At 20.8% G+C, this 72,062-nt stretch overlaps 3 protein-coding genes across 3 annotated transcripts; all 3 read right to left on the reverse strand.

Moving 5' to 3' along the window:
• Positions 1 to 3,143: 3,143 nt before the first annotated feature.
• LOC129610464 (ecdysone-inducible protein E75-like) lies at positions 3,144 to 39,855 on the reverse strand. The gene is made up of 3 exons (XM_055523066.1): positions 39,289 to 39,855; positions 32,511 to 32,749; positions 3,144 to 6,541 (listed from the first exon to the last, which is right to left on the reverse strand). Exons 1-3 carry the CDS (start codon positions 39,350 to 39,352, stop codon positions 3,878 to 3,880), a joined length of 2,967 nt encoding a protein of 988 aa, XP_055379041.1. The 5' UTR covers positions 39,353 to 39,855; the 3' UTR covers positions 3,144 to 3,877.
• Positions 39,856 to 60,576: 20,721 nt separating this feature from the next.
• LOC129610402 (ecdysone-induced protein 75B-like) lies at positions 60,577 to 63,874 on the reverse strand. The gene is made up of 3 exons (XM_055522968.1): positions 62,798 to 63,874; positions 62,468 to 62,612; positions 60,577 to 60,629 (listed from the first exon to the last, which is right to left on the reverse strand). Exons 1-3 carry the CDS (start codon positions 63,872 to 63,874, stop codon positions 60,577 to 60,579), a joined length of 1,275 nt encoding a protein of 424 aa, XP_055378943.1.
• A 358-nt stretch (positions 63,875 to 64,232) lies between these two features.
• Positions 64,233 to 65,317, reverse strand: LOC129610404 (transcription factor mef2A-like). Its single transcript, XM_055522969.1, has 2 exons — positions 64,427 to 65,317; positions 64,233 to 64,316 (listed from the first exon to the last, which is right to left on the reverse strand). Exons 1-2 carry the CDS (start codon positions 65,204 to 65,206, stop codon positions 64,233 to 64,235), a joined length of 864 nt encoding a protein of 287 aa, XP_055378944.1. The 5' UTR covers positions 65,207 to 65,317.
• Positions 65,318 to 72,062: the final 6,745 nt, after the last annotated feature.

Raw genomic sequence — 72,062 nt, forward strand, 5'->3', positions numbered from 1 at the left:
CAAAATATTATTGACCCATTTATTCTTATAAAAATTTCATCAATACAATTTAATAATGCCGAAAGCTCTTACTATATATTAATGCGATCAACAGTAAACATTAAAATTCAAAAAAAAAAAATTGCAAATAAATGTCAAAAGTTTTAAATTAAATAAAATTAAATAATTAAATTTAATATATATATATATATATATAATAATGAATAAAATGTATGTAAATAAATTATTGTTAAATATAATTATTATTATTTTTAAAAAAAAAATCGAAATTCGAATTTTGAATTTATTTAAATTTATTTAATTCAAAAAAATGAAATTATTATAATTTATAATAAACGAATCCATTTTCCTATTATATAATAGGAAATATAATAAAATATAAATAGAAAAAAAAAATTAATTATAAAATTATTTTTTAATTAAATTCTTGATTTCTGAGTTTAATTTTAAAATTATTTAGTTTTATTCCTGAAAATTCTCATTTAAATTCAAATTTTTAAAAAATTCTGAAAATATTGTAGAATTATTATAGAATCATTCATATCATTTATAATATTTGCATTCAAATTGGCGGGAATTTGTATTACATGCCTTAAATATTGTTCTTACATTTTGCATGTGTGCATTATTATGTAATCATAAGGAAAAATCTCAAGTTCAAATCTTTTTAATTGTAAGAACTTATACAAAAAGATAATTGAATGCATATTTAATATACATTTTAAAAATATTAAAGATTTTATTGATTAAAATATGTAATTTTTTTGTCATAAATTCTCAATTGTTATACAGATAACAAAACCGCAAAGTCTAAATAAGTTCATTGAGTATAATATCCAATATTTTTTCCCTTAACATCCTTTATTCTCACAATTAATACAATTGAATCTCTTTAAAACCAATGAATATTAAATTTGCAATAGTTTTTTTTCCTCATTCACTCGAGAAAATTACTTGCAAACCCAAAAACAACTCTCAATACTCCTTTCTTAAGGAGTATTGAGATCTCAATACTCAAAATATACTTATTGTAGGAATATATTTAAAACTGTTATATTAAAAAAATTTTACCGTATTACAACGGTAAAAAGAGATTGGAGAAAATATTTGAACTTAAAGATTTGTAATTGAACATCCCATGTATTTTTTCAGTTGAGCTTGTTCTATGAGAAAAAAAAATATACAAAAAAAAAAAAAAAAGAATTGGAAAAAAAAAAGAAATTCTTGTTTTCATTTTTAAAGATATTTTTATTAAATGTTTTTATTTAAAAATAATTTAATGAGCTTGCAAGTAATTTTTATATAATTTTATAATAAATTTTTTTTTTTTTTTGTTTTATTTTGTTTAATTATTAATTAAACATTAAAAAAATTAAAAATTAAAATTAAAAAAAAAAAAAAAAACATAATATTTAAAAATTTAGATAACATTTAATAATAATAATTATAATTTACAAATTATATTTAAATTTTATTAATTAATTAGTTGTTTTTTTTTTTCTTCTTCTTGCTTAATTTCATGATTATAATAATATTTTAATTCATTATGTATGTATGTATATTATATAATCGTTAAATATTTTGAAAAAAAAAAAAAATTTTTTTTTCTTCTAAAATTTTCTTTCTTTAAACATAAAATTTTTTTTTTTGTGTTATACTTGTTCTTTTTGTTTTTATAAATAAAACAGGAAATAAGAGATCGCTAATATATAATAATATTAAAAAAAAAAAAAAAAAAACAAAAAACAATTTTAGGTTTTTTTTGAAAAAATTTTGAACAAATTTTGAGAATAAAATTTTCAAAAATAAAAAAATTAATTTTTTCAATTTTTTCTGTTTTTTTTTTTTGTGATTAATTGTAAAATAAAAGTAGAAATTATTAAAAATAAATTAATAAAATTGTTGTTTTTTATTTCATTTAATTTATTTCTCTCTCTTTCAACTTTCAGCATTCAACATACTTTTTATTCTTTGAAAATTTTTTTTTTTTTTTAGAAATTTTTTATATCATCTTTTTGCTTTGTTTTTTTTTTTTTCAATTTTTTTCTGTTTAATTAAAAATATTTAAATTTTTTTTTTGTTTTTTGTTCTCTTTTTCTCTTCTTGGTTTTTAAATTATATCAACATGCATACAGAATTTCTCTTTTAAAGATTGATTTTTCTCTTAAAATTCTAAATTATTTGTTTGTTTGATTTTTTTTACACATCTCTCTTAATTTTTTTTTTTGTAATTTTTTTTTGTGTTTTTATATATAATTTTTCTTATTCTCACTTTGCATTCAGTTTTTTTCTCTTGAAAATATTTACAAGTTTTTCTTAATGATTATTTTTCTCTTATATTTAAAAAATATTCTTAATTTTTTGTTTTTACAATTTAAATTTTAGGTTTTTTGTTGTTTTATTTTTTTTTTCCAATTAATATTAAGTTTTTTTTTTTTTGTAATTTAATTATGGAAAATTATAATTAAATTTTAAATTTTTTTTTTTATTTATCTTATTTTTAAAACTAGTTTTTGAGTTTCTAATTTCAATATTATTTTTAATATTATTTTTTTTTTTAAATTAATAATGCTTAAAAACTACAGAAATATTTTCACATTTTGTTGTTTTTGTTGTATTTTTATTTTATTTTTTTTTCATTTTTTTTTTCAATAACTTTGTTATTTAAATATTAAAACAATTTTACATTTAAAAACTTTTTTTTTTACATTATTTTTCATTCAATTTTTTTGTTGAGTGTATATTTATTATTTTATTTAATATTTTTAATTTTAGAGAAAACTATTATTTTTTTTTTAAATATTATAAATGTATAATAGTTTAAAGGTTAATTTAAATTTTATTTGTTTTGTACAAATTTTAACATGTTTTAAAAATTTTTCATCTTTTTAGAAAGATTTGAAAAATAAAATTGAAAAAAAAAACGAATGAAGAAACAAGACAAAAAATGACAATAATTTTAATTGCAAAATTTTTTACCATTTTTTACCATTTTAAGTGAAACTTTTGAAAGTTATTACAAAATACAATACAACAACATATTTACATAAAATATGTTTATTAAAAAACATCATATTTCTTATTATGTAATTCAAAATTATTTGAATATCCTAATATAATAATAATTATAATAATAATGGTAATTGTAATATGAATTTGAAATTAAAATCGCAAAAAGAAATAATTTCATGTTGGAGTTTCTGTGAGAAAATTAAAATAAATTTCTCACAATTAAATTTAATTTTGATTATTTGAAAATTATTAATTGAAATTTAAATTTCAATTTGTTTAATTTTAAAAAATTAAAAGTATTATTAAAAAAAAAAAAATTATTGTAGAACAACAAAGCTAATTCTAAATGATTTATAAAGAAAAAAAAAAAACTTAAGCCATGTTTATTAATTTATTAATTTTTTTAAATATTTTATAATATTAATTGTTTGTGTGTTTTTTTTTCCACAAAAAAAGAAAAAAAAAAATATTTAAATTTATAATAAAATACAAACTATAGCATCATTTACCTTTTGTTGTTTAGTTAATTCTTCATATGTACATAATAAAAGAGAGAATTTATGATCTACATAACACACTCTTCTTTCTCTTTGATTTTTTCAAATTTTTTTTTTTTTTTGTAATTTTTTTACTTGTTTTATTGAAAAATTCTTATATTTAAAAGTAAATTTTTTTTTCCTATACTGCTACATTGTTTTTTGTTTTTACAATTCTTCTTAATAGTTACATACATAATTATTTTTAATTATTATAAAATTCCAATTTACTCACTTTCATTTCTATTTGTTTTTTTTTTTTTTTTACTTTTAAAAACTAACCAAATATGTAATGAAAAAAATGTTTATTTTTTGCAAAACTTAAATTGTTACGCTTCTAATAAAACTTTGTGTATTGTTGTTGTTGTAGCTGGGGATGGTGCCGGTGATACTGTTACTTGTGGGCAATTTGGTGTTGCCGCTGTAACTGTTACATCAGGTGATACTGATGGATATTTGTGCGCTACTAATGCAGCTGGTATTTTTTGCACATGTTGTTGCTGTTGTTGTATTGATGATACTGTTGTTACTGATAATGGTGGTGGTGGTGTTGGTGATTTTTTTGATAAATTCAATGGTTGCTGGGAATCAGCAATATCAACTTGTAATTCAATTAAACGTGGTGAATGTGTTGCTGATGGTGATGGTCGCGGCGGGCTAACTGATGTTGAATGCGGTGATTGAAAGTAACTACTATTTGTTGTACTACCATTACTACAACTGCTACTATTACTATGCGGTGAAACAGATTGTTGACGTAGGGTTGTTGTTGTAATAACACTTTGACCCTGCCACCGCATTGTATGTTGCTGTTGTCCTGAAGATTGTTGTTGATGCTGATGAGATGGTGGTGGTGGAGATGATAGTGTTACAGTTGTTGTTGATGGTGATGTTGGTGCATTACCAATTAATAATGGTGATGCTGATGGTTGATAATGATGATGATGATGATTATGTGATGATTGAGATGGTGGATTACTATTATTATTTGTTTGAGCAACAATTAAACCATTTGGATTTGGGCTGCTGCTACTACCGCGCATAATATAATTTTGTATAATATCTGAACGTTTAATTTGTTCAGGTGTCATACGAGGTTCAGCCATTAAACTTTTTGCTAGTACTGAATGTGTACTTGATAAGGACGAATGTTGTTGCTGATTTGTTGGTATTTGCGGTGATAGGGCTGGAGCTGCCGATGTTGATTGTGTTGTTGTTGATAAATTACTGTTATTGTGATGGTTATAGTTATTATTACTATTACTGTTACTGCTATTCAAATTATTGCTATTTGATGTAGAATTATTGGTGGTAGTATTTAAATTTCGTGTCAGATGCATATGCAATTGACTTTGTTGCTGATTCACTGGTGATGGTGACGGTATATTTTGGGGTACGGTTGTTGGCGAAGCAGATGATGTTGTTGTTGATTGTTGGTTGGTGCTTGGACTTGGTGATGTTGAATGACCAGCTGGTGTAATTTGAACTATTGGTGGTGTAGTTGTTGAAGTTGCTGCGCCACTTGAATTGCAAGAATTGCCAGTTGTACTTGTTGTGTGTGGATCATTTTCTGAGCTATCGTAGTCCCGATGGCGTAGAGCACGGAACTTTTTATGTGGTTTGTATGCTTCGTCCATTAGAGAATTTGTATCATATAATGGTGGTGCTTGTAATACACGTTTTAAAACTGGCATATCTTCAACGATCTGTCGTTTCGTTGCACCATTGCTGGCATTACTATTATTATTACTTTGCGGTGTTGAATTTGTTGTTGCTGCTGCTGCTGTTGTTGAATGGCCATTTGTAACATGGGCTACAGCTTCAGCGTCCAAAGCATCATCAACAGATGATCTTGGGCTTGAGCATGATGATCCACCACCACTGCTTACAGTTTTGGTGGATTCAGCCTTTTCATTACCACTTTCTATGCCAGAATCGGTTGGTGAATCTAACTTTCTGTAACGACCACCGTTACTTAAATGATGATGCAATAAATGTGTTGAAGAGGTTGTAGAATGTGATCTTGCAACTGGGGTTATTGTTAAACCATTTTGGGTTAAATGAGCATGTGAGCCAACAACAACATCGATATCTTCAGCCGATGAACCAGAATTTGCACGATGTCTCAATGGGCATGTACCAGATAAGGTAGCTGCCAATAGTGGAGCAGAACTTGCTAAAGATGATTGATGTCCATGATGATGATGATTATGTCCATGATAGTGATGATGGTGATGATGATGTTGAGGCGAATATTCTCCAATATCACCTGATTCAGTACTTGATACTGAACCCATTGGTGATTTAGCCATATCATCAATCATACGATCTCTATCATCCCAATTACTTCCGGATGATCCTGGACTTTTTGATGGTTGATCATCTTCCATTTGCCACATTTGTTGTCTTAATAATTCTTTATGTTCTGTTCTGAATACAACTAATTTTTCTGTATGCAATGTACTTAAAGTTCTTAAATCTGGTAATGTTTTTAATAATTCAGACATAAAATCTGGTTGATCTGGACGATTTTGATTGATTATTGTTTGTAAGCAACCCTTTAGTCTGCTATACATTTTATCAATTAATTCAATGTTACGTAAACCAGGGCGATCTGGTGTTATTAATACAATTGCACAAAATAAACCAATTTCAGCATCACTTAAATTCATAGAATTCATACGTTCTGCAAAATTAAATGTTGAATCAACTAAGAAACGAGCATTTGCACCATTTTGTATAGCATCACGACGCATTACTTGTCCATTCAAACAAATTATACTATTTATTGATGAATCAAACATACATATCAAACGTACAAATAATGCATCAAAAAGACCAGCTTTTAATAAAGTGAATTTATCATCTTGATTTAATAATTGAAATCCTGGTATCATACCAGCAAAATCAATAACACCACGTATAACATGTGCAAAACGTTCTGAAAATTCTTGTTCAGATTGTAATTCTGGTGCTGGATTTAATGGACATGCCTGTAATTAGATAAAAAATATTTAATTAGTATTCAAAGTTTATATTTTCAATTATTATTATTAATTTTAGTTGTTCATTTAAAAAAATTGTAATCATTTTGGAATTTTTTACCTTCAGCAATATTATTAAAATGGGACACAAGAACAAGTGAACATTTCAAACAGAAAACAAAACCTAAACAACCTTCAATAATGTAGACATAACAAAGTATAACCTTATAAATTTATTTCAATGAAAACTAAATGTTATTTGGAACATCCTTTATAATTACCTAACCTCATCTGTATATTAAAATATAGATTATATATAAAAATATAAAACATAAAATGTATTATGTATAAATTTTGCTTATATAATCTGTTAAACTTGAACTTTTTACTCCAAGGATCCATATATACTGTGTTATTTAAGCAAATATGCAAATATATTTTTGTAATATTATATTCTGTATTATTGTGTATGTATATACGTATCATAATATTCTATATAATAAAATATTGCCATATGAACAAACATTGACAATAAAATACTCGAAGATAACTCATATACAATATTTATATGTATATTGCTTCATGTCCTTGAAATATTTTTTTAATGTTTTGCGAAAAGAAAAGCAATATCACGAAAAAAAAATTATTGTGATAAAAAAAAAAGAATAAAAAAACAAGCAAAAAAATATTAAAATGAGGATAAAAAAAAAGAAAAAACCATAAAACCATTTAATATTTTTTAAGTAGATTTAGGACAGAAAATCCTTGAAATTTTGGTTAATTTTATACATGTACATGGTATGTACATAATGTTATATACGCAGGCAATATACTTGGGAATTAATGATTAAATGTTTGTTTATAGGTTGGTTTTTAATACACATAATTTTTTATTAATCTTATTCCTAAATATTTTATGTACAAATATATATGTATATCAAATGTATAACAAATATTTTATCAACATTTTCAAACTCTTTTAAATTTTAATAAAATTACATAATAATTTTGTAAACGCAGAATTAAATTATTGTAATTGAAATCTAAATATAAAAATCAACTATTAGTAATTTAAGAGAGGGAAAGAGAAAAATACTTTATCACTATTTTCACTTTAAGTATAGTTTTACTAAATAATTTAACAATTTTATCTCATACTCTCTGCTTAAAATATTAAAAGCTTTTCGTCTCTTAACATTTTTCCAACTATACTTTTGATGAAAATTATATGATGGCGCTGTTGTCGTATAAAATTTTTTTTTGTTTTCAAAATTATCATCACAATTATTGTTTCATACACATGATTGTAAGTTTGTAAAAGAGTGAAGATAGAGAAGGAGAAATAGCGTGTATGAAACTTTTATTTTTGAGAAAGAGAATGAGTTTGTATATAGAATTAAGATTTATGTAATAAAATAATATAAGTATATAAAAGCTTATAAAGAATTTCTTTAATAGTATAAAAGTATATAAATGAGATTTTAAAGAATAATAAGAAAATAAAAATAATTATTGGGGAATTTAAAAAAGAATTTGAAACGAAAAACTATGAAAATAAATAAGTATTGTATATAAGTAGTTAAAGAAATAGTGGAGATTAAAATAAACTATTTACTAAGTTTAAAATCGACTTGACTATATAGTCACGAAATAATTTACATAACAATAGAATGAGAATATGAGAATCATATACGAAGTAAGAATATAAGATTTCAAAGCGAAAAATATAACAGAAAGAACACGGCAAATGTAAAGTATATAGGAAGACATTTTTTCACTATTTATGCTTTTGCTGTTTTCTTTCTTTTTTATCTCTATAATATATTATATACTTTTCTCATTTAAATAAAATTATTATTATGTACCTATTAGGTGGGTATGTAAAAATAAAACTTAAATATTTTATAGTGTAATAGTATTAGTTAATGTACTTAATATATAATATTTAATATGACATTATCGTCAAGGTCGACGAACTAGAGTTCAAGGTTTTGTTCTTTTAATATATACAAATACATTTACAAGAAAGAATAATATGTATTTAAGTTTATAATCACATATTTGCTTAGTTTTTTTTTTAATTTTCTATTTTTTTGCAAATTAGTTTTTATAATTATAATTTTATAGTCGCAGATATGTATTTATATTAGGTATGTCTATAAAGAATTATATTTCAAAGAATTATATTTATATATACATACATAATTTGAAAATGATTTTGCTGATTTATAGTACAAAGTTTTCATTTCATATTTTATATCTTAATTAAATTTAATAAAAATTGAAATATACATATATTTAAGAATTAAATAAATAAAAACTGTTATAAATAAAAATCTGTTATATTAATTTTAATCTACAGTAATAGCTCAAGAAATTGTGTTTTCACTCATAAACATGCAAATAATTTCTATTCGTTGACGAAATTGTCAAAAATCACAGAATTCGGATAATAACTCAAAGTATAACAGTTTGCATTACAAAAAAAAAAAATTATTTTTCTTTCTTATTCTTAATAATGTTATAAGAATTATAAAAGCACTCATTTATTTGTTCTCCTCTCTATATACTTGTTATAATTATTTTATTATTTCTTTTATTCTTATGCTTTTTATTTAACTTAATTTATTTATCCTTGGAATTTGGAACATCCAAAATCATAAAAAAAAGAAGAAAACTGTTAGCGAATTTTTTTTTATATATATAAATATCACAAATATTTATGTATATACTGAGTGAATACGTTATATTTATTCCAAAAAGAAAAAAAATAATATTATGAGGCATAAGAAAAGGAAAATCTACAATAAAAATTGTGAATCCCATATATTGTTATATTAATATCGAAGTAAATAAAAAATTCTATTTACAGATATAAGTACATAGGCATAAATACTGAAGTAAACACGTGTATTTAATAAAAAAAAAATATTTTGAAATAAAACAATCAGTAATAATAAAATTATATAAGAGAAGTTAACAAATAAAAATATCAACTGTACACTAAAAATTTAATTAAAATATTAATATGTAATAAAATTAATTTAAGCGGCAAAAAATTCTCTTCGTATTTTATAAATTAAAATTAAGGTATATAAGAAATTTCCCTTCTCTAATTTCATTAACAACAGCAATATGCAATTTTCTTTTAGTACTACTGTTAAAGAAAAAATGTTGCTATATGAATGAATATCCTTGAGAAAAAAATAAAATAAAATAATCTAATTCTAATATACGAGTATAATAATAGGGAAACGAAATAATTTTAAAAATAGAAATAAACAACAAAAATTTTCTTTTCTAAATTATTATGAATCATCTTCAAAATAATTGTCGTTTATTATCATATTTTTGTAAATGTTAGATATATGGCGCCAATTATATGCATGTACGTACTTATAGGGAATTGTTATACAAATACGTACAGAGGATAATGTTATAATATGAAAATTTTTTTCTAATGAAAAATTTGTAATATTCTAATTTTAACTTGTATGTTAAATTTTTCTGTTATTTTTTTGTTCTTATTTATTGCAATATTAAAATGTTATTAGAGCACTGCCAAAATTTTAATACCTTCATTATAAAATATAAAAATGAGTATGTTACAAAATAGCGTTTGATTTATGACATAAATTTTTATGTATGCATATATGTATAAATTTTTTTTTAAATAATGTACAATTAAAAATTTATATTATCCCATAGAATATAGGAAAGAGAATATTTTAATTATATCATTGAATAATTTCTCTCAGTGTACTAACTTAGAGCACAGAGAAAAAATAATTTAGTAGTGATTTTTTTTCTTCTTCTTCTTCTTAAAATGTTCAATACAATGAAAGTGTATGGAGGAGAAGAAAAAATAAAACCAATATGTAGTGTTTTTTTTTTATTATTCTCAAATCTTTGGCTCTTCTGCCTTTTTATTTTATTTTGTTTTTTTTTTTTTGCTTGTTCTGTTTTTATGTTATGATTATTGTTTTTTTTGTTCTGCTTCAATATGAACCTAACAACAAAACGACCTTGTATCGAGTTATTATTTAGCCTTGAAAATGAAAAAAAAACAATAAGAATAAAAAATAAAAAAATAAAAATTTTTTTTTTTAATTTATACACGGCGTATGTTGTACACAAACATATATGTATATATATATATTTATTCATTAAACAATCTCACAAATCTACATAACAGTCTGCTATCAAATATATACTAACATTTTATATTTGTTCATATGCATGTATGTAATATCTATTTAACGTAACAGCAAAAATCACAAGAAAAAAAAAATTAAGTTTTGTGGCAGACTATAAAGAATTTATTAAAAACGCAAAAAAATGAAAAAAAAATGAGAATAACAAGAACAGAAAATGATAGAAAAAAAAATTATTCAAGATATGGCAAAAAAAATAAATTTTTGTTTTTGTTTTTTTTTTTTTGAAATTTTAAAAAAATTTTCCTTTTAATTTTTTTTTTTTAAGTGAAAGATTGTAAAAACAATTCGAAATATTTTTAAAATTTCAATTTTTGAATTGTTTTGAGTTTAATTAAGGAAATGAAATTTTAATTTGAAATTATTGGAATATAAGCTAAAAATTCGAAGAGTAGCGGACCTGCAGCCCCTGCCACGTCAACCAGCCATATGTCAAAATGACTAAAAAGATTTTATTAAATTGTCTTAATGAAATTTCATTAAAAATATATTTGTTAGCGCCTAATGTTATGCAATAAATTTATTCAAAGCATATTTTTATGCAATATTTCTTTATATTTTTTGTTTTAATTTAAATTTCATTATTATTATTATTAAATAGAAAATTACTTGTTAAGCTTGAAAAAACTGAAATTTTGAAAAAAAAAAATTTTTTTTTCCGTGTAGTTTGGCGGCGTTTAAATTATTATTGTATAATAAAAAATAACAAAAAACACAAAAAAAAAAAATAAAAATTTTCTTTTCCTTTTTCAATTTTCTAAAAATATCGTTAAGTAAAAATATCGAAAATAAAATATCGACGTCGTCAACGCTAAAATTTTTCTATTTTATTTTATTTTTTTTTCTGCATGTTTCTTCAAATTTAATGGCTACGGAATTGAATGGTATATGAAAAATAGAAATTGGAAAATTTTCAGTGAAGCAAGCAAAAAAATTGCAAAAAAAAAATTTACAAAATTTTGCAAATTTTTATTTGTTTTTGATTTTATGGTTTTTCTTTTTAAAAATTTTAAATATTCTATAGTACGTACATATATTAGCAACATTAGCAATAATAATTGATATACAATTATACAATTTAAAATACGAAATCTACGAAAAAAATAATTTTAATACATTTTGACTACAAAGTAATTAAAGCAAAATATTGAAAATTTTTCATAAAACGTAAATATAATTTTATTAAATATTTTTTTTTTGCGAGAGAAAGGTGACCGAAGCTTATTTCCTATTTGTTATTCTCATTCAAAATAACAATAATATAGAAAAATTATATTTTTTTTAATTAATATCAAATTGAATGATGTATGAGTGTGTGTACTTTTTTCAACCTAGTATATATATATATATATATATATTCATTTTGTATTATAAATATTTACATTAAAATATTTGCAAAACAATATTTATTAACCATATTATATTTATAAATGCGGAAAAAGTAATGTTCGTGTGGTTTTATAAAATTTTTCAATATTAAAATAATTGTACTAATAAAATGTATGATTTTATTAATTTTTTTTTAATTCAATTAATTTAAATAATTTTCTATAATTTTCAATCAACTACATAAATAATTAAAATTTCCTTGTTCTCAGATATTTTTTGCATATTGAATAATGAAAGCAAGTGTATATAACAGATGTACTTTTTCTTATCCCCTTTTATCACATAAACATTATATTTGTTATAAAAATTAAAAAAAATATTCATTCAATTAATAAATTAAACTTATTAATTAAAATTTTATTAATGTATTGATTTTTATTCTTAAAATACATTATAATTTTCATGTATTTACTCGTGTATGTATATATGTACACATATTATCTACACAACATGATATTATAACAAAAAAAAAGAAAAAGAAATGAGGTATCGGCATATACATATGTATGTACTTATAATATATAATATAGCACAGCAAAATATTAGAAATTTAATATTCTAGTTAACCTTCAAAAAAAAAACATTTTTTTTTTCACTATACACACACTTTATATAAGTACGAAGCAAATACGAGTATATAAAATTTAGCAAGATATTATAAATTATCTTATCGTTTATAATTGTAAATATGTAGTAGATTGTATATAGAATAGTATTTTTACTACTTATATATTAGTACGTAGACACATATACAATTTTGAGTACAAAATATTAAATATAAGATCTAGTAAATAATCCAAAATAAAAATGTGATAAAACTTGATAATTTTAAAAATATAAAATTTATTACGTATATACATAAGTAATTATTTTTGAGCCAATATTATTGTAGTAAATGTTATAAATATAGTTTTAATAAAAAGTTAATCATAAAATTTATTTAATGGAAACCCAAAAATGTAAACTTTTGTTTATTAATTTGTATTTCTTAATATTACAAATAATTTCTACATATAATAAAAGTATTGCATATCTGACGGCGTAATTTAATATTAAACTATTATTACGTTATATGATAATTATTTTGTTTTGTATATTTATGTCACGTTTATAATGATTTTATTAAATCCTATTATAAATAAAATGAATTACTGTTATTATATAAACGGTTAAGAATAATATACTTGATTATAACATTTATATTCGCACAAATAATATACATACATACAAATTTACATTATAATCTCAATTTTATAGATTAAAGCAAATGAATGACCTTGACAATAAAAAAAATAATCGGAAAAAATATATATATATATATATACAAACATATTTATATTGTAGCTATATTAAATTCTATATGTACGTAATATAAATTTTGTTTTCCTCAATATTACTCTCTTTTATTCCCTCTCTATTCTCTTTTCATTTAAAATTTGCCTATATATTGTTTATTAATAATACATTAAAATTGCATTAAAAATATTGACTACAGGGAAAAGTTTCTGTCATTATAGTAAAACGAAATTATCATAATGTGAAAGGTAGATAAGTGGGGGATATAGGGTATTTTTAGATAATAAAAAATTTTAATTGTTTTTCTATATATACTATCATGATACAGACTATCAAGCTAATTATTAATTTCTGATGAAAGTTATTTATTAAATTGAATACAAAAACATTTTTTCTCACTTTAGTGTGCAATTTTTTTTTTGTCTTTAATAATATTTTCATAATATTTGATTTGATTGCTTGTCATATTGAAATGCTTATACAAGTAAGAGAAAAGCTTGTTGTTATTCTCATTTATTCAATGAATTCGAATTACACAGAAAAAAAAATTATAATAAATACAGCAATAACAAAAACGATTCACAATCAAATTAAAAAAAAAAAATAATAATTCTACACTTTATGAATACAAATTAGTGACGCTGCATTTATTTGTTAACAACTTTTTAATAAAACGATAATTTATTATAAATACGTGCCAATAAACGTGAATATTTTCCGTTTGTGTGATAAAAAAAAAAGCTAACATCCGATAACGATTTAAAAAGAAAAAAAAAAATTTTAAATTTTGTTGTTGGTTCTTTTTTCCTGTTATTTTTTCTTATCACACGATACTTTTAATTAAAATCGAGTTTTTTATTTCAATTTTTAATTTTAGTTTGTTTTTTTCTTTTCTGAATTTTTACTTTTAAGGTTAAGGTTATGGTGACTTTGAGAAATTATTATTTTGCTTATTTAAACTATTTTTTTTGCTGTTGCTTTCCCTCCCTGACATTCACAATTTTTCTTAATGTATGTACATATGTATTTATTTACTCTATATGGATTAAGAAGGGTCTTATATTGGCATACATGTGTGCATGTATATATACTAAGTGGTTATATATGTGGTAAATATAAATAATAAAAAAAAAGAATAGAATTTTTAAATATAATAAAAATTGTAGATTTGAGACATTCTTTGGAAAATTTTTGTATAACATTGTATATTATTTACAATTTGAATTAATGTAGAATGTTTATATAACTTGCTTATATATACAATATATAAACTTGATATATATAATATATATACGTCCATGTTTAAGTTAGCGAACATACATATTTCGTAATAAAATTGTTTTCAAGTTTTACTCTTAGGCGTAGATTAATAAAAAAAAATTTTTCGTTTTTAATTTTTATATAACGCGCAATTTACGATATGACAATTAGAGGTAAAAAATCACAAATTACAATTTAATTTTTTTCTTAATATGAAAATTTTCTGAAAAGGACATTCTAATATCAAATTAAGGGCTAATATACAAAAGTATCTAATCGAAACATATTCAATTTCGTTATAATAATAATAATAATTACATTATGGCTCTTAATAATTATTTATAGAAAATGACATTGTCATATATAATAAAACACCTGATATATTATATATATATATGCTTGTATATATAACACCCAATATGAACTCCAAATAAGACGTATAAAAATTTTTTATACGCGGAAATTAATATTTCATTCTAATCAAAATGTAGGTAAATAAAAATGCAATAAAATGTGTATTGAGTAATCAATATTGTTAAGTAAGTACACGTGAATGTTATTAAATTTGTTATCTAAAAAAAACAATAATAATGAAAATTATTTAATCGAAAACTATATCTAATATAAAATTAATAAAAAACAAAAAACAAATTGGACTTGCGATAATGAAATATGTGACAAAAAAAAAGCTTAAGTGGCATTTTTTTTATAATATTCTAAAGTTAAAGGTTAAGGTTACAAAAAAAATAAAAAAATTGAAAATTTTATCTGGACTATAATATTTAAGAACAATATATAATATGCCATGAATAGAGAAATTTGATATGGTTCAAGCCTTAATTCGTTGTAAGCACCTATAATAATATTAAAAATTTTAATTTTCGTAGTCGTACTGAATGAGTTTGTTTTAGTTTAAATTAAAATTTTATGGTAATTTAAACTTGTATTTCAAAAAAATATAATATGAATGCATATGAGCCTATAAATTGTAATTTTATTTACATTTTAATTTTTATATTAAAATATGCATTATTCGTACACAATATCGATGATCCTTTTAAATTTTAATTTAGTCAAGAATTTAAATATAATTTTTTTTTTGTTTTTTTCTTCAAAAATGATCAATTGTTGAAAACAAAAATATTATATTTTTTTTAAGCACTCTATATAACGCAAATTTTATTCAATGTCACCCTGAATTTTCAAGGTTTTAATTTCGCATTAAGACAAAATAATAAAGGCAAAAGAAACGAAGAAAAAAAAATTGAATTTTTTTTTTTTTATTTTTTATCAATTCTATAAAAAAAATTAATATTATCGTGAAGATTTTTCAATTCCGTCTGAATTTATCATTAAAATAAAATGAAAGAGAAAAAAAGAATAAAGTAAAAAAATGAGCATAACAAAAGAGTAGAAAAAAAAATATTGTCTGATTAAAATAAATAAAATAAATAAGAATAAAAGTAAAAAGAATAAAAGTAAAAAGAAATAGAAGAAAAGAAAAACAAAAATAAAACACGTCATCCACCCGGCAATTTGAATTCAATGTCACCAAAAGTGAAGAAAAAATGAGAAAAAACTGAAAGAAAATATTATTAAAGAAAGAAAACAAAATTGACAGAGAACTAACAACTATGAGAGTTGAGTGAGAATAGTGTTTTGCTAATTATTGCTATTTAATACGATAAGGAAAAGTAAAGCAAGTCGAAATGTCATTGTCTCAATAATTGTTTACTTATAAACACTTACATTGCTTTAATTGAGTTTTATTAGAAAATTTCTCTTTTCCTATCAAATCATCTTTCTTTTATTTTTATGCAATAAGAATTATACCAAGAAAATTATTAATTAGTAATTTAATTTTATATTAAAGAAATATATAGAAATGAAATAAATGTATGAATTCAAATAGAAATGAAAATTAATGGATGCAATGCAAATATAAATGTCCTGGTTGATCAAGACTAATTTAAAATTTATATTTCTCTTTTTAAAAAAAATCTATACTATTAATTTTAAAATCGAATATTTTGGTCGTTAACCATATACAAAATGTCATATTATAATTAATTGAATAACATAACATTTAACAGCTATAAAATTAATATTAATTATAAGATTATTATAATAATATTATTTATAAGAATGCAACAAATTAAAATATGCACATATAAGATAAACTGGTATACAATATTATTAAATATTATTGTGAATGATCTAACATTTATCTATACTCACATATATATTTAATATTATAATATATTAATATATTTATGCATATATTCTATAAATTATTTGTTAATGCTTTTAGCATAAAAATATAAGTAGTAGGCAGGCAGGCATATAGCATAAAAATTAATACGGAATAAAATGGTACATAAGTATTTATTATTTTATTGTTATTATTATTATGATTTCCTCATTGACAAAAATTTTCAATAACATTTTTATAGCCAAAATTAAAAAAAAAAAAAACAAAATAAAACAGAAAAATAATAATATACAACATAAACAAAGGCAATAATGTTTACTCGATTCTGTCAAGGGTCGAATTTTTATGAATAATTTTTATGACCTTTAAAAACAACTTAAAAAGTAATTTAAAGAAAAACAACATATACATATTATGTATATACTTACATATATGTAGGTACTATATAACACTATGATATGTGCACAAAAATGTTTATGTTATAACTAATAGTTAAATACAATTAACCAGTTAATATTACGGTTAATGAAAACTTGTTTTTCTGTTATTCTTAAATAACACATATATACCAAAAACAAAAAAAAAAATTTAAAGCAGTTTACATAATAATAATAATAACAAGAACTCCATTAACTTAACAAAATATAAAAAATAAAATATAGACACTGTACATACAAATGTACATACAATTAAATAACATAAGCATAAACTAACCATGTAATAAGATTTAAGAATAAAATCGAGCGCGTACTTCCCAAAAATACTATATGAGTATAGGTTATGTACTTTTGTTTTGTGTCTATATTAATATGTTCATATAATGTCATACTTATGCATGCCATACCATAATCACTACAGTAATTTCGGTATAATCTTGTTTTCTTTTTGTTGTTTTATTTTTCTTGAATTGTTAAGAATAAGAAAAAAACCTGTCATGGACATTCATCAAATTATAATAATTGTTTTTTTTTTTTATATTTATTTCTGTTATCTTTGAAAATGTCAATCGCACCATATTTTTATTTAAATTTAAATGTGCATAATATTAGGTACGTTCATAATTTGTGTATGTATACGATTCTGTATACGATTATAGTTACATTTTTATAAAAATTTAAAATTAAGTTGGAATTTCATATGAGAAGCGTGATTAACAGATTTATCAAAAAAAAAAACAAAATTTGCTTTTTTTATTTATCGTGAATTTAAGCTGTAATAATGTCATTGTTATACTGATATTGTGTGTTGCTATACATACATATATATACTATGTATATCAGTAAAGGGAATTGAGTGAAACTATTCTTATAGAGCGTATATTTTAACAAATTACAAACTTTACTTCATATTTAAAGCAAGAATTATAAAAATATTTTAAAAGTATTGAAGTACACTCTAATAATTTTAAAAATTTCCTAACCATGTATACACCTTTATTAGTTAAATCTGCCTTATTTCCATAATTTTAATTATTTTGATATTATTAAACTTAAGTCGAAAAAATAAGGAAAAAATTTTTTTTTTAATTTCTTCTTTTTTTTTTTCGAAATAAAAATTCTTAACCTTCAAGTAACATTTTCATAAATTTTTATTTCTAGGAAATGCTTGTGTACTCTTTATTCTAATTTTTTGTTCTTTTCACATTTGTTTTTTTTTTGTTTTACTTATTTTATTTTTCTCAATACTAAAGAATTTTAAATGAGAATTGAATAATATACTAAAACCCATATAAAAATTTTATTATAATAAAATATGTAGATTTATATTTGCATATACATACGTATATATATATATATATATATATATATATAAGTATATTAGAATTTAGATATAAAAAATAAGTAATAATAATATTAATGTCTATACATACATTATAATGTTGAATATAAATTGAAAATACGAAAATCAGTCATCGCCTAAATTCATAATTAAATCAAGCTGTATAATATGACAAAATTTTCGACGAAGTCGTCGATAACGACGACTAAAAAAAAACGATAATGGCAAATAACAACAACAATATAATAATAATAATAACGAGTACAACGGACAGACAAAGATTAGGAAACAATATTCGGTGCGGTGAGAGGCATTGATATACGATGAATAACGAAAAATTACAAATCATCATATTTTTGCTTTTCTTTAGAATAAAAAATTACAAAAAAAAAAAAAACAAAAATTTCGTAGAATATAAAATTATTAAGAATTATTTTTGAGAACTTTGAGAACTTTTTATTCACATACATATAGGTATGTACATACCTAATCTATATAGTGAGTATATTTTAAATTTTGTGATTTTAAAACCTTATTATCACATACTGTAATATACTTATAAGAATATGTTCATATACATGTATGTATATCTATAAAATAATGTGAGAATTAAAAACCAGGCAACAAAATATACACGTGTAAGTATGTATGTAGTAATGTTCATATATAATTTCGTATCTGATTTTCAAAGTCACATGTGTGACTAGTATAAGCTTTAGTATGCTAATTTTTGCGTTTTTTTTTATTTTTAATTTTTTTGCATGACACTTTAGAATGTCGTCGGGGAATATTTTGAAATTAAAAATGTACATATATGTATGTATATAAATATAATATGTATACATAAATGTATAGAGTATTTATTTTTTTTTTAGAGAAAAAAATTTCGTCATTTTTGTGTTTTCATTCTAAATAATAATATAATAATAATAATAAAAAAATAATAATAAATAAATAGTATGCAAATGTATTAGTTTTAAATATGTATTTGTATAAGTACGTATAAAATTAGAATTATTTTTTTACACGATATTATAATTTATAATAGAAAAGAAAAAATGAAGAAGAATAAAATACAAAAAAAAAAAAAATTGCTAAGAATAAAACAAATGCCAAGGTCAAGAATATTAGAATTAAAAAAAATAAAAGCAAACTATAATAAAAAAAAATAAAATAAATTAATGAAAAAAAAATTTGTATGTGTGTTGTTTTTAGATTTTTATTTGCAAAATATTTATTCGAAAATATTTTTAAAAGTGTACCTACATATACATACATACACATGTATGTTTTGCGGAAAAAGTTCGAAATTATTTTAACTAGACCTATAAAATTATAAAAGTATGTACGTATACGAATGTTTATTTTAAACATTTGATTAATTAATGTTTTATACATATATTTTTATTCTATACATATACATCTATTATATAATTAGAGATAAATTAAATATTTTAAGAATATTTTTCTGCAAACTAAAATATGAAAAAAAAATTTGGTGTTTTATTACATTTTGTTGGAATTTCATTCTAAACACAGAAATAAAATTTTAATTAAAATTGCCTATTTATAGGATATATTAAAAATATTGAATTTATTTAAAGTTAATCCTCTTTTGATATTTATCAAATTAAATGAATAATTCCTTAAAATTTTTTAAATTACTATAAATATGAGTTAAAAATAAAAAAAAAATAATTAAATTTTCTTTGTAATTCAAAAATAATGTACTGTAAAAAATTATTTACTCCTAAATTTATGCAACAAGTATAGTTCTAATACATGTTACTTGATTTACATGTTTCTTAATTTAATTTAGAATTTCTAATAATTATTGAGCAAATTTTTATGTCTTTGATAGGGAAATAAATGTTATACACCCAGAATGAAAAAAAAAATGTACAAAAGTTAAAGTACACATTTCTTATTGATTTTTTTTGTTATTCTAATTTCTCATTGTAATATTTGTATTACGTCAAAACAAAAATTTTATTATCTTTCCTAAAATGCTAATATATATATATATAGCATATTGTATATATTAATATTAAATAAAAATTCAAGGTTAAAATAATTATTACTATTAATATTATTATTTATTTATAAATATATATCTACATATATATGTATATGTATAAATAATGACTTCATAAAATACAAAAGTATGTAAAGTAGCATGTAAAATTTAATTAATAAATTTATTAATTTATAAATATAAGTAAGTATATATGGATGTATAGCTATTATGTAATTATATATTTTATTAATAATATTGTAAGAAATTAATATAAAATAAATTAATTAAAAAATCCTGTTTATACCTCATTGTTACTTTATCAAAGGTAATTTAATTATTTGAATTGGAAAAAACCAGAATATTATTGAAGAAAATAAATTCTATATTCTTAAAAGTTCTATACAAGATTCTAGATTCTTAAAAGTTTTTATATAAACGCAAAAAAAAAATTTATAATTTCTAGGTATTTTTTCACATGTACGAGTATATGTATGAAAACTTTATTATAATTTATGAAATGACATTGAAATTATAAATTAATATTAATATTAATAAATAATAATTTATATTCATGAAATAAAAATTTTCCTATTACTTATTAAGAGTTATTTGCTTACAATTTTAAGTACATGTATAATCCCAAATTATAAAATTTAAGTATATCGTATGGTCCACCCCCAAGTTAATAGTATATTCATAATAAATAATTTTTCCAATTGAATTTATAACTCATATTATATTCGTAAAAATTTATTGCGTATATTAAAATTATTTATATACACACATACGTGGATAATGAATTATGTATGAAATAAAACTTGTCAAACACATTGTCACAAACAAAGACCTGTTTTTCTATATTTTAATTATCTATTATTTCTTAAGTAAATAGAATTAAAAATTTTTTAAAATTCTAAATACTAGATAGAATTAATTTTATTCTTTAAATACAAATATTTTATATATATGTATATGTATATATATTTCTCATCACTATATAATTAAATTATGATATAATTTTCAATCAAATTTTTGTAATTTAAAATTTTTTAAAATGCCATCCATACAATATGTTTGTGTCGTCGTATATTTTTCATTTATTACAAAATTCAATTAACCATGTTATTTTAATGATCACAAATTATTTATTTGTAATCTTTGCAAAAATTGCATATATAAGTATATGTATAAGTATTGTTGTAAGATTTAAAGAAAAGAAAATACGCTAGAATTCATGAACAAGCACAAAATCTTAATTTCCGCGTTTATTTTAATATTTTTCATTTTTATATTACAAATTTCTGTGAAATTATTTAAATGTACAATTTTTATTTATTGCATTATTATAGTTATTTAGCAAGAAAAATGAAAGAGAAAGAAACTTAATATATATATATATATATATATATATATATATATATATTTTCATTTCAATATTGCAAAAATGAATAAGAAAAATTGAAAAGCTTTATTTTGCAAATTATACCGTTAATTTGAATAGTTGTTAGCCATGTGCATATTTAAAAAAAAATGTGCAAAAAAAAAAAAAAAAACATTTAAAAAAATAAGTGTTAAAGGCATTTTATATTTTTTTTTTTATTATTTTCTTTTTTTTTATTATAAACGTGTTATATGTGAAATATAATATTATATTATATATTATAATGTGTATATTGAATTTTAGTATTATATCGCCCACATTTTTTTCTAATTTTAATATTTTATTCATCATTGGTGTTGTTATAACAATATTATTTGCAAACTATTATACTATACATATATATATAACAACAAACAAATGAAATAATGTCCACATGTACAAACTATATTAAAGAGCGCTATATTAAGAACATAATAGACTCATTTACTTATGTATATATATGAATAAAATGATTTGAAATTAACAATTAAGACTTAATAAGAAAGAGACAGAAAGAAAGTAACGGAACAGAATGCAAAAATAAAATTTATTCAAATACAAATTTTTTTCATTTTTTTTTTTTAAATGAATGTTAATTTTATTTTATTTTAACATTGATATATTACTAATTGAATTCTGTTAAAAAATTGTTATAGCATAATTTTTTAATAAATTCTTAATTTTTATAATTTTAAAAAAATTGTCCATGGTTTTGCATTTCTACACGTATGCATATTAGGGTATAACAGTGAACTTTGATTTTTTTTAATAATACCCGATTTTTATAGGTCTAAGATTATACAATGTGCCTCAAACACATCAATTTCAAATTATTACAAACTATAGTATAACTTTTACTTTTAATTTAAAAAATAAATAAATGAAAAATAATGGAATATGAAAAAAATCATGACTTAAGTTTAAAATAAAATTTTTTATTGAACGTAACTATGTGCTAAGTCGGTTAGTTTGTTTAAATTTTTTTTTTTACTTAGTGAAGGTAAACTACTTTTAATTGCATTAATTTTTTTTTAATATAGAAAAATATATGAAATAAAATACGGTAACTATTTTTAACGGTAATTCATTATAAAACAGTTATTAAACTGGTAATAAATTGGAGGTTAAATTCTCAATAGAAAGTGAATTTGTTTAAGAATTAATTTTGTATTTTTTCTCTCTTTCATTTTTGTAATTTAATTGACTTTATATTAAATGGATTTAATTTTAAGACTAAAGTAATATGTTTTACGTAAATATGATTGTAAATTTAATTGTAAAATTATGATATCAGAATTTGTATGACAAGAGTGTTGTAGAGACCCTTCCAAAGAATACAGAACAAATTGTTTACGAAATCAAGTCAAATTAAAATTAATAAGAAAATCAATTTATAGAAATGACAAAATTAACTAAATGTTATTTAAGATACAAAAATTATAAAATTTAATTTTTATAAAAATAATTACCGCTGTTTAGGGTTAATAATTTTACAAATTATTATTAAATACCATATTAACATAAATATTAATAATTGAATTTTTTAGTGACAGGTTGACCTTTTCTTTTTTAAAATTATAATAATGTTGTTTTTCTATATTTGAAAAATAAAAATGAAAAAGAACAAAAAAATAAACAATAAATATATTTGCGGTAGTGAAAATCAATATTTATCTGTCGATGACGTAAACGGTTATAAAGAACACACACACACATAGTCAAAAATAAAGTCTAGAATTATTATTACATTCATATTTTGTACGTCTACAATGTATATACGTGTTCTCAATGGCGAAACAAAACAGAAAAAAAAAAATTAGTCTATTAAGAATAACAAGAAAATTATTGTTTTATATTATAAAATATAAAAATTATATTATAAATTATATTAGAATTTGAAAAATATTATCCCATACTACCCATTTAATTTAAAAATATAATGCAGTATACATATACACATACAGATATTCATGTACTTTTACATATTATAAACTCACCATTGAGCTTATTTAATTGAATACACAGAGAAAAAAAAATTATTTTATTATAGATTTTTCATTGATTTCCTGGTTTCAATAGTTAGTATTTTATATTTTCTAAAAATGTTAGAAAGCTTTTCTCAATGTATAATGTATATATGTGGGTTATGCACATGTGTGCATAAATATATGTATATCATATATACGCGTAAATATTATGTATTTTCTGACATCGTCTAAGGTCTCGTATTTATTGTCATTTTTTTTATTATTATTTTTTTTTTTCTATTTTTGTGTAATTTTCAAGAGTATGAAATGCAGTATAACTTATATATGTATATTTGCATTCTTTTATTTTTTTGTATAACAAAGGTTTGCATAACTACATTATGTACATTATATAGTATATATAATATTTGAATTGCAATAAATATTACTTAAGCAAGTTTTTTATAAAAGTATATATATGTATGTATATATATTAGAATTATAAAAATGCATTGGAATATTATAAATATGTGTGTACGCATGTATGTATGATATAAATTTCGAAATAAATTGTATTTATATGACTAAAGTTTATTACTATAATAGAACACAAACAATAATATAAAGCGGAAAAAGTATAATATTATTTTATTATAACCTAGAGGTAATTAACAGTAAAATGTTTACATAATTATAGTCAAAATGACGTGATATATTATACCGACATATATATATATATATTTGTTATATATTGTACGATTTTTATAATATTACATTTAGATATAAAAAAAATATAATATAGATTTTATATACATGAAAAGGTCAACAATTATAATATAAAATTTATAACAAATAATATTTTGTTATGTGTATGCACGTGTGTATGTTATGTATGAACTTGTAAATGGGTGACAAATGACCGCTAATTTATATGTCTGAACTATGTATTTAATTTTCTAAAAAAAAAAAATTATTGAATAATCAAAAATTAATTTGCAAAAATTTTATTATACATTTTGTTATTTGTACACTTTGTATATTAAGTGTTTATTTCTCATAATTGACATTTAAAACTGCAACCATTTTTAAATTTTTGGAATTTGAATTGAATAGCGCACCAAATCTACTATATTAATTATTCAATTTTTAGAAATTTTGAATATTTGTGTAAGTATTTAGGCATATAAGAAATTGCATGCTATTGTTGGTATAACATGCTACTGTTGGTGATAACTGTATGAAATTTTTACTCTTCAAATTTTCAATAAATTTGATAAATTTTACTATTTTTTCATTATTTCATTATACTCTTTTCTGTTTCTTCCATTATTATGACTAGAATTTCTTGAATAAATTTTTATATACATTTTTAATATCATACTTATATACGCATGTGTACGCATACTTTCATATCATAGTGTAAATTTTGTTATATGCAAAACTAATTAAAATATATATATTATAAGTATGTACGTATGTAAATATAAATTTTGTGAACTTCAATAAACTATCAACCTTGACTTTGATCTTGGCCATAGTATAAAAATTTAATAAACTTGAATTAAAAAAAATTTTTTTTTTTTAATTTACATACATATATAAACAATCAATGTAAATAAATTATATATATATATAAAAAGAATAAAAATAGAATAACAAAAACGTTGCCAAAATAATTAAATTTCAATAACTTTTTTTTTTCATAGTACGGAAAAATAAATACTTAAAAATTTTATTTACCATTATTATAATATTAAAGTAAAGATTAACTTGTAAATTATAATAATATTAAAAAAAAAAACAAGAGAAAAATAATGCGAAAAGAAAAAAAAAATCAGTTATTTTAACATTGAAAATGATCAGTTTTCAAAAAAAAAAAAAAAAAATCAAGTTAATCGAGTTATTTTGGACTTTTAATTTTTATTTTTTTTATACAATTATTAATTGTGGAAGTAAATTGATTGCATATTAAAATATTTTAATTTTTTTAGAATAAATAATTACATAAAAATGTATATTAAAATGTATATTGGTGTATATCAGTTAAGAATACGGTGTAGGTATAACAAACTTTTATATTGACAAAAACAATGCTTTATTATAAATAATATAACAATAATAATCAATCAGAAGACTCCAGACTTAAATTTTATGTGATTTATTGGGTTTATAGTTATTGGGTTGGTTGATTTGTAAGGTGATTTGGTCAACTTTTTATTTTTTTTTTTTTATTTTTTCGAAAAACATTAAAAATTTTCGCCATTGAAAGATTTCTGTGGTGAGTAAATTTACATTTAAAGGTTAACCAAAATTTTTTTTTTTAATTTTATAAAAATCTAAACGGAAGTTTATTATTAAAATTTTTATTTTATTTTTTTGTGTTTTTTTCTTCCAATTTAAGAATTTATAAAAGATTATTTTACATTTTTTCTATTTTTCTTATTTATTTAAATTTAAAAATATAAAACGTAAACAAACAAATTTATTAATGTATATATGTATATATATTATTAATATATATATATATATATATATATATATATATATAGATATTTAATATATCTATATTTATATTAATAAATATTATAATTCATTAATGGCAGGCAGGTGAGAGTGCGACAATAATTTTTTTAATTTAGTGATTAATAGGTAATATGGTTTCATTTCAATGCCCAATAACTTAAATTTGGTTTTTAATAAAATATCTACACGTATGAATATAAATAAATTAATTAGATTAAAAATAAGAAAATAAATTATTGAATTTATTAAATATAAGAGGTGTGTTTGGGCTATTAATTTGTTATTATTTTTATTAAATTTCCAATTTCATTTTTCATGATTCGAAAAATTCTAATGAATATGTAAGAGGTCAATGGAAAAATAAAGGTAGATAATATAATTAATTTCTATATTCTTCTTACTAACACATAATTCATTAAAAATTGTAATTATTAAAGTAAGATTTTTTCTTCCTTTCCCTTTATAACAGTATTAAAAAACTTTTTTAAATTAATTGAAAAACTCAAAATTCTATAAGCTATTGATATTGAACTTACTATTAAAAAAAACCAAAACAGAAACAAAAAACCGAAAATCAAATAGAAATTCAGAAAATCAGAGAAAGTGTAACACTGAAACTTTTTACAATAACATTGAAAAGTATTCATGGTTTAAAATGAATAAAAAAAAAATATTAACCATAGACTACACATACAATTTTTTTTCAAATAAATTAATAAAAGTACCTACATAATGCCTGCAAAATATGCATGTACGTATGTGCACATGAATTTATATTAAAAATATTTTAATTCAATTTGACAACATAACCTAATTTATTTTTTTTAGTTTTTTTTATACATTTTATTTTTTTCTAAATTTACTTTCATTTTTCATTTAACACTCTCTATATACTTGATTATCATAAGTATGTCTACCAAAATAAACAAAAATAATACAAAAATAACAAATAACAACAATAAAGAAAAACACCAAACTTAACTAACCAACTGATCCACTACCCACCTTTTACTATACACACACAAATTTTTTTCTACCTACATTTTTACATTAAAAATGCAATTGAATTTAAAAATATCATATTGGCACAGGTATATAAACAAAAACAAAAATCTAAAACTAAATATTAAAATGTATGAAAAAAAAAAACAAAAGTAAAGAAGATGTGAAAATTACACACATAGAAATAAAAAAAATATTAAAAAATAATTAAAAAAACAACAACAATACATAAGTAAAACACCGCAAAACTATTTTTTGTATAACAAAAAAAAAAAATACAAAACTCTATAAACATGTTACCGTTGTTCCATATAACAAAACATTAAAACATGTTTGTTGTTATAAAAGAGAGTGAGATTAAAGCGACATCAAACACATTAACAAAAGTTAAACAACGTGTGTTCAATTTTGGTTCACCATAAAATAGCATAAAGCCCCCATTTACAACCAGTTCAAATCATGATTTTCTTCTTTTTTCTTACTGTTTTTTTGTTATTTTTTATTTTTCACTTTGGAGCAAAATATCTATACTTTTTTTTTGTTAACAAGTACATAGTAGATTTTATTGAAAGAGTTGTAAAAATATACGACGTGACGACCTGATAAAATTTTTAATTAAGTAAATAACAATAACAAAAAAAATTTTCTTAATTTTTTTTTTGTTTTTCTTTTGTTTTTTTTTGTTGTGTTTACTAAAAATGTGAAAATAAATTAATATTAATTTCTTTTTTATTTTTTTTTTTTCAGATACAAACTAAACAAAACCAAAATAAAGATCTAAGAGTAAAAGAGATAAATATATATATATTGGTTGTTATTTATAGAAAAATTTAGTTTCTGTTATATTATACACTTTACAGAGTATATGCAAAAAGAGATGATGTTTGTAGTACACGAGATGACAGGAGAGAGTATTAATTGCATTGAAATCCAGAGTGTATGACATTTTGTTTTTATAAAACAAAATGTCATTTCTTCATATTCACATACAAATTTCAATAGAGGTGTGTCTTATTCAATGACTCCGTACTGTCCATATTCCAATCCATGTAAACTATAAAGAGGAAAATAGTACTCTGAAGGATGACATGATATTATAAGACTAACGAATTGCAATATTAGAAAATACAGTTTACATCCTTTTCTGTTATACTACACACTCTGCACGTTCATTTTATAACTCCATGTTTTTGAATGAGCGTATCTATTCATGCATTAAATGAATACAAATATTAAAATACACTATGTAACATAAGTATAAACAAATAATAAATTTTATTAAAATCAAAAGTTTAAAATAAATCATAATAGTGTTACTCGCATTTAAAACGAAAAAAAAGAAAACAAAAAATGATTGTATCTTTTACTCATACATCTAATCAAATAATAAAAAATCAGAGAAATAAGAAAGAGAAAGAAAAACTTTCTTTTTCTGCATAAATTAAAATGAGCTTAAAAATTTAATAATAACAATAACAAAAATCAATGAAAACAAAAAATAATAAGTGAAATGCACATAAAAAAAAAAGAAAAAGAAAATGTCATTATTATATGGTATGGCGCATAATTGTATGTGCGAGTGTTTTCTATGTTTAACAATTTCGTAAAAGTTCAATTTAAGATCCGTTTCTATACTTTATTTGTATAAGAGAAAAGAAGAAAAAGTGTGTAAAATATTGATACTTACATACAAACATGAATTTTATATCAATGATTTGATTGTATGGTTTGAATGGCAAAAATATGCGTATACGAGTAAAAAATTCACACAATAATTGCTATCAATGACATTTCCATATGAATAGAATGCGGAAGAAAAAATTAACAAGACAACAAAATAGTAAGAAAAATAAATAAGAGAGAAAAAAATTGCGTTTTTCTTGGCTGTCACCCAAAATTTGCATTGTGGCAATACTTTTTATTTTTGTTTTTTTTTGGTTAATTGATAGTAGATGTAGAACAACGGTAAGTTGGTAAGACAATATTTTTTTAATATTAATATATTTTTTTTTGTTAGTTACGTTTATGGTTAGCGATTTGATAAAATTCTTATTTTTTATGACAGAAAAAATACACAATTTCAAGGCCAATGACAAATGTTTAAAAAAAAAAAAATATGCTGATAACGGTTATATTGATTGAAAACAAATTGAAAACAAAAAATGAACAATTTTTTTTTTCTAAACAGGTTCGACATATTTTGGAGCAAAAAAAAAATTGATAAGAAAAGGTGTGTACTCGTTTATACTCTTTTTGCTTAGCAGCGAATGACAAACTTTTTTTTAATGTATACTAGCATGTAAGTATGTATGAATATTTGATTGTAAAAATAAATATGAAATAATAATTTTATTACCACATGAAAAGGTTGTTAACTATAAAAAAAAATCTATTAAAAATGACGATGATTGTTCAATTCAAAGGGATATTTTCCCCCCTTTAAACATAAAATAAAATTTCGAGCCATTGTTAGACAAAAAATAAATATACAAAAAGTATTTACACCTTTTAAGAATTATTTATTTTTAATAAAAAAAAATGACCTAATTCTAAAATTTTTATTTTTTCATAATTTCTAAAATATGTCGTTTGAACCTTGAATATCAAATATTCTAAAGAGGCCCATTTACTCTATCGAGTATTTACTTAATTAAATTGATAATTGACAAACGCTTACAACTAAGATTTCGCTTCCCTGTGCTTAAAATGTCTGTCACACACTTAATTTTTTATTTTAGTTGGAAAACAAAATTTTGAGATTCAAAATTTCTCATTTAAATAAATATTTTTATTAATTATTAAAAAAATTTTTAAAATATAACAAAAACATAGTTAAGGTATGCCTCCATAACCTAATAAATTTTGTTAATAATATTTTGTATACATTTTAAGAATAACGAAAAAAAAAATTAAGAACATGCGCATTCTTATCGCTTGAAAAAATTTTTTTATTTTAATAAATATTTTGTGCGTAAATTGTGTGTATATATATAGGAGCTTGTTGCAAAATATTCAAAAAATTAATATAATTTGACATTTTATACTCAATTGTTGTGAATGTATGTATTTAAGAAAATATTTTATTAATGTCAAAGTTATAAAAATTAAATGGCAACAAGAAATTATTATGAAAAATTGAGTAATTAAATTTTATTTCATGTATATAACTAATTATGTATATATAATTAATTTGTATATTAATGCATAATGTTTAAATTATTGTGTAAATATGCTGATATTTTAAAATATATATGTATGCTGTTCATATTCTATAATTCGTTTGCATTAATATAATTTAACTATTAAAATTATAAGTGCCTTTAATTATATATACACAAAATATAACAAAATAAATATTTTCCAAAAAATTTTCATAACCGGTATAACAATAATATAAATTTAACCTTGAACTAATTCTGGCGAGGTCCAAGTATATAAAAAAGTGTTAGAAAACAAAAATTTTCGTTCACGACATGAAATGCTCCATTTTGTTTTTTTTTTTATTTTGAATGCACAAAATTTTTAAATGGCATTTAATTATTTATTTCAAAATTTAAAGTAACACTAAAAACTTTATATTTTTGTATAACAATTTGAACTTGTATTTTAATAATCATACAAATAATAATTAAAATTATTTTTACAATATATGTAAAATAATAAAATGTTTGTACAAAATTTGGAACACATTCATTTGGGTATAACTAAAATTGTATAACAATAATAATAATAAAAGAAAAACAAAACTCATTAACTCTAAAAATCCATTAAATAAAACTTTGTAATATTATTATGAAAAAATTTTAATTTTTTAATGCTCAAGTCACACAAATTGAAATTCAAAGTTAAGAGTAAAAAATATTTTTATGTTAATATTATTTCTTACAGTTTTTGTTGTTGTTTTCAATATGTTTTTAGTACTAAATGAAAGCAATAACAGAAATGAAATTAAGCGATAATTCATTTGTCCTTATATTGTGACTTTAGATATTTATCCAAAAAAAAAACAAAAATCACAAAAAAGACACCTTATACTAATCATACCTACAAGTTCATGTTAACATTTTTGTATGTATACCTATATATGTTCGAGTATGTCTAGTTATTGTCATCGCCATATCATATCACATTTTCGCGTTTCTTATTTTATTTTTATTTTAATTCTAAAAAAAAGTCATTGAACATGTAGATTTCCTCATATAAAATACAAATTTTTTTTTTCTTATTATTTTCTTATTCTCGTTTCAATTCAATCTTAAAAACTTAAATTATTTTTGTTTTCAAGAAAAATAAGTTAAGAAAAAACCTTAAATTCCAATCATCATAAATGTATGATTGTATATATGAATAATAATTATAATAAGAATAATGTGTATATGTACATTTGTACATACGAACAATAAAAATTGTATTCTGTGTGCATTTAATGTGGGCATTATGAACTCACGCAAAAAATATTAAAATTAACCTTTTTATATTTTTTGTTTGTTCTTCGCCTTCTTCTTCTACAATATACATTCATATTTCTCTTTCTCTGTCTCTCTCTTTTTCTTTAACATTTCCCACTACATTTGTATAACACTTTTTTTTTTTGTAAATTAAAAAAACCCTACATCGAAAAATTTTAATATCATAATAATATAAAACTCATATTAAGTACAATGTGTTTAAAAGACATTTTGAATTTTCCATTCTTTTTGAACATTTCCATACAAACATGACTTACTCATACAGACTCACACATAAATTCAGTAATTTGGGTATTTAAATTCATTAAATTTATCATTTATTTTTTAATGGTTATATGTAGGTATATATGTAAATAAATAAGTATAAGTAAAAAACAAATAGTAAATATAGTTAATATATAAGTAAATTAAATTTAAGAAAAAAACTCACCAATAATGTTGGCATTGAATATGAAGGGCATTCACGTGCCCTTTGACGCATAGCTGCAACTTTTTCTTTTGTAAATTCACATGTTTCCATATGTGCACGTAATACAGCTGCTAATAAACGCGGTTGATCATCCAATTCAGTTGCTAATTGTCTTTGTTGGCCACGATTTTGTGTACTTTGTTGCATAGCAGCTAATATACGAGCTTTTTCGCGTTTTGGTACACGACCAAATCGCACAGCTGCAATTTTTTTCAAAAAAGAAAAAACAAAAAGAAAAACCAATTTAGTAAAATTTGATATACAAATTGTTATACAAAATTTAAAAGTCATAAAGTGATAAATAATTGCAACTTGGCAGTACAAAAAAAAATATTTTAAAAAAATTTTTTTTTCTCTTTATTATGTAAATTTATAAAATAAAAAATAGAGCAAAATTCACAAATTTAAATCTACAATAAAACTACCTGAACCTGATAGAATTAAAATTAAAAAATATGAGAGAAGAAAAACCAGTTTTATTTTGTAGAAAATTTTTGTAAAAAAAAATTTTTATTTTATCAGCTGAACTTTAACGCCTGTTTTAATACTTTGCCATTTTTTTTATTAATAAAATTTGAAAAAAAAAACCATCTGTCATTTTACATGCCTCATATGTTTTCTTTTTTGTTTTCAATACAAGTAAAATATAATTGATGACTCATTTTGTTAATACTATGCAATGCTCATTTAATTTTAATAAAATAAGATGACACCGTAGTAGGTAAGTATGCGTTATGTTCAATAAAAATTTCATTTATTTATAACGAAAAAAAAAAGAGGAAGTGATAGAAGGCCAACAGAATAACTTTCAAATATCCCCTAAAATATAAAGAGAGAGAGAAAGAATATTATCAAAAAAAACACAAAATTAGTGTCCTTATTCTTGCTTGTATTTAATCATGGGTAATGCATTTCATATGCCTTTGAATTTTTAAAAGTCTTCCCTAAATGCACTTAATATTAATGCAATTCATGTATACATTTTATGTATAATAATTATCTCTCATGGATAATGCAAGTGAATTAATTAATTAATAATTCAAAGCATTTCCGTTCTGATATTTATCCTCTCAATTAAAAAAGCAGACATTTCAATAACGAAATATTAAACCGCAAAAAAAAAACCGAATATTTGGAACAAAGAAAAATAATTTATACCGCAACATACATACAAAATATAGGCATATATAGAGTACTTACAAGTACCCACTTTGTATTCAATAAAATTCACAATTATTATTCATGCATTCTTGGGGTTTTAATAAAATAATAAAATGTTTGCAAGCAAAAGAAATTACCGACCCTTCTTCCATAAAAGCGAGGGAAAATTACAAAATTTTACTCTACATTTTTCTTTTACATTTTCAAAAGTTGATTTACTTTTTAAAAACATTTTTTACTTATGATTAATAATGGTGTTGTATTTCAATTAAAATATAAGTTTTCAACAATATTACTCGTATATATACAAACAATTAATATAAAATACTGTGTGTATATGACAAAGAGCAACCAACAAAACAAAGTATGTATTGCAAATGAAAATAAAAATAACGACAATAATAAAAACAACAAAAAAAAAATAAAACCATTTTTATTTTATAGGCATCACTGGATTGACTGGTAAGTAGGTCATTGCCTTCACAGTATGTACATATTTATGGTATACAAAATGTACACATTTTGTTCTACATCGTATTTTCTTGTATAAAATAATGTAGGTATAAAAGTATGTATTTTATACTTATATAGAATGTATCAAGGCATATAACAAAAAATGAAAATGAAAAAAATATAAAAATTGTGAATATTCATACAACATATCTGATGATGATAAAAAAATTTGTAAGGTGATGAACATGTGTTTCTTAAAAAAAAAGGTTGTCAATAGTATGTATGAATATTTGTAATGTAAAGTGTATTGCAAGTAATGTATAAATTCATACAAGTTTTTTAATGTTTTTTTTTCATATTTTTCAACTCTTTTGTTGTTAAACATGTCTTCCATTTTATTTTTTCATTTAAAATGATAAAATCTCAATATTTGCCCCCCAAAAGTATGCAATAAATGCAAACTCTGAAAATTTTGAAAAATTTAATTTTTAGATCAAAATTCCTTATTTTAATTAATTGTTATACACAACTCAATTGAAAATTGAATAGGAATGAATTCAAATGTAAGCTATTCAGCACAATTTAGTATCTTGACGAGTTTAAGTATTTACATTTTCTAAAAAATTTATATTACCAATTCAATACCTCAAAACCCATTTTATTATTATTGTTTTTCTATAAAAATTTGCAAAAAGAAATGGGCAAAATTATTTCATTTGAGTCTCTAAGTCTACTCTAGTCCAATTTATGATTATAGCGGAAGAAAAAATAAAAAAAAAAATCAAATGTTAATCATACACACAAACAAGTAATCTAGTCAAAAGAGTGAGTAGAAACATGGCAAGAAATAAAATAAAAAACAAGAAAATAAAAATTAAATGAAAAATATTTGAAAAGTAAAAGTTTTTTTTTTTGGAGTTTCGGAGAGAAGTTGAACTAAAAACCTAAATTTTTCGAGATAAAAAAGAAATTTTTTTTTTTCTTTCATCATTTTTATTTATTTTGTTTTTTGCTTTTATTATTATTTTTATAATTCCATTATGTTTCCATGTCACTTAGTTGCTTTTTTGGACCCTAAAGAGGTGAAAATTTATACATGAGTAACAAACAACAATAATAATATAAATAATCGATTTCGCTATCTCTTTTACACTTTTACCCTTCTTATACACGCTTTTCTTCTACATACAAATTTTTTTTTTTGTTTTTGGTACCTTCTGTTTTCTTTATTTTTATTTTTTATTTAATATAGTATTTTTTTTTTCTACCAGATTGATTGTATGCTGTAAATTAAACAGAGATAAATGAATGTATGTATGTAATATAAGAGTAGATCAAAATAATAAAAACAAGAAATAGAAAAAAAAAAGAAAATTGATATTTTACTTTTCTATAAAATTTTACTGACTGATTTAACTGAATTTGACTGGCAGACAGACTTTAACACAAAAAAAAATAGTATTGAGTTATTTTACTGTTGCCATATTATAATGATGATGATAATGATGATGATGATGATTTTTATTGAAGAAGAGTTTTAAATATGGTTGATAATTTGAAATGAATTGAATTTTATAAAATTGAATAAAAAAAGGCAAAAAAAAAATAATAACAAAAAAATTTTTTTTTGTATGTATACATAAAGCGCGATTCACCGGAAATCAGGGCCAAACTTTCTCTTATTTTCATTTTTTATTCAGCAAAAAAAAAAATGTATAATACTTTATAAATAAAAGAAAACCGACTGTCTCTCATTCTCTCTTTCGCTCTCTCTCTCTCTCTCTTTATATCTCCCTAATTATAATAAAGTCTAAATTTTTTTTTTGGTGTTATTAAAACTTTTCTAAACACAAAAAATTTATTTTGAATTTTTATCATAAAATTAAATAAAAAATTATAATAAAAAAGGTAGAAATGATAAATGAGAAAATCGAAATTTTTTAACAATAGGTTAAAATTAAAAAATTTTTTTTTCTGAATTTAATTTTTTTTTAAATAAAGGTAACAAAATAATTATCTGTAACAAATTTTTTAACTATTCGATTTATTTTTGATACACCTACAATTTTTTTGATTAGTTTTTTTTTTTTGGGGAATTTGAAATTAAATTAATCAATTTGGGTGATGGTTTGAAAGAGAAATTAGAGCTGAACACTGAATTAAGTTAAAAAAGAAATGCATTCAAATAAAATTGAAGCAGAAAGTGATTTTTCGTTGATATTAATATGATGAAATTCAGTCTTTCTTTTTCAACCATATTTTAAAATATTTTAAGAATATTGTAATTTTGAAGATTACTTTCATGAATTTTCATAAAATTTCTAAATAGTTGGGACTTATGTGAAGTTCTTTTGGTGTATGTAATAGAAAATTTAATATATGAAATTGCAATGAGTAGCTGAACAATAAATTCTTTTACTTAAATTTTATTTTGTAAAAAAAATTTTCCAAATAGTAATCCTTAAGGAAATTTTTATTTAAAATCAAGACTTAATTTAAATCAACAATAAAATTAAAAATATGAAAATATTCCATTTTCAACTACATAATAAAAATATTATTGTTAAAAATAATCACTAATCAATCAAACGAAAGATTTTAATGCTGCATTTTTTTGAACATAAATAAGTATGTATACTAAATAAATTCTATTTATGCATGTACCTATATTCCATTGCAAATTTAGTACAAAATATAAACAAAATCGCCTATACACACATATATATATCATATATATTTATATTTTATCTAAAACAAACATTTTTATTTCTTTGCCCCAAATAATTAAAAAAAAAATATTTATTAGAAAAAAGAATGAGAACAAATATATAAAAAAAAATAAGAGAAAAATAACCTAATTTCTAAATTCAAAAATAATAAAAAGACAAATAAGAAAAATTAAATAAGTAATAAGTAATTGGAAAATTCATTGACCCGATATTGTAATGTTAAAAGTACTTAGTACTCAAATTTTTCATTTTCTCTTTATTCTTATAGCATATAGATAAATAATAGACTAGTTTTTTTTAACTTAAAATGTTTGAAGAAGAAAAGAAAAACAAAGCAAAGAAAATTGCATTTAAAGTACTTTAATGTTATGAGTGGCCACCAAACGTTTTATTGCAAAACTAAAAAAAGTAAACTAAGATGCTCCAATTTTGAAGAATTTTTTTGTTTTGTTACTTTACTTTGCTTTTTTGTTTTTTATTTTTATCGATATTTAATCTTAAAAATTTCAATTTGTATCAAATTTTCTATTTTGTATTAAAACATTGAATACTCCAATTTTCTCTTCATTTCTCTTCTCTTTTTTTTCGTAAATGAAATTTTTCTAAAATGAAGGGCAAAAAAAAAAAAACAATATAGCAACAATAGTATAAGAGTTAATCTCATTTTATATATATACATAAAAAAATTGGAACACATAAATTAATGCATTTGAGTAAAAGTTTATAACACTTTATTTTATATGGCAAAATTAAAAGTGAAATTGTCGAAAATTTTGTAATTGGAATTAAATATTTAATTGTGGTAGAGAATTAATTAAATTGTTCTATCATTTTTAATATCAAACAAGTATAATTCCAAATATGTATGATGTTATTAATATTCCGTCAAATCTTAATTAATCTATGTTTAATTATCTTAAAATTATGCTTATTTTCGAAAAGTATGGTATATAGGTATTTATATTGCTAGCTATTAAACATTTTATTGGATAGGTCCAAATGTTAAACTCTTATATGCGCATATCTACTTTTTTCTTTTAATTTCAAAAAAAAAAAAAACATCCTCAAAAATCAAGAACAACAAAAAAAATTTCACCACATTTTCTATTGCAAAAATGAAATTAAGTGAAAAACCTTTTCTTTCTCGCTCTCTCTCTCTATCTCTCGCTTTTGAATTTTCAAAGTAACAATATTAAATATTGTATCGCGTACATATATAGGAATGCTTGGTTGGTTGATTGGTGTAAAAATTAGATAAAAATTTTCATTATAGAAAATATACTTATTTCTATATATTCGTATATATATATTGAAATGTACATAATGTACATATAGAAAATTTATTTCTAAGTACAATATTTGCAAACATACATACATACAAACATTCTTACTTATATAAATAAATTTAAATGTGAAAATGTTCAAACATATTAAAAATAGTCTAAGAGGTCATGACCTACAAAGTAACTATAACACGAAATGAAATGAAAAATGAAAAAAAAAACTAAAGTCTAACAAAAAAGAAAAAGAAAGAAAGAAATGGAAAATTCAGTGAAAAAGTGAAAAAGAGATAGAGACATAGGCAACAAAAAAAAAAAAAAAACCATAACCAACTTTTATTTTGATTTTGTTTTGCTGTTTTTTTCTTATTTCTGTTTTTTTTTTTTTTTTTTGCGAAAATGATTTTATTTTGTCTGCATGCCATTTAGAAAAAGAAAAACGTGTGTACACACAATGAGAAAATAACTGATTGCTATTATAAAATTAATCTATGAAAATTTTATAAAATTAAAAATAAATATTTTAAATGTTTTTTTTTTTGAAAAAATCTATTTCATTGCAATATTTTCTAATTAAGTGTATGTGTTTTTGAAGGCCCCTTTGAAATAAAGGTAAAAACAGTTGATAATACTTTTATTAATTAAATTTTACTGTTGCATTGCTACTTTTAAGAAATAATATCGAATTGTATTGGTAAAATATTGATTGTGACAGTAAAATTGTTGATGGCGACAGTTATTTACAATATTGTATACCAGTAAAATAATATATAAATGAAATTTGTTATTGAAAGAGAAAGCAGATTTTTCTCTAAATAATAAGAGTAATATGTTTTTATAAATTGGTTTGGAATATAATTAACAAGAATATTAAAAGTATATATTTGTCATTGAGCATCCAGATGGAGTATAGAATCAATATAGACCTAAGTATTGTATTCAATTATTCATTAAAATCTTTGTTAAATTCAACCCGTCCAGCTATCAAAAAAAAAAATTATTATTATTTATTTTTAATTTCACTTAAATTAATCGCAATTTTTCCATAATATATGTAATTGCATTTGTTATAATACATATAGTATTACAATTTTTAGCTATTATATATATACATACGTGCATTATGATAATTAACATTTCCCTTAAGAATTGCTTTTAATATTGGTAGTTCCTCACTCATTTTGAATTTTGTGTTTTTTTTCTTGATTTATTTTTAATTTTTTTCTTATATTTTTATTTAATATTTAAAATTCATATAAATATTAAATTATGTATGTAAATAGTTTTAATATAATCCAAACAAAAAATGGGCAAGGATTTGACGTATTACAAATTATTAAATATTTAGTAAGTATGCAAATGATTTTTATTTATAATCTTTGTATTTTATATGTCTTTGTATATTGATTATAATCCTCCGGTTAGGTTCTTTTCATTAAAATAATTTTCCCTTTACAATTATATTGTTGGGGTTTACATTTTTGATTTATCAAAAAAAAATATTGTATTATTTTTTAAGTTATTTGTATATGTATGTATAGGTAGATGATTACATAAAAATATATTTATAATTATAAATTTTTTTGCATTTAAAATTCCTTATTACTATATTAAATTTTTTTTTTGGTATGGATTTTTTTTTCAAATTGATTTCAATTTAATATTGAATACTATGTATTTCTATTATCCTTTTGTTATTCCAAAAAAAAAAAGGTTTCATTAATTATTATTTATATTATTATTGTTATAATTATAAATTATTGTTAGTATATATATTAATTTTCTCCTTTCAAAATTATATATCACAGAATTATCTCTTGAATTCATTTAATATATAATTATATAAATTTGCTTTGATTTTTTAATTCTTTTTAAAAAAAAAATATTTAATGATTTTTATATGGTAAAAATTTTTTCTCCACTTTTATATAAACCATTAATATTTGCGTATAAATTCCTATATAACTTTCTTTTTTTTGTTTTAATTGTATAATATTGGAAAATTTTCTTTAATATACAAACATTTAGATTTTTGATTTTAAGATTTTTAAATAATGTAGTGTAGATTAAAGTATTGGTAATAAGCTTTCAAATTTATAAAATATTATTTGAGAAATATAATTTTTTTTTTTATTTTATTAATTTTTGTTTTATAATATTAAATAAATAAAAAACAAAATTTTTTTTCTGCTTCTGATTTACACACTTTTCTCTTTATTTACATGTAATTTTCTTTTTTTTTTATCTTTTTGTAAAATTCAGGAACTTGTATGACTTTTCTTTGTAAATTTACAATTTTTTTTTTTTTTTTTTAAACTTTAAGTTATTTTTATATTAATTACAAATATTAATTAATATGAAGCAATTATAAATCCAAAATTTATATGAAAAGTAGATTCTTGTTAATTATATTTTAATAATAATATGTTGTAGGCTATTTTATAGGATATTTTTATTTACATTTATATTAAAAATATATATATATGTATAAAATTTTATAAATTTTATATTTTACAGGTACTTTTGATTTATTAATTTTAATTTTAATTTTTATTTCACTATTTTCAATAATTTATTCATATAAATTATTTTAAATTTCCTTTATTAATAAAATGTTTTTTATTTTTGTTATTTAATTTAAAACATTTAATTTACAACATATATACATAAATACGTGTAGTATAGTAGATGATTAATATATAAATATATATTTATTTTTTTTTTTGTTATTGCAACATTTAAAACATCAATATAGAATTTTTTTAATATTTATGTACGAATAATATTGGTATTTTTAACCGGTAATAAAATATATATATAATTTTTTTAATAAATTTTTGTTTGTATTTGAAATTTTACACTTAAAAATTTTCCTTTTAATTTTATTTAATATTGTTATTTTTTTCTTCCAATTGAATTGCAGAAATTTCGCGCCAAGTTTTAGAAAAAAAAAAATTTTTTTATCCTTTTTTGATTTATTAAAAATTTTCCTTTTGAATATTTTTTATGTATAAATTATTTTTATTTAATTAATTTACAAAAAAAAATTCTTTTCCCGCTTTCAATATAATTTAAAATATTTTTTTTTTATTTATTTTAAATATAATTTTTATTTTATAATATTAATTTAAAAAAAAAAATTATTTTAATTTTTTTTTTTAAATAATCAATCATTTATCAAAGCGAAAAATGCGACAAAACTCGACAAGGTCTCAAACGCGACTAACTGTAAAAATTTTATCGTTTTATTTCTATAATACTCTTCTTCGTATAATACATACTATTATACATACATATACACTATTATTATTATATACTACGACGTTTTTAATATTGTACAATATTTTGTATACTTCAACCGTAATTCGTAATATAACTCTTATATATATATATATATATATATATATATATATATATTAAAGAATTGAACCTGAAGCAAATAAATATATAAACTAAACTAAATAATATTGAACGAAACGAAAGCACGAAGAATTGAATATTGAAGAATAATAATAATACAAAAATAAAGTAGAGAAATAATTTTTATATAAAAAAAAATGTTATATACATTTTTCTGATTGTAAATGGATTAGTGTAGTAGTGTATAATCTGAGAAAAAAATACATAAACAGAGAAAATACAAAAATGGCTTTTCTGTTTCTAACAACAAAAACAAAACAGTGAAAAATAGCGTGGTAAGAAGTTTGTTTTCTTTTACTCTTTTATGTTTTTCTTTTTGATTTTTCAATAAATTTTGAGAGAAAAAAATAAAAACAATCATGAATATTAGTAATTTTGTATACTAGTTATTATAATTCTTTTTAATTTCTAATTTATCTTATATACCATTTTGTTGTAGACTAATAGAAAAATGGTGGATATTTACTGAGAATTTTGATTGTACATAATTGTGTTATTTTTCTCTTTTAAAGCTTTTTTTATCATTTCGTTCCATTATTTTTCTTCCTCTCACACCATATATTTATTTGAAGAGAAATTTTAATTCTATATATAAGAAAGAGAAGTTTTTTTTCACTCTAAATTACAGAGAATAAAATAAGAGATATAACTTAACAAAATCTAAGTAAGAGCATTTCAATAATAATAAGTTTATATATTTTTTGATATCTCTTTAGAATTAATGATTTTATATAAAAGTTCTCTTCAAATAAGAGAATATTTTCATTAGTTAGAAAACCGAGGAATTGTTTGTTTTCATTTAGCTTGTTGATTTAAATAAACAATAAATTTAATATTCTTTATATGTTTTTTCCTACAATATGAGAATATAAATAAGGAAATTACATATTTTATAATTATAAAATTTTGTAAAATTAAATTTCAATATCACTTTTAATTAAATTTACAAATAAAATTAATTCAATAAAAATTGATTTTGCTTTTACAGTTCCACTACTGCACATTATTACATTATGTTTAATAACTTAAAGCTTTGTTAAAACAAATTTAAGAGAACATTAATATGAAAATTTAAGAGAATTCAAAGTTTTTTTTTTAAGAGAAAAAATAAAAATTTTAAGAGAAAAAAAAGCTTTGGAATATTTTGGAAGTTTTAAATAAAATTAATTTTAAAGAGAACTGGAAATATTCAACTTAAATGAAGTTGTTTTTTTTTGTGAATTTTTTAAAGCTTTTTAGAAATCAATAAAAACTTTTAATAGTTTTAAATTTAAAGCTTTGAATCATATGAAAATAATATTTTTAATAGTTCCACTACTGTTACAATTCGTTTATTAGTTAATAAGAAAGATATGTGAAAATTAATTCGTTATTATAATACCTAGTGTTTTAATTACGGTAAATACGAAAAAAGGAGTGTAAAATTAAAGTATTAGATGTAATATGGTAATTTTATGAAATTAATAAAAAAATGGGATTGAAATTTTTTCAAAAAAATAAAGATATTGTATTTGATATTAAGAATTAGTATAAAATTAAAATTTGTATTTTATACAAATACCTTTAAACGCTTATTTATGATATTTTAAATATTTTAGAGAAATGCTGTTTTCTTATACAAAATGTCTAAAGCATCTCTTTAAATTTTCCATCTGTTTTTATTTTTTCATAATATTAATAAAACTTTTATTTTCTCTTTATAATTTGCCTTTATTCCCTAAAAAAATTATGACATTTTGAGATATTTTATGATTTGAATTTTCATATCTTAAATTTCTTAACTTTTCTCTAAATTATCAACTTAACTTTAAGAGGGAAAATTTCAAAAACTTTCCAAAAAAATAACTTCAACAATTAGTAGATATGGAACTATTTTCAAAAATACATGTATATATGTACGTACAAAATTTTTTTGGAACAGAAAATCATTCACAATTCAAAAATTTCTCGAAATTTCTATTCAAAAACAACAACTAAAAAAAAAAAGGAAAAGAAAGCATTAATGAGAAACAAAACGAGGAAATTTCATTTTACAGATGTTCATCAAGAAAATTTAACACTTTAACTGTTAAGTTACCTTTGCACACATAAAAACAAGCAAAAAGAAAAAAACGGAAATAATATTCAGAAACCGAAAAGAAACAAGAAAACAGACAAAAAAAAAAGACAAATGAAAATAACAGCAATAACATCGTCATCAACAAAGAAATATAAAAAAGAAGAAGAATAACAAAACAAAACGAAAATAAGAAAAGCAGTATAACTTCTTTTTTTTTGTTTCTTGTTTTGTTGTCGAGTAGAGTGCAAAGACCTCTTCGTCTTGCATAGAAATTTTTTTTTTTTTTACCGAATCGTGGATGGGAAAAATAACAAATATAACAATAGAAATAACAAAACCAACCAATTATGGATATAAAAAAAAAAACAGAGGAAAAAAAATAAAATTGTTGATTTCCCCGTTCCCTTCTATTGTTTTCTTCGTTTATCTCTTTTTGATTTTTCTTTTTTTTTTAATATAAGAAAGGTAAGCAACTACATTGATTTACTACTTTCACTTTTACTACACGTTATGGAATTAAAAGTACATTGAACTTTTTAAAACTACATTTTTGTTTCCTCTCTTTTTTTTTTATTGTGTTTCTCTTCTTTTGTGGTATTGTATTTTTGTAGTACGGTTAGGTGTTTTTTCTTTTTAACAGTAGTTGAAATTGTTGTTATGTTATAATTTTTAATGTTATTGCAAATGTTACAGTTGGATGTATATATATGCATGATATTTGTATGTTAATGACAATATAATTAAAATTTTCATTATTTTTTCAGAGATTCTTTAATTATTTTGTAAAATTTCAATTAAAATTAAAATTATTTTCAAAATTAAACTTTTTAAAAATTGTGAACACAAATGGATGATTTTTTTATAAATTTTCTCAAATATTGATGAATTATCCTTTTAAAATGAATTTCTGATATGTATATATCTATGTAAATGATAAATTTTAAATGTTAAGTATGTAATCGTATCATTTTTTTTAAATTATTTTATGTATAACAATATTTTAATGATATGTGGCTAGGAATTGTTTAATGAAGCTCGCTATTTCTGTTATTAAATGGAACATACCTATCTATACATATTATAATGTTATCATATACTGGGGCCTAATTTTTATACATATGTAGATATAGTAATAAAACTGTTATATCATTGTTTTAATTTTCCATTTGATTGAATTTATTTCCTAATTCAATTAATTAAAACATAATTATATTATTTAAAAGTGCATCAAATCAATTTTGATACATATTTAATATGTTGTTTAACAAGACAAATATATTTCATTAATAAAATATTAAAAATTTTGAATTATGTACATAAGTACACATATAAATTTCAACAAAAATTTCGCTATCGGGGGCAATTAAATATTACATAAAGACAATAATTAAAAACCATAAATATTTTCTAACAAAAATTAAATCTTAATCAAACACTTTTTCTATTATAACAATTAAGTAAAAAAAAAATTTATAATTATAAAATATTAAAAAAAAAAAAAATAAAATAAATACCTATAATAATTTCTTATGCTCTACAACACTTAATATAGAAGTAGGTAAGAAAAAAAAAAACCCCAATAACAATTCAACATTTTATTTAATATTCAAGCATATGGAGTACACAGAGAAAAAATTATTAGGTACAAATAATAAAAAAAGAAAAATGAGAAAAATTAAAATGCGAATTACTGATAAGATGTGAATGACCGTGCATGACCTAAATTTTGGTCGCTGACTTCTACTGTTATGCATCAACACAGCAATACAAACATGGCGAAAAAAGAAACACAAAAACTATGACTTTTTTCTTTTTATTTTTTATGTTTTCATATTATTCTTCTTATATTTAATTCGATTTCATTCGTACGAATAAGAAAAAAAATATAAAATAAAAACTACTTTTTTCTTCCATTCAAAAATGCATTTGTATTAGATTTTTTTTTTTTTAATTTTTTCTCAATATTATTACACTGAGTACCTTGAGAATATTTCGGTAAATCGAAATTTCGAAAAACTAAAATTATATTAAAAAAAAAAAAATTATTTTATATTTAATAATATAAAATTGCATTTATACAAATGGTTGTGTTCAATTCGGGGATAAAATCTATCTCTTACATCCATTAATTTGCTCGCATATAAATTTTTAGTTCTTAACCAAATCGAGACTCAATTCGAATATTCGAATATTCATATTAATGTAAAGTATGTGTATAAAATTCGAAATTATTTTGTATGCATATGATTTTCCCCAAGTATAATGATTACGTAAAACATATAGCAATATAGTGTAAGAGGGAAAAAGAAATAAAAAATTGAAACAAGAAAAAAATTTTTATTTGTGTTTTTTTTTTTTTTTTTGTCGTAGCATCTCTTATGATTTTGTGCATGTATTTACACTCTTGATATTTGAGAATTTTAATCCCAGTTTTTTTTTTCCTTACAAATTTTCGAATTTTGTACTTATAGTATTCGCTCTCGCATGCCATGTGCCTTTATATAAGAAATCTCATTTTTTCAAAAATACAAAAGATAAAAATTTTCATTTTTAATATTTTTTAAATATCAAAAATTAACCCTATTGTTTAAAATTTAAAAAATAAAAAACCAACAACAAAATTATGAGAAAAATATATTACAAAATATTTAAACGTCATACTGGGCCTTCTTATGAATTGCCCTAAAATTTACTCTAATTTTTTTTCATTTACATATTTTGTAGTTGTATTAGTTTATCACGGTAACTCTGAAAAGTGTCAATGACCGCTTCTATACTCGATTGCTAGATTTCTTCTTTTTATGAATTTCAATTTTATACTCTACACTATTACAGAAAATCTTGCACACATTTGAATTTATTACAATAAAGACAGAAGAAAAAAAAAGTAGAACACAAAATAAAGTTTTACATTTTACATTGAGCTTTCTTGTTAATTTTTTGAAGTGAGTGATTTTTATTATACGCGATAGTAGTTGTTTTTGTATGTAGTTGTAAATACGGGAGAAATAAAGATGAAGTATAAAACTATTAGATAGAGAAATAAGCTTTTTTTTCGAATATGAAAATTCGAGTATTGAATTTTTTCTTCTTAGTTTTTCATTATTTTACGAATCAATGAAATGAGTTAAAAAGAGAAGCAAGGTAGTTTAGGTATATTTTTTGAATTTCGAATTTTAACTTTTTTTTTGTTTTGCTTCTTTATAACTCCTTTTCTATTATGTTCTTTTTATTTTTGTATTAACCAATACGTTTGCAAATTGTCATATTAAAACAGCATAAAATGTGAATAAACTACTGGAGGTCGATCACATTTCAAGTCATTGAAAAATGAAAGTTAAATTACAATAATGATAAAAAAAAGCAAATAACCGTTTTTTTTATATTTCTCTCTATACAAATGTATACGTGCACGGTATACCATAATTACGTACAATATGTATGCATGATTGTACGGTTACAAGTTTTTGTATTGAAATATGTAGATGTACGGTAGATATAGAAAATAATATATGAGATTCAAAAATAAAGGAATAAAATTTTTGGGAAAAAAATTATTTTGAAAATAAAAATAATAAAAATTGTAATTTAAAAATTACGAAATTTAGGGAATTATTAAATTTGTGTAAATTTCATTCATAAATAAAATTTTTAATATAATCACTGACATTATGTATAAAATATAATACAAAAGCATACCTATTTAAAAAAAAATTATAATAGTTTCTACCTTGTAAAATAGAAAAAAAAAAGAGAACAAAAATATCGTTATTATTAAAACCCTTAATCCTAAAATCCTTTTTAAATATATTATGAGCAAATACAACACTATTATATTGTGTATATGTCAATATGTATATAACAAAATAAAATAACAAAATTGAATCCTAGATTTTAGAAGAAATTTCAAGGATATTTATTATTCTTCGTTCATTAACCTGTCCTTAAATAATGTACATAGCCATCTATCGAAAATACATATATGTATAACAGTTAATATATTCTTATTTAAAATATATTACATAAAACGTTCCTTTCACAGCATTTAATACACCTACATTATACATAAATATCTATATGTATATTCAAAGTATATAATTTGTACTTCAAATATAATTTTTTATATACAACATTGTACGAAGTATATAAGGCAATATGCATTTCATATACATACTATATTCATAATAATAAAATTATATCAGTTTTTAAGTTACATATTATTTATGTACTACGAAATGTCTATATGCCCAAGTATATATTATGTATAAGAAGATAAAAAAAAAAAATTGTTATTTCTAAAATGCAATGGTGCTTTTAAAAGTTAAACAAAATCCTTCAAACCAAGGACATTCATTTTGTTATATGTACATTAACCTGAACTGTATGTTCTATAAATAAATCTAACAAAAATATTTTTGTATATGTGAACATTAATTCACTTACGTATGTACGTACATAAAAATTATATAAAAAAAAAAATTTAATTTTTTTTTATTTTTGGTTTTTTTTTTTTTTGTTTTTGATTATAAATTGCATAGACATTTCATTTTTTTTTATTATATCTATTTTTATTTATACAACATAGCTGTAAATGCATTTTATATGCAATTTTATTGCTTTATATAAGCAGGTATGTACATAAATGTACATAAGCATATTTGCTTATATGCAAACCATTTATTATTATAAACTTTTTGCTCCTTATACATTAAACTGATGTATATACATATATATATATATATATACTTGCATCTGCATAACTGTATTATACTGTAAGTATAGTGATAGATATTAAAACAAAAAAAAAAAACAGTAAAACAAAATGAAACAAAAATTCTTTATAAATAACGAGAAAAAAAAACAAAAAATCGAGGTAAATGAACTCTTGAAGGTTTTCAATTGCATATTATAATATATGAGTGTGTGCATATTGTGTATATTTGTATGTATATATATGAATATATATAATAAGTGCATTCATTTTTTTTTTGCATAAACTCTCATATACATAACGATATATTATATATGTACATACTAAAATTGATAATATTTTAAGTAGAGAGTACAAAGTTATGTACTCGTTTAGTGTACGTTATATATATACTTTTATTTATGTAACAAAAACCCAAGTACTTAAATGTATATTATGTATATCAATGATTATTTAACAAAATTTTTTACTTCTCTTACATAAAATTGGTTATAATAGAAAAGAAAATAGTTATTTTTAGAACAAAAAAAAACTGTAACATCTTTCTTTTTTTTTTTTCAAAATTTTCCATAATTGAAATTAAAAAAACATTTTATGAGATAAAAGAATGAAAAAACTAAATTTTTAATCAAGGACATTTTAATATTTGTACTATATAAACACATAACGTACATATATATATAACAATATTCGTATAGCATAGTACAAGTAAATTATGTATAGGTAATGTAGAAATTCGTTTTGAAAGTTTTCAATAGTGTATATAAGATTTTTTAGTTATAATTAAAAAATAACATACAATAAGAGCATTGAAAAGCAAGGACTAAAGGTTACACAACACATAACATTTTATAATATTACGTTTTTATATATACGTGTGATGTAATTGAGTACATACGAAAAGTATTTGAATTTTTTTGAAGGAGAAAGAAAAATAAATTGTTATATAAAAGATTATAAGATAAGACTTTGGTGAATTTTAATTTTAAAAATTAAATTTTCCCAATTTTTGGATTAAAAACATTTAAGATTCATAATATTTATTTATTAAATAAAAATTGCAATAATAATTTATATGTACGTACATGAATGTGAGTAGAATATTTAAAATTTATGAAATTTTAAAAACAAAGAATTTCTCTCACTATCAATAATTTTATAATAGTATTTATATACTTAACATCGAACTTAATAAATTAAGTAAATGACTATATTATTATTTAATTATTTTACAATATTTTAAATTTAAAATTTTCATAAAAAAATTTTTAATTATCACAATATATACTAATAATTAATTAATTGAAATTTATATTTAAATAATTAATGAAATTATATATATGTATATAAGCAATTAATTATGCAATTAAATCAAATCTATTTAATTTTCAATTAAAATATCATAAATATATTAATAAAAATATATACCGTTATTATGTTGACTTTCTGGCTAATTATATAACAAGTATTTGTTGTAAAACAAAAAAAAAAGAAAAATTTTCTTTAATATTTTATGAAAATTTATTTAATAAAATATTTATATACATAATTTATACATATATACATACATTTATGTAGTTTGACCGATTTTCTCAATTTTATTTATATTGTAATTTAAAAATAAAAACAAAAAAAAAATTTCTATTTTAATTTATAATATTTTTTTTTTTTTATGATTGTGTACTTGTACCTAAATTCATAAACTAAAATTAAATAACCTTTAAATTAACAATTTATGTACATGATTATATATATATATATACATATATATTTGTATATATATATGTCGATATATTGCTCATAGTTTTACTAAATAATTTCCTGAAAGTTCTTGACATAAATATCAAAATTCTTTAAAAAAATTGAAAACAATAAATTTTTTTTTTTGTTGTTTTCAGTGTGGTGTACATGCATATATAGATAGTTGAATATATGTTTATGTTAATATTTTATGCCTATACGCGTATAGGGTAAATTATAATAATAATAATGTATAGTATGTGTATAGTTTTTAATTCAAATATAGAATAGTAAAATTAAATAAAATAAATATTATAAAGTAAGGTTTTCTAATTTTTATATTAATAATGCTTTTTGGGGTAGACAATAATATTTTATAAAAAAAAACTAAATTAAACATTACACCTAATATTAGTGAAATAAAAGGAAGCTAAAGGAAATGCAATTAATTTTTGTTTTGCATCATTTTAATTGTTATTTTCTATGCTGTTCTGTACAATTCTTACTCTCTTTAATATTAATATTATTGAGTATTATCGTGTGGCGGCAGAGACATTTATTCAAATATCTAATTCTCTTATATTGGTGCTAATAATATGGAAGTACCTCTAGATAATGGGTGTGCATTAGTTTTTATTTTATGTAACCTAAAACAAAAATTCTATAATTATTGCAAATTCAAGTATTATTCTTTTCTTGTGCTTTGTTTTATTTTTCATATTTAATGTGTATGTATAACCTCAAAAAAAAAAAAAAAAATTGAGAGAAAAACTAGAAATTGAATAAACAAAAAAAAATTATTTTTAATCCTCGAATACATCACTAACGTCAGGCTACCTTCAAAAAAAAAAATATGTTTTATATTTTTTTTATCATTTTTATTTTTTCTTTTTGTAAACTAAAATTATCTCTGATATGCTCACATTGTACAATCCATATTATATTTATACACATTCATGCATACATGCATAAACAAATTGAACTAAAAATTTTTGTTTTTTTTTTTTTTTGTACAACAGAGGATTAACAATAAAAATTTCGACTCAAAAATATTATGCATGAATGTATGTGTATGCACCTACGTAAATATATCTGTATAAAATATTATTTCTTTATTTCAGATACCAAATAGCTCATATAATAGAGCTTATAAATATTGAATATGCATGTATACAAGCATACATATACATACATGGATAAAACTATATAAATAAATTTTATTGAAATTATTTCATTTGGCCTTCAAAACTTGACATATTTCGAGTTCGTTCACATTTTTTTTTTAAGTTAACAAAAAAAAAAAACAACGAAAAATTAAAAACCAACAAAAACTTAAAATTTATATGTACATAAATGTTCATATATATTTTATGTATACATACATACATACCTACGAATTTTGTATTGAAAATATTATAGTAAGAAAAAGCATATTTATATAAAAATGAACTGAATTCACTGCTCACTATACAAAAATCACGAATGATAGCTAATATAAACGTGTAACCCAAAAAAAAAAACAAAAAAACAGAAAAACCAAAATAACAAAAAAAAAATAAATAAATTTTTTTTTCTTGTTTTTTTTTTTTTCTAGTTTTTCTTTTCTATAGTATTGTGAGCTTTTTTTTAATTACATACTTACATATATATAAATATATTTTTTTTTATTTATTATATACATACATACAAACATTTTAATGTACGCGTACAAAAATAAATTCAATAAAATCCAGATAAATTCCTCCTTGAAAATAAAAAACAAAAATAAAAAAAAAAAATTATTTCATATGAGCAACAAACGTGCTTTTTTTTTTGTTGCTCTTTTTCATTTCAATTTTATTTCATATTTTTAACTATTTATTTATTTATTTAATTTTGTTTTTGTTTTCATATTTTTCTTGATTATTTTACATTCATTATTGGTAATTAATGTGAGCACATTCGCTTTTTATCAATGCATTCAAATTACATTTATGAATGTTTGTATATACAGACACTATAATATATCAATATGACGATGAAAACAAGAAAAGCAATCGATCGTGATTTTGAAAAATTTAAAATAAAATAAAATGGAAAAAATAAAAAATGATTTTTGCTTAAAATCCGAAATCTTGCAAATTTTGTTGTACTGAAATTTTGACCTTATTTATTTGGTCTAAGTGGTTGTACGAGAATATCACTTCATATTAAAATGGAAGAATGTAAAAATTTTGAATATTTTTAAAAAATTTTATAATCCTTTAATTCTAAATTGGTAAAGAAATTGAATTGAACCAGAAATTCTAATAATTAAGAAACGAGATTTTCAATTTACAATATCTACATATATTTTGAAAAATTTTAATTAAATCAAAAATTGTATTAATTTAAAAAGGATTTGAAAAGGAGGGAAATATTATTTGAATGAATTACTTTTAAGTATGATGTACAGCATTACCACCCTATGTGACAATTACTCTATAATAACCCTTTCAATATCAAAACAGGGAATGATTTTTATTGATAATTGTTACTGATAAATTTTACACATTATTCGGAATTATTAATATTCAATAAATTTATTGAATTCTCTGAAACTCGCATTGTAATCACATATTACATATTGTTCGATATTCGAAATGAAATACAAACAAACGTACACACATGTTCATAAACATATGAATATGAACGTGATAAGAAAAATGTGATTAATTATCATCATCCAAAATTAAAAAAAAAAAAATTTAATCATATTTTTGGACTAAATTTTATTAATTTTTTTTACCCCTTAAAATGAATTATCGTTTTATATTCATGTATAAGTAGTTCCACGAATATTTTGTGTCTCATATCAATGATTTATATAATTTATTTAATGATAATGAACAATTAAATATAAAAATACCAAAAACAATATTTAAATAATTCTAAAGAAATTTTTAAAATTGAACTAAAAAAAATATTCTTTTCGAAGAAAAACGAAAATCTAATCAAAACAATATTTTTGTTGTGTACTTAAAAATTAAAAAAATTTTCGAATAATATTTTTAATAGCTATGAAAAATCACAAAGTAAAAATGTTGTTTCCTAATGAAAAATCAAAATTAGAAAAAGTTTTCTATTTCAAAAAATACAAAATTTGTGTATTACAAAAACATTTTGAATAAAAAAAAAAGCAAAATATCACTAAAATCTGAAACAATAAAACTGATATACAAAAAAGTATAACAGCAAAATCAAGAAAAAAAAAGTCAAAATAAAGCTAAAAAGAAAAAAAAAATTATTAAAATAAAAAGAACAAGAAAAACAAGAAAATAAAAAGAACAAATTGTTCTACTTTTCGATTTTTTTTTTTTTGCTTTTATTATATGGAATATTTTTGCGCCTGTATATATACAATAAAAAAAAAAAAAAATTCTGATGATGACCTAAATTCAGTTCAAAGACCCACCATCGTTTTCTGTGTGCCTTGCTATTAAAAAAGTTTAAGTTTTTTTCTTTTCTTTTGGTTTTCTTTATTTTTTTTTTTTCATATTTTTTTTCTTCTTCTTCTGTTTTTGTTTTTGTATTTCTATTATCTGTTGTTGTTCTGTTTAAATGTATGTATGTGCATATAGTATGCATACAATTATTATTTTAAAATATAAATGTGTATACAAGTATGCATAAGTACAAGTTGTTCTGTTCATAAAAAAATATTATGTATAACAGATGTATGTACACAATTTTATAATATTTTTAATAATATATATAATATTATTTAATTTTGTTGTAAAAAATATGTTATATACTTGTATATATAAAAATTATGTTCGAAATAATGAAAGTATGTATTTTAAGTATATATTGAAAAATTTAGTTTTATAGGTATATAGCGTAAAATTTTGAAAGCTTATTGAAAAACTGTAAAAAAAAAAATATTATTACAAGGTAACTGATGTGTTGCATTGTAATTTGTATAACAAAAATCAAAATTTTTAAGCAATTTTGAAAATTAATAAAATGTATGAACAATATAAAGTAATTTTCAATTTAAGTAAGTTTAAATTTTAACTAAATATCATATATAATTTAATATATTTTTAATTTCTAAAAGTGTTATAATAATTAAAATGGCTTGTCTGACACCCTAATAATAAAATTGTTCTGAATTCTTTAATAGAGCTCTAATTTCTTCTCATAAATCGGTAAATTTGAATATGAAATTTTAATTTAAAGAACCGTGTACAATTTCGAAAGTTTATAATTAAAAAAAAAAAACTGAAATACTTGTACCCACATGTACCTACGTATATGAAAAATTTAAAAAATCAATTTTATAAAAATTTTTATTTTTCTATTATTAAAAATATTGAGTAATTCTTTATGTAACATAATCATAAAAAAACGTAATATTTTCTTATTTCAGATCAAATTAGAAAAAAAAAAAAAAAACAAAATTATTTTATTTGTATATCCTCCTGTACTATATTTTAACCTCCAATATTTTTTTGTTTTAGTCATATTTATATTTATTTTTGTTTCTTTTTTGTTTTTTCTTTATTTTTAGTTTCTTATTCCCACCCTCTAACCTAGAAAAATTATAAAAGCTTTTATTTCGAAAGAAAAATAAGAAAGAAAGAAAATAAGATAGAAAACTAATACATTTACAATAAAAAAGAAATCCTTGATAAAAGCACATTTACGCAATTGTAATTTTATGAAACTGTATCCATGCATACAGATACATACATACATGTACATCCATAAAATCTTATACGTATAGCAACACTTGGGACAAACTACACGTATGTACATGTGTGTATGTATGAAAATAATATGAAATTTTGCAATATTTTTGTGCTCATTAGATAATAATATATTTATGTATGTATATAAGTATATCACAAATATTAACCCTTTTGATCGAATTTCAAATATGTACTTAGTATGTATGTATGTACGATCATATAAAGAAATTGGGATGCGTAGAATTGTTTGTATAAAAGGGATATTTTCAGTCTATGAAAAGTTTTCCTCTATAACAAAAAAATTATAACACTTTATTTTTCAAATAATTATTATTAATTTTATGACAAAAATGTGATCTTATAGCAAATATTTGCCCGAGTGCTACGTGCATTCTTGTAAATGAAATCAAATTATTATATAATCTGGTTTTATAGAATAAGCGAACGGATAATAAAATAAAATATAGAATTTCTTAATACACCATAATACAAGGCATTTACGAAATATATTTATAATAAATAATATTGGGTTGAATTTAGCATATTTCTTAATGTATATATGTACATATGTATATATGTGCAATATAATATAATAATGTAGCCTCGTATACAATATTTACGTAAACATTATGTACTTATAGTTATACACACGAATATATCTACATTTTTATAATAAAAACAATTTATTTTTATGTAATCCTTAGCCATGTATACAAAATATACATACATACATACATACATGTATGGAATATAAAAATTTTTCGAATTGAATGAAAATATTAATATGATATATTATGTAGATATGTAAGTATTTTGTATATACTTTAACAAAGCACGAAAATACGAAAAATTAAACAAAAAAAAAATCAAAAACAAAAAAAAACAATAACCAAAAACAAAAAGAATAAAAAAAAAAAGTGAACGATAATAAAAATGGCTGTGACCCAGTTTTGAATTTGAACGGTCAATGAACTTTTGATATAAAATTGATATTGCTTTGCTGTTTTGTTACTTGCCTGCCTTCTGCTGTTATAATAGTACTTGTATAAAATACAATATGAGTAACAAACGGGAACGAGTGTAGAGCATAGTATTACGTACGTATATTTATATTATGAATAAGAGAATAATATTTAATGAAGGAAAAATGAAAGAGTGTATATATAGAAGAGAAATAAAGTGAGGTGAAGAAAAATGGAGTAGTAAATGGAGGCAATGATTATTTTATGCAGTATGTTGTGTTTTGTTTGTTGTTGGCTATGTAATTTTTGTTTGAATTTTGTGTTTCTTTTTTTGAAATTTTGTTCATTTAGAGAGACTGACGTTTATTCAGATTTTTTGTGTTTTAAAATAAGTTTTTATATTATTATGGTGATTTTTTTATATGAGTAACATGACAAAAAAAAAAATCATTCGTGTTGTTATTGCATTGAAGGTAAACGTATTTTTATCATTATTTATTTTTGTTATTCTTCTTTTTTTTTTGTAAAAGGGGGATTTCAACACTGAATTTTTGTATTATTTTTTGATTTTATAATATTGTTGTTTCCAGTGTTATAATTTAACAATAAAAATATATACATAAAATGTGTCAGTTTGATAAGTTTTTTTTGGTTATTGGAGGTCTAATTTTATTTTGTTACATTTTTGTTTTTTCTTCTTTTTACAATTTTGTATTGTATATTTTGAAATTTTCTTCTTTAGTTTATTTTATATTCTAAAATTAAGTCCATATGCATGTTCTTACATTCTATTTGATTCGTTTATAAGTAAATACATGCCTGTTATAATTAAACACATTCCTTGTACTAAAGATTTAAAATTTTTGGACTGAAATTGTACAAAAATTATAAAGTGAAGAGAAAAACAACTTTTAAGGCGAAACTATTATTTTTTTTTTACATTTTAAAGAACAAAAGTATAAGGTATTGGTTTGACATTATAGAATTTTTATGAGCTTTACGGAAATTATCAATCAGAATCAGAACGATTTGATTGAAACTCAGAAATTTTATAAAATTTGAAATTTAAGTGTCAAATATAGTTAAATTCAAATATCATTAAATTGACGAATAAAGGTAAAATTGGAAAACGCTAGATTACGGTAATATAAAATCAATATGATTAAGAATCTAAAAAGTTACTTTAAAAAAAATAATTTTGATTACTCGCGTTTTGATATCGGATCATGTATTCTATTATACATATAACATATTTTATGTTCAGTGAAATACATACATATATGGGAATTCTATAACTGTACTATGAAATATTTATTAAATGACTAATAATTATTATATTAAACATATGTACATTCTTAGGTACAAAAATTATTAATATCATTTTTACTCGAAAAAATTCGGTGTACGTGCAAATAACCAAATGTACAAAATTAAAACATCAACTTCAATATTCAACACATAAAATTACTACAAAACAAAAAAGAAATTTTTTTTTAATAATTTCAAAAGACGAGTTCATTTTATTAGGGGCATAAAAATAAAAATAATATTCTAAAAAACAGACCATGAAATCTCCCCCAAAAAAAAAAACAACAACAATAATAAAAAGAAATAAAATATTCAGTTCAGTGAAATAACAACAATAACAAAAAAAAAATAGAAATTTTTATCATATAATTTTATTTATGCACACATTTACAATAATTTTTTTTTTAAATATATAACGGTTTCAAGGAAAAACCTTGCTAAATAGAGAATTTCACGAATAAATGAAAAAAAAAAAAAAAACAGAAAAATTTTATAAAAACAATTTCGTTATATAGGTCTAAAGGTAAATGACAATTTCCAAGGTAAAATTTAAGTTTAATTTTTTTTTTTTGCTTTTTTATGTTTTGCTTTACTTTTGTATTTTTATTCAATCGTATTTAACCTCAATTTAAGTTTACTAAACAGTCACAATTCATTTACGTACATACAATGTATATATATATATATATATATATATATATATATATATATATATGCACATATATCAATTTTATTGTATCTTATATAATATGTATGTATATACAAATACCGCAGAGTATCTATATTAGGATATAAAAGGAAATTACAAGGTGTTTAAAAAAATAAAAAACCAAAAAAAAAAAAATAATTATTTGAAAAAAAGCAAATGAAGCAAAAAAAAAAACACTTTATAAATTACAATGACAAAATATTGTCATTGTTTATTCAATGTGGGTTAGAAAAAAAAAATAAAAATAAAAAAAATTTTGTTGGTTAAAATACACATTATATTATATTTTTGTAAATTGAAGTACTATGCATTGAAAATATGTAATTAAAAGGAAACTTAAAATTGAAAAACAAAAATATTTTTGAAAATTTTTTTGATAATCCAACATTCTTCTTAACTTAATATTTTGTATAACAATTTTTAAATCAATTGATAAATTCTTCAATTCCAAATTAATTGAGTTTATTTCAAATTAATTCAGTGGTTCCAGTAATTTACAAATTTATGTAAGATTCTCCGTTAATAATGAATTACTATTACATACATTTAATTTATCGACTAGAGTAATATCTTATAATATAGAAAGGTCTATATTGAAATTTATTTCAAAAAGTTCATAGAAATTCATCAAAAATTCACAATTTCTGTATAAGGAAATTGTTCAAAATCCGAATTTTTTGAAATTAGTATAAAGAGATCGTTTATAATATTTTCATATATGACTCAAATTTAAGGAAAAAAGGATATTTATTCACTTACATTTGAATTTGTATAAGAATCTGGTATTAAATTGCATTTTGATTTGTACAATTAACTAATAATAAAATAGCTATTCGTTTATAGCTCTACAAGAGGAAAAAATTGCAAGAATTAATAATGTAAATTAAACTATACAGAGTATAACCAATACAGAACTTAAATCCATTAATTCTTTAGACATTTATATACCTACATACATGTATATATATTGAATTACCTCAAATAAAATCGAAATAAATTTATAAGTATTTTTAATGTAAACATCAAAATCTTTAAATATCCGGCCCCCATAACTTTTATTTTTAATTTTTTTTTTTTTGGTTTGTTTTCGAAATTTTTCAATTAAAATACATATGTAAACAGTCAAAACGAAAAACGTACATGTGTATGTACGGGAAAAAAAACTTTTTTTTTTTTTTTTTTACAATAAATTACAAGTAATGTTAAAAAAACAATCAACAAAATAGATTTTTATTTTTTATTAATTTTTTTTTTTTGGGTTACTGTATGTCATTGCCCCAAAAAAATAATAAAATAAAATTATTGTGTAACACCTATAACAAATATAGTTCACGTTTTATTTGTTATTGTATTTTTTCGTTTTCTCTTCTCCTCCATTACTTTTAACTCAAATTTTGATTTTATTTTTTTAAACTTATTACAAAAGCAAAAAAAATTGTTTCGCATTTTTTTTATGTTTATTCAATATTATTGCTTGAAATACATTAACATGCATGTGTGTATGTACATACACGCATATTATAAAATTCATATCTCGTCATTCATTATTTAATGTTACACGCAAAAAAAAAAACTTCAATTAAAATTAATTTGTAAACAAAATTCATAAATTTTAAAGTACCTACTAAAATTCTCACTTGTTTTCATTTTAGTACATTTTTTTTTCAATGATTTTTTTCCTCAATTCACATTCATCGTAATCAGAAAAAAAAAAAACAAAAATTAACCAAATAAAATAATGAAAACTACACATGTATAATACTTGTATTGCATAAGTACATAATCATTAAAAAAAAAAACAGAATTAAATTTAAACATGACAAAGAAAATCTGAATTTATTTAATTTTTTTTTTTTTAAATAGTTCATTTAATAAGTTAGGCGGCTAACTAACCAGCATATTAATCAGTTTATAAACATACATAATATGTACATGCTGAGCAGAAACTACAAAAATGTCATTAAAAACAAAAATATAATCATTAAAATAGGCGAGCCATTTAATATAAAGTATAATTGATTCAATGACGGCGGACGTCTCTATTTATTTCGCCTCTATATTAAATTTGAAAATTTATTTTCATATTATGAGTAAGAAGGTCTACTATACAATAATTTTATACTTATTTCATTTCAATAACATTTTACTTAAATTTATGACAGACAGACAGGCAGATTATTAGTTAAGTTATTTATTTATTATAATAAAATAATTTCAGTTTATTTTTTATTTTAAATATTTTTTTTGTTGAGTAAAAAATTCACTCTGTCTACTGGACGCTTTATATTCGGATTATTTTTTTTTTTTGTTCAGATAACAAAACATAAAAAATAATTTTTTTTTTTTGACATGAAGTAGTCATCACTGTCATCATATTAATCATAACATAACAGCAACAGCAATATAGTAAATTAGTATACTATGAGGCGAAAGAAGTATGAAGGGAGAGAGAAAGAGAGAGAGAGAGCATTAAAAATACTATTATAAAAATTAAGAAATTGGAAATTTCAAAATATTTTATGATTAAAATGTAAAAAAAAAAAAATAAATAATTTTTTTTTTCATTAGAAAGGAAGAGAGACAGACAATAGGAGAGAAAAATAAAAAATTTACTAACCAAAAAAAGAAGATGAAAAAATTTATGTAGTGTAGTAATGAATATTTTTTTTTTTATAACTAATACTAATGCAATATACTATTGTAAAAACAAAAAAATAAGAATAACAATAATAACAAAAAGAGAAGAGAAGAGAAAAAATAATATTTTACGGACAGGTATTAAACTATACTGCAACAAGCAACATTGCTATTGTATGCTGGTCAATAACCTCTTGTCCTATATAATTGAGATTTTATAGTTTTCAAGTTTTTTTTTTCTTGTTGTTGTTTTTCAATTGAACGAAGGAATATTGTGCAAACACACAATAATAAAAGCAAATAAATATTAGACAGTAACTCTTTACTATTAAAAAATGTTATAATAGTATACACACAACTGTGTACATGTATAATATTTTTTTAAGGTAGATAGACATATTTTAAGGTTCATATGTACATATTGAAATATATACTTACTAAAAGGAGTAATATACATAATTTTCATATTAATGTGAATAATGGGAAAATATGGGTAGAAACCAAAAATATAGAATAATTATTTTAAGAAGTTTTAATATAAAGTATAAAGTAATAAAACAACTTTTCATAACTAAATGGTACCCGCACACAACTTCTGTCGAAAATAAAACCCTAATACTTGAATTCTAAATAAATATTTAATTTACTTTTAATCTAATTACCAATTATTTTTAATGTTTCAATATTAACCCTTTTAATATAGGCCTTAAATCTTAGAAATTAAATCAAAATATAAGAAGTTATATAATACTACCTACCTGTAAGAATCATATTATATCAAATTATTGTTTAATTTTCTCATATTAAATTATGAAATAATGCAATGAAATATTAAAATGTGAGTAAAAATCTAAAAAAACTGCCTGTTTAACTAAAATCCTACAAAAATGTTATATTGATTCATGATATAAACTTGCATATTATGGGATTAATATCATATATCTAAGGAACCTTTACCTTTAATTTTGATTTGGCGCAATTTTAGCTATTATAAACATTTTATAATTGCTATAAATTTCATACAAACATACATTATATATTATTTTATCATACCATGTTATTGCATACATAATATACAATTTTGAAGAAAAGTAAGAGAAATTGTGGTATGATACAAAAAAAAAAAAATAATAATATGAAAAGAAAAGAGAAAAAACTATCCAAGTTATTTTTGTATAAAATAATAAAATGGAAGATTCTGGTGAAGTTTTTAAAGTAAAACGAATAAAGAAATTAATAAAAAAAAAGAAGAAAAAAAAACAAAACCAAAGCAGAGTCGATGACATCTCGTGAACGAGTGAAAGTGAAATTTTCTCTTTTCTTCTTTAATTTTTTTTGTGTTTATTTTTTTATATCTTTCTCGTTTTTTTTCTTTTTGTTTCTCTTTGGAACGTTATGTGTTACGAATTGTTTTATTTCTTGTTTTATGATATTTTATGCTTCTTTGTAATTTTAATGATTAAAAAAGCGAAAGTAAAAATATTTTTTTTTGGTTTTTGTTTTTATTTTTCAATTGTATTATTAAATAATTAAACTTAATGTTAATTTTATGCATTTAATTAATGTTGTAAATTATTTTTTTTTAATTTATTTACTACAATAATTATTTAAAAATTTATTTTGAAACATAAAGAAGTTCATGTATTCAATTTCCCTATTTCGAATGAAATTTTTAAAATACATACAAGCAATTATAAAATCTATAATTCAATAGAGAAAAATAATTTTAATCGCCATATTATTTAATAACGAAATTTACTTAAATCGAATAAAATTTTATTTTAACTATATATCTGATTAACGAAAATGTTCGTGTTTTATAAATTCAAATATTTTAGATAAATACCTACCTATGTATAAATTATAACAATATCTTATTATACATACTACATACCTATTATTCTAATGACAAGGTTCTTTAAAAAATTTTAAAAATTCTGAATTTTGCTCTATGTATTTTTAATTTTATAATAACCATAAATTAAAATATAAAAATTAATATAATATATTTAATAATGTACAAAATAAATGACTTACCGTCTCTGCTCATTCCAACAGCTATACATTTTTTCAAGCGACAATATTGACAACGATTACGGTTAATACGTAAAATACTACATTGTTGATTTTTTGTACATGGACGATACTGAATTTTTTGTTGAATGGAACGTCGGAAGAAACCCTGTAATTAAATAAAAATAATAAAAATTTTAGTTAAAATAATTATTAATTATTTAAAAAAAAAACAAAATATGTTTAAAAAAAAATTATTTGAAAACAAAATACTTTTAAATTTAATATTAAAATAATTTTATTTTTTTTTTTTTATATATACATATTGCAATATAAAAATTTTTTTTTACTAACATTGTTACATTTAGAATTCTTGTTACAACTAGTTGCAGTAGATTTATCATCCAAAATAATTTCAATTGTTGCTGCATTATTTGTGTTGTCTTTACAATTATTGCTGTTATTTTTAATATTATTATTACCATTATTACAATTATTATCTGCAGTATTATCTGATTTTAAATTTTCATCAAATTTTTTACATAAATAGTTCATTGATTCATTGCTACTATGTAAGTCGATACCATGGTGACAACAGCAATTCATATCATCGTCACTGCCACTATTATTATTACAACAATTATTAATATCATAAGTTGAATCTGAGCAATCGTTACAACAATTCATATTATTTGCTGATTGAATATTACAATAGCATTTGTCAATAGCTAATAATGATGTAGTAGATTGAGTGTGATAAGGTGGACTATTACCGTTTAAACTGTTCGATGAACAAGAACATTGACTTGATAAACTTAATAAACTAGAATTACTGTCAGAACTATCACGACGGCAATGTTGTTGTTGATGACCATGATGATGATGGTGATGATGATGGTGTTGATGTTGTTCTTGTTGCAATATTTTTTGGAAATTCATGCAATTACCATTATTAACTGTTGTCATTTGTTTTTCATTATTATTATAGTGATTTGTGTTTGCTGAATTTACTTGTGGTTGATGTTGCTGTTGCATTTCTATATCATCATATAATTGTTTTGTACAACATTTTTCAATTTTTTCAGTTTCATTAAGGTCTTCTTCTTTATCACAAATATTTTTCTCTTTAAGAATAATTTCATTTTTACTGTCATTTAATTTGGTTTGTTCATTTTCATTATTTGCTACAATTTTGGTTTCAGAAAATGTCTTTTGTTGATCTGATTCTTGTTCCTGTTGTGGTTTTTCTTGTTCCTGATGTTGTTGTTGCTTTCGAATTTCCTCTTCTTCTTGCTCCATATCTTTATGGCGTTTCCATTCTCTAGCATATCGAATTTTTTTCCAAGGACAAGAATATTTTGATGTTTCTTGTTTATCGTTTTGTTCAGTTTGACATTCGATATCTTTATTTTGCTTATTGGTTTCTGTCATTTCAGTACTTTTATTTTTGATATTATCTTCTAATTTAGTATGATTTCTATTACTATCGTTACTATTAATAATACTATCGTTCTCATTAAAATTTCTAATATTTTTATTACTATTTGAATTTTGAACAATAAAATTAGATGAAGATGATGATGATGATGACGATGTTGAATTAGAAAATTCTTTTGATGATTCACATAAATTATTGGAACTGTTCGATAATTGAGCTTGAACAATTAAAATAGGTGTTTTAGAATTGTTATTAGTGTTATTATAATTACAATTATTTGTTAATGATGACATTGATTTCAGTCTTTTACGAAAACATAAATTATTATTATCGTTATTTGAATTTTGATATTCATGTTGATTTTGCTGCTGTTGATGCTGATGCTCTTGTTGATGTTGTTGTTCGTTTGTGGTTTTTGTAATAATAATTTTGTCTCTAATATTATCTCTTACATTATTAATTAAATTATTAGGACTTAAACGACTATAACAATTATTGTTATTATTATTAGTTTTAGTAGCCATTAAATTAGTTGAATTCATTACATTAAAATTATTGGCATTGTCTGAGGAAATAACAATTGGACTAGAATTAATTAGAATTGTCGTTCCAGTTGTAGGTGTTGTAGATGATGTTAAAAATTTTGTTAATGTTGTACTATTATTATTCTTACTAGTAATGTTATCATTTGTATTTGATTTCAAATCAATTGAACTATGTGATTTTCTTAAAATATTTAAATTTTCATTTTTTAAATTTTTATTAGGCAATGATATATTTTGTTTGTTTTGATGTTGTTGCATTTTATTAATATTATCAACTGCAGGTGATGGTTGTTTCTTTTTTGTAATCGGAGCTGATTCTAATAATTTGACTAATGCTGAATGTTGTTCTTTTAGTTGTTGACTATTTCGTTGCATGTTTGGTTGTCGCTGTGGTGATTGCTGGTGCTGTTGCTGTTGGTGATGTTGATGTCGATGATGTTGAGAATGATGTGGCTGTTGTTGTTGTTGTTGTTGTAATGAATTTAAATTATGACGGTGATGAGTATTATTATGCTGATGCTGCTGTTGATGTCTATTAATTTGTGATTGTGATGTTTGCTGTTGATTATGAGAATTATTACTAACATTAATATTATTTGTCATTATCGATGTATTCTTTAAATTTGTTTGTTGAGAAATTTTTTGTAATAAAATAGATCCAGTTGATCCCGCCGATACTGATGATAATGATGAAGTTTTTAATTGATTTTGATGATGTTGTTGTTGTGATGTTATATTTGGAGAAGATGATGAATTTTTTACAATTATTAAATGATTCATTCTTGTTGATGTTGTTGTATTATTTTCTACATTATTATTACTATTATTGATATTGTTATTTGGATTTGATTGATGTAAAATTTTTGATGGATTTTCAGTTTTTAATTCTTGCATTGCACAACCCATTTTTTTTTAAATATTTATTTTACTAGATCAAAAATATTTTTATGCTAAATTTTATGAAATTTAATTTTTTTTTCTCTATGAATATAAATATATATATATATAGATTTCTTTTAAATAGATTTCATATAATTTTTTGTAATAAAATTTAAATATTGAAGTTTCTTTTTAATACCCATAAATATATAAATTTTTACTAAATTTTCTTTAATTATTTTATATGTTAAAAATTTCACTAAAATTCACATTTTTCCTCTAATTTAACATTTTTTTTCAAATTAAAGCGATGGACATCGATTTTGTAATTCCAAAAAATTTTCTATGTAATTTTTCTTTAAAACTACTTTTAGGCTATTTTTATTAATTTCCTTAAATTTTTTTGTGTAATATTTTTTTTTTCTCAAAATTTTTAAATTTTGTGAAGGAACATTTTAAAACAACACGGTTTTATTTTTTCTTTTACATTTTCTTGCCGTTAACTTTAGATAATACCGTTTCTTTTATTTTATATAATCCGGTCATTGAAAAAACCCAAAAAAATATTTTATTATTCTATATTTATTTATATTCCTTCACTCACTTCCTTCTTTTCTAAAAAAATTTCTTTTTAAGTAGGGTGCCAAAATATCTCCATCATATTTTTTTTTCAAATATTTTTCATATATTTTATTTTAAATAAATCTTATTTTCCAATAAAATATTTATATTATTCTTTTTGGCGCAATATTTAACTTAAAAAATTTTTCTACACATTTATGAACAGTTTTTTCCTATATTGAATTCAATTTTACTCTTTTATTATATTTTATTTAATAAAACCTTTTATACTCCATAATTAATTTTAGAATATTAAATTTTTTTTATATGCTTTCAATAAATATATTTTCTTTTCTGTTAAATATTTTTTTCCAATATATAATATGAATTTTTAAAAATTTTTATTCATAAAAAAAAATAAAATTATTTCTATTTCCAGAATAACGAGAGCAATATTAAAATACCGCCGCTCTATTTGACAAACAATTTACGAATGAACACATGAACACGGTGGTTAAAGTTAAACGGTGGAATATTTTCATCTACATTTTAATTTTTCACTTTTTCTTGTTTTGTCCAGAGATCAGATCGTCAGTCACATTCAATTCATATTGAGCGAAGCAAAAAAAAAAATAAAAATAAAAAAAAAAAACGTATTCGACTATTATAGAGCATAAATATGCAATACAAAAACAAAAAAAAAAATTCGAAAATCAAAAGAGTATGGAATGAGTATGAAACTGAAGTGAATGTAGTGTGTATGAGTAAAATATTGTAGTGTTGCTTATCCACTTCTCTTCTTATATTTTTATGTTATTTTTATTATTTTTTTTTTTGAAACGTTCGAAATTCGAATATTTATTCCATAGAAACATAAAATTTATACAATTTATGCTATATTTATTCATACTTAAATTTTTATATTGCATGAAAAATAACCATATTTGTATTGAAGAAAAAAAAAACAAAATTGAGTGGAAAAAATTCGTGTATATGAATTCGAACAACGTGCATTTTATTCTACTCTATTCAAATTGAATCATGAAAAAAAAATAATAATTTTCATTAGGTTTAAATGTGTGTTTATAAATTATTCTGTTTTCGTGTAGGATAGAAAAAGAAAATGAAATGATATTCGAAAAAAAGAAGAAAAAACACAGAAAATAATAAAATAAAAGCTCTTCGAGTCTCGTTATATGAAAACGTAAATTGGAATTGTGTATTTTATTTTTGTTTTCTTTTTTATTTTTATTTGTTATTCTTTTTTGTTTTATTTTATAATGTTATTGAATTCGGTTATTGGCCTAGTAAAATTTTTTTTCAAAATTCATACAAATAAATGTATTCACACTTATGCACACATACTTTATATATACGTATATGCATGGTACTATTAAAAGACTCTTTTGTAAAGGCGAATTATATGGGTGTAAGGTATGTGTATGAATATATTTTATGTATAGATACAAAAATATAAGTATTTCTGTACGTATATTAATATTTTATTTGTATTTTTTAGTGATATCTGAGCATAATATTAAAATAAAATTATTTTATGATATAACTACTATTTCTGTTTTGGTTTATAAAATTATGTATGTTTCACATTTTTTTCAATTTGTATACACATATTTAATATAAAATACACATACACATATTTACACTTTTATGTACGTATTAATACGTGTTAAACACTATACATACACGCATATGTATAATATGTAAAATGCAATATTTTTATTATGTTATAACAGTAAAGGATTTTTTATTGTAAGTTTGTAGAAAAAACAAAAAAATGAGAAAAAAAAGAAATAGCTTTACAACTCAGAGGGTTCAATAACCTGAAATGGTGTTTTTTTTCAGTATTAAAAACTTTTGATTTTTTAAGGTTTTTTATTTGTTGTTTTACTTAGAGTTTCAAAAAAAAAATCCGAAAAACAAAAAAAACATGATGAAATTTAACCTTTTTTATGGAATTTTTTTTAGTTGTAAGTTTCTTTTTTTAAACTCTTTTGTTTCTGACAGAGTTAACCTAGTAATTTAGTGCAGAAGGCTTTATTTATTTGACTTTTTTTCCGAAAAAAAAATTGTTAAATCAATCATATATTTTAGCTGAAAAATGAATTAAGTTGTACCTCACGTTGGAATCACAATAAAATATTGGACCTTCCCAATTGCAATTTTCAATTACAGTTATTAACACTTCCCGAAAATATAAACCAATTTTATAGACACTAAAAAAATACTTAAGTTGCTCTATTGTAAACAATTTTATTGATAAAAAGACATTTTTTCTTCGGAAAGTTCTAGGATTCTATAAATTTAAATGGAAATTGCAATTGAAATTGCGAATGAATTTTCAATGAATAATATCTTATGAATGAGATGAGCGTGTCGAATCCACGCAATTTTCATTATATATATGTATATATTTTTATTACATTATGACTACGACAATATTTATTTCTTATCTTAACCGACCGGATATTGTAAATTTTGTATTTATGGCGATCTGGTCTTGATCCAAATTCACTTTTACGGTGTATTTAAGAAATGTTAGAGGGAAAACGGTCTTCGAAGATAGAAACAATAATAGGAAATTGATTGACTTTCAGCGGTAATATTTCGAAATAAAATACTGATATACATATTTTAAATAAAAAACAAAATAAATGAGAAATTCTGTAAATATTTTGTACTTGCAATTTTTAATTAATTTAAATTATGTAATTGAATAATTTAAATGAAAAAACATGTTGATTATAAAATTTTAAAATTTTATTCGTAGCAATGCAAGCGGGATTAGATTTTAAATAATAATTAATGTAGTCAATTAAATGTTATATGCAGATGGTAATTTATAACAAAACGTTACAGTCATTATTTACTAAATTTATAATTCAATTTGAATATATTGCCATTATAGTACATACGTAAATTTTTTCTTCGAAACTAAAAATAAGTTAAAATGATCAATCAAAAAAAAAATCCATTTTTTTCATACATATTTGTACATTGCCTTAAATACATATTATTATTATATTTGTATATGCTTATGGTAATAATAAAATAGCAACAGTGATTACGAGGTTACACAACAACAAACAAATAGAAAACATCACAAACAAATAAAACGAAATAAATAAATAAAAATCGCAGGAATGAAATTGTGGGCGATTTGGGAGTAAAAGAGCAATGAAAATTAAACAATAATTGCATTTTGTCTTTCTATTTTACATTATAACCATACAAACCAATATAGATAATTTATGTAAAATCATTTAAAAAAAATAAAGAAACTTTAATGGTATGCGTTTGAAAGGTATGAACTATTTTATTTTTTTCTTGAATATATGTACATATATAGTCCATACATATATTATATGTACATATGTAACTATTAGTAGCAATAGAAATAAGCATATTAAACCATATTAACAGTAGTAGAGTTAGTAACAATAAATAGCAGAATTTTAAACAACGTAAATATAAGCAAACGTATATATATAACATGTGTATATGTTTAAATGGAAATGAAGTACAAACATACGTAGTATATAACATATTTATATATATATATATAAGTGTACATTTATGTACATATGTGTTTTACAACAAATATGTACATATGAATGGTTCGTACCAAGCAGCAAATAAAATAAAAATTTGATTCGATACATTTGTGATTGCAATGCATATGTTGTGTATGAGGCAAAGAAGAGATTAATGTGTCAATGCACTCTAATGTGATGTGTGTAAATTAATGGGCTAAAAAATTTGCGGTTTTTTGGTTTTTTCTTTTTGTTTTTTTTTTTTTACAATTTTTCGTTCTCAGTCTTTTCTTTTTTTTTTTTTGTTATAATTTTTTATACTTCTTAAATATTAAGTATAAGTTAAATTTAGTTCGATTTGATACTTAAGTATTCTGGCATCAATTAATTTAATTTAATGTGTTGAAGATGAAGGAGAAAATATTAGCAAAATTTAAAAAAAGAAACGATTATAGAAAAACCAACTAAAATTAAATTAAAAATGAAAAAAGGATTTTTTTTTAAATATTAATTGGTAAATTTATAAAGATTGTTGTATTAATTACCTACTTTATCTGGTTAATCTAATAAATCATAAAACAGATTAAAAATATTTTAAAAATTGTTAATACGTAACTAGTTACTTGCTATAGCTATTTCAATCAAATTTTAATATTTTATAAAATATTGCATACTTTTCGGGGTAGTATCCTAAAATAATTCGTAAATTTTATAAAATTTCTTAACATATTCTTGTTAAATTACTACCATTATCATAAAATATAAATAGACCATAAATTAACGATATTTTTATACAATTTTAAGAATTAATTTTATTAAAAATTAATGTAATAAACACAAATATTTTTAAAGATAAAAAGAAAATTTTTTCTTTCTTATGCAATTTCCACTTTAAAAGTGCAATAAACTATAGAAAAAAATTTAGATATTCCTTTATATCAAAAGGGGGCTAATAGACGGCAAAATTCATACAATTGCAGAATAAATAAATTTATTAATATTCTTATATAAAATACATATATTAATTTATTTTCAAAAAAAAAACAATAGGTTTAGAAACAGAAGAAAACAAATTCTTCCATTTATTCTTTTCCTTTTTTAATTTTATTCAAAAAAAAAATTAAAATATATTAAATTTATTTTATAATAAAATAAAAATTTATTCCAGCATCAGTTTAATATGCTATCGTTTTGAGGAGTTCAAATATTTCAAATAATAAATGATTTTAAATATAATTTGTACTAGATATTACATCAATCTCTAACATCTTTATTATTTGAACATCCTTTCTAAATTTTATATACATTATTATTTAAAATAAGTATTCAAAATTTGACCTCTATATAATAATATATTGTTGTCATATAATATTATTTCAATTGATTTCATTTGTAGTTTAATCTTGTTATTAGAAAAGTACGAAATTTACTTAAAATTGCTAGAATAAAAATATAAAAAAATTATAACAATATTTTAGCCTACATTAAAATTTAAGAAATAATTCAATAATAATTTTGAAATTGTTTTGGCAATACAAAGTATTATGAGTACAATATTCTTGTGTAAGAATTTTAGTAGAAAAAATAATTTTTTACGAATTTGTTATACAATATAAGACACATAAGTTCGTTTGAAATAATGAAAAATAAGTTTGTAATATAAAAATAGAATTCTTATATTAAAATTATTTTAATACAAGGAATTTGAATCGAAAAAGTCATAAGATTATGCTTTTACAATAAAATTTTTAAATATTCTATTTTCGTAAGAAATCATCTTTCACCAGAAAATAATTTATTTTAAGTACAACTATTTAAGATTAAAATAGATATTCTAATCGAATTTAGGAGTAGTTCTGATAACAAAATGTATAAATCATACATATGTTAAATATAGAATTGTTGAAAATAGATTTGTTAGGTAACAGTTATATTTAATAACTGCTATATTCTGTAACTGTTATATTGTATAACAGTTATATTTTATAACTGTTATACTGTATATAAATTTATATTTTAGCAGATATGCCATTTTTGTGAATATTCAATCATAAACTATTTGAAATAATTAATATCATACCTACTTATTTATACTTTCAAATAATTAAATAATTTTAAATAAATAAACAAAACAAAACGCATAATATTATTTTATAAAATTCAATTTCATTTAAAATTATATACCAATTAATATTATTTTAATATTTTAATTTTCAAAAGGAGCGAAAACTTACGACAGAAAAATTATTTGAAAAATATAATATAACTTTAAGTATATAAATGTAGATATACAATTTATTATTATAAGTGTTCTACATATGCATATATACGTTTAGATGAATATAATCTATATGCTCCTATTAATATATATATATATATATATATATATATATATATACATATATATGAATATAAATTTAACTAAACAACAAATTTAGATCTCGATAAGTATTTCATTTTATTTTAGTTTTTGTTTTTTTTAGTTTTATTCTATTTCGCATATTCAAACAGCCATGATGCAAAAAAGGTTCATTGCACTTTCCTTGGATGGTCGTTCTTATATATACATACATTTATATTTATGAATATTATTATAATGCATAATATAAATAAATGCATTTGAGTACATATACGTACATACATAC

The sequence above is a fragment of the Condylostylus longicornis genome, unplaced genomic scaffold, assembly GCF_029603195.1.
Source record: "Condylostylus longicornis isolate FDR11 unplaced genomic scaffold, ASM2960319v2 ptg000044l, whole genome shotgun sequence".
Taxonomy (NCBI): domain Eukaryota; kingdom Metazoa; phylum Arthropoda; class Insecta; order Diptera; family Dolichopodidae; genus Condylostylus; species Condylostylus longicornis.

Coding starts and splice junctions, on each gene's coding strand:
- LOC129610402 (XM_055522968.1), bottom strand. CDS start 63,874: ATGACAGAAACCAATAAGCAAAATAAAGATATCGAATGTCAAACTGAA. Junction 62,613..62,797: donor AGAATTCTAAATGTAACAAT/GTTAGTAAAAAA, acceptor ATTTAATTACAG/GGTTTCTTCCGACGTTCCAT. Junction 60,630..62,467: donor TGTTGGAATGAGCAGAGACG/GTAAGTCATTTA, acceptor TCAATTATATAG/GACAAGAGGTTATTGACCAG.
- LOC129610404 (XM_055522969.1), bottom strand. CDS start 65,206: ATGAATCATTTAATAATTGTAAAAAATTCATCATCTTCTCCAAATATA. Junction 64,317..64,426: donor ACAATGCCAATAATTTTAAT/GTAATGAATTCA, acceptor AGATAATATTAG/AGACAAAATTATTATTACAA.
- LOC129610464 (XM_055523066.1), bottom strand. CDS start 39,352: ATGAGTGAGGAACTACCAATATTAAAAGCAATTCTTAAGGGAAATGTT. Junction 32,750..39,288: donor TGTTAATTATCATAATGCAC/GTATGTATATAT, acceptor AAAAAATTGCAG/CTGTGCGATTTGGTCGTGTA. Junction 6,542..32,510: donor ATTCAATGCCAACATTATTG/GTGAGTTTTTTT, acceptor ATCTAATTACAG/GCATGTCCATTAAATCCAGC.